We start from the raw sequence: 72,089 nt of genomic DNA, 5'->3' as shown, positions 1-72,089 counted from the left end.
CAATAAAAAACTCATATTTATCATATTTATACATCTAGTTTATATTGGTAGACCTAAAGTGTTTAAAATATTTCGTAATCAAATTGTTTGTATGTTTTTTTTATTTGTTGGGTTTAAATTTTAAAAGCTGCAGCCTGCCAAAAATGTCTAACTTTAAAGCAAACTTTGAAACCATTAAAGTTTTTATGTTGTTTATTACCAAAATAAAAATTAGTAGAAAAACACTTTTTGTGAAAACTTTAATTTTTGATTTCAAAAGCTTTTATTCAAGCTTGTAGCACTATTGCACGCTTTCAATGTGTTTAAATTAAATAAAAGAATAAATTTTAAAATATTGGCAACTTATATATGTTTGCCATTTACAAACTTTGTTAAAGTTTAGGCTGAAGTTTAATCTTAATTGTTTAATTTAAAATGAATTAAATTAAATTAAAACATAAACAAAATAATCCAATGTTTAGTTGAACATTTTATTAACTCACGTAACTAAAAAGTATAACTTTTTCAGCTAAGGAAACAAAAAAAAGTACTTGTTTGATATTTTTTACATAACATTTATTAGTTTATCAAACTTACATTGTTTATTAAAGTATATTTTGTAAGTACATGTATTTACAGTTTTAGATTTACTCTCCATAAAACAATAACTTTAGCTTTGTCGTGGACCTGCTAGTATCGTAGTTGATCAGTACTAGTAGTTTACTATTTGCTTGTTTTAAATGTCGTTTTAGCTTTGAAATTACTTTCATTAAAACAGATACTTATTACTTTCGTTTTTAAAATATTTATGTAAGGAAAGTGAATGTAGCCGAAACTTAAATACCACAATGTTTGTGAAAAACAAAAATTTGTTTGCTAAACAAGAAATACTGACACGAATTGTAGAATTATATTACTAAAGATTATAAATTTATTTTAGTATTAAAAACTCTTAATCATTTTTTTATAAACTAGTGCCCTTAAGTCATTAGGAACAAGTAAACTGTGTGTAAAAAGAAATTTTGTGTTTTAGTTTCGGCTACTAAATTCCTTTTAAAAAACACGAAACTTAAATAAAGCTTATGAAACAACTTTCTTCGGAATATACTATATATGAAAAACTTTTTATGAATGTTATTATAAGAATTATCCCATCTAGCATTATGACGACTAAAGTACTTTTGCTTGTTACTTTTTTAATTGGTATTTCTTATGGACAAAGAAAAGGCGATGACAAGCTTGTTATTTTAAGTAAATAAGTTTTAACTTTTTAAGTTTAAGTAAAAACAAAACATTTTTTAGTAAATATATAAAAACATGTCATCAAAGTATTCAGCATAACTTTAAAAAGTGCTAAATGTAACCGAATAACTTTTATTATGCTATTATTGTTTTGATGATTTAAAATTTTTAAAACTAAAGTGCTATTAATTTATGTTTTACAACTAAAACTACAAACTAAAAATATATCATTTTGTTGAAGAATATTAAAAAAAGAATTTTTTGTTTATTAAAAATAAAAGTTGTTTGAGCTCAAGGATTTTTGTAGTATAATTGAGTATCTTTTTTGTAGAAGAATACCCAGAAAGAACAGGTGAAATAATCAAAGAAGTAAAAGGCATAAATGTTGGCTCTAAAACTTTAGGATATCAACAAAATGGAATAGGCTTTTCAATAACAAAGTAAATATTTTTTTACACCTCAATCAATAATCAATATATACTGAGTATTGTTCAAAAAATAATCAAAATAAAACAACAAACTATAAAACAAAAAACTGTAAGCAGTTTTTATATATTTCTGAAGACAAACTTGTGCAAGTGTTAATTTAAACTACATTGGTGTAAAGCCATTTATAATTAATGTTTGTTTATAAAATAAGCCTTAAATTTTTTTCTTCTGCTTGTATATCGTTTTTATTGCAAGTTTCAAAATATAAAAGCTTATCATTTTTAATAAACTTCATAAATGTATAATAATAATTTTTTATCTGTACAGAAATTTTTATAACACTTTATTTTAATAGCATAAAGGTGAACGCGTTTAAGGCCGACAAAATGTTTATCAAAAAGAACACAGCATCTAAATATGTAGCTTACTTATTAAATGGTGAAGTAAACCTTTCTGGGAGTGTAGAAGTAACAAAAGAAATTGGGTATGTTAACGAATAGATAAAATCGGTAGATAAAACAAATCGTTTGATCAAACGTAAATAAGGGTAAAATTTAAATCCTTAGAAGTTTTAGTGAAAGCAAATTTTAATAATAAATATAAATAAGTTTAGAATATGTGGTATCAATACTGGTAAAAAATTTAGAGATTTTTTTTTAAATAAGTAAAAAAATAAAACATTGAAATTTAATTTCTAAACTTTGTCTTAAGAATTAACATTTGTTAAAGTTACTTAGTAAGAAAAATAATTAGTTTGCTTTAAGAAAAAACCTAAATAATGTTAAAACCTTTAGTTGGTAAATTAGAAACTAAATCAAAAAAATATTAAAATACTTGAGTTTATTTGTTACAAAATAAATAAACTACTTTATCGAAAGTAAGCTATTTTCTTTGTTTTTTTTGGTTAAACTTTATGCAATTTTCATTTTTTCGTAAGTCTGTATTATACTTGTTTGTAGAAAAAATATTTCAAAAAAACTGCATATACAATTATCATCTAAACTTTGACACTAACATAGTAAAGTTGTGGTAAACATTGAAGCTTTAAAAAAAAAACTTCTATACACATTACTGTATACAGGATTAAATTTCAAATAACAATGATTTTTGTAATCATTGCAAATATGTCAACTTATTTGATATTAAATTGTTTGATTTTTTTTAACTAAAATTTTTATACTAAACATATGTATATATATATATATTTACAGTACTTCAATACAACTTATAACAGGTCAAAAACTTACTCTGCGTCAGCAACAGCCTTTATTTCTCTCAAACGAGTTTTTGTATCTCAAAGTCTCAATCTCATATTTGAAGGGAGGTTTAGAAGATTCAAAGAGGTAAAACATGTTTTTTTATATTTACTTAAGTGTTTTCAAGCAAAAACTTTTTTATCATACTTTTGAAAGTTTATGTTACTAGCAAAAATATTAAAACAATTACTATTAATGAAACAAAGAGATTTCAAAACTTGAAAAATAAAACACACTACTTTGATAATTGAAGCCTTTAATAGTAAACTATCAAAATCCACCCGCGTTCAAAAATCACCCAATTTTTTTTTTACAATTTCTTTATTTACTAATTTTTTTTTTTTTTTGAATTTAATTTATTTATTTTTCATTTATTTCTCATTATCACTGTTACCCCTAACCCTTACCATCGTTCGGTAAGCGGTTCTCGAATTTGACTGGGTGGATTTTGATCGGGTGGATTTCGATCACGGGTGGATTTTGAACGTGTCCCGCCTTTAATACATTTCAAGTTGTTTTTTTAAGAAATTATATATTTTTTTACTTGCAGTAAAATTAAGCTTGAACTGTAAATGATGATATACAATTAAATCTCAAATTTTGTATATTAATTGAAAATATTTAAAAGAGTTTACCTGTTACAATATATTCAACTATGTATAATGTTTTACTTTAACAAACTAAGTTTGTTTATATATTTACTTTCTAAGGTTTGTAAATTAATTGCAATTATTGACTGAAAAGTAAGTGTACATATAAATAAAGCAGAAAAATTTATAAACGTATAAAGCTCTTCAAAGCTTTCAAAATATATTCAATAAAAGAGACACTTATAGTAGAAAAAATATTTATTTCCAAAACTCTAATTCAACTTAAAAATCAGATACAGACGGGAACTTGTTCTACAAGAATATATAAGCGCAGTCTATATTTCCAACCAAAAGGACTTTTTTCTACTAGGTTTATGGCTGGTATTGACGATGATATTACAGAGTCTGCAGCATGGATTTTTAGTAAAAATGTACAAGACTTCATCCAGAGCAGAGTTAGTTGTTTTAAAATTATCTCTTTCTAAGCTAACTAAGTTTTTTTTTTTTTTCAAAATAATATTGAAGAATGATTTTTTTTATATTAAATTCACGCTAACTCTATATAGATTCACAAGCTTAACTTTTTACAGATTTCAAGTACAATTTGTTAAACCATTATCGAAAGTATTACTGAACTGTTAATTTCAGTGTTTGAAATTTTACATAACAACGCCTGTTATCTATATTGTTAAACAAGCAACTGTATTATTATATATTAAGCTTACGTATTAGTGCTCAGCTATTTTAATTAGAAACAGTAGTTTTATTATTTTTTATGTTCTATTACATCTATAAAAACTAACAAGTTTTTTTTAATTTCTAAAGATTGTTCTAAACATTTTTATAATTTTCAGATGTGTTCAGCTGTTGGAACGTCCTTAGGCAAGCTAGTTGTAGATGCGCATACGATTAAACGCACTTAGTCTAGAATGCCGCAGAAAACTATACTGTGCTACTGATAAAAAAACTCTTAATATTTAGAAAAACTGTATTTTTTAACATATCCATTTTAGAATATTTTGTATATGAGCACACTTTTACAATGATGTACAAAGTCAGTGCACATCTTCTGAGTAAAAAATAAAATAATTATGTGTAAAAAGTACTTTGTGTTCATTTATAATATAAAACAATTCATTAAAGTACTTAAAAACATACATTACATTGCTCTCTTTTTCTGGAAAAAAAATAAGACTAAAAAATAATTTAGACTTATAGCATCAAAGTTTAAAAATGATTAAAACTCAAGACAGTCTTAAAATTAAAATAAGTGAAAATGTTTGAAATTGTTTTAGTAAAAAAACATAAAAATAAACCTTAATGCAGCAAAACAGTCGTTAAGAAAACTATAAACTACTAAGTGAAACAATATTTATGTAAATTTAATGTGAGCTGGTAGAACTTTTGCTTCCTTTTGTATTTTTATATTTAGAAAAAGAAAAATTTAACGCCAGCTTGGTCTTGAATTAAGCTCAAGAGCTACACTTAATGTTTTTATATATAGATTCTATTTTTGTGAGTTTTTGCATTGCTATTTGTAATTTATTAAATGTTTTTTAAGTTTACTTTTTTATTGTATTTAATTTGTTAGTTTTTGGTAAAAATAATTTTAAAGAGTTAATCAGTAAAAAATGTTAAGTAAGAAGTGGTTTCAATTACAATAAAATGGTATTTTGACACATTTAAGAGTTTTCCAATAGACATTTTAGAAATATATTAAGTTTTCAACGCTCAAAAGAGTTTTTCTTGTTAAATTTAAATGTTAAACAAATGTAGCCCTTCTATACAAATTGAGTGTCATTACATTGTCTATTGTTTAAAGTATTTCATTATATGAAGTTAAGTGTTCACTTGTAGTTTATTCCGTTTAATAAACTGTAACAAATATTTTGAACAGTACTTAGGTTAGTTAGCATACAAAAATTCTTTATTAGCTATGTTAGTCTTGTATTACAATATTTAGATTTTTATTGAGTACCTACTCATTTATCACTGTATAATAAAGAAATACATTTTTCATAGCAACAATAAGTTTTTTTTTTAAACTAGTTTAAAAATAAAACTATTTTAGAAAAATTCATATCTATACTTTGCTTACAGTTAAAAAATAAATCTAAAATAAATCTTGGTTTTGTTCTAATAATCGATAAAAGTTTATTCGTAATTTTAAAAACTAGAGCAGTGCTTCTGAAATGGGGTTCCGCGGAACCCTAGGGTTCCGCGACGCCTCTCAGGGGTTCCGCGAAGCCTTTTGAAACTTAAAAAAGATCATTTATTTAATTAAACATTTTATGTAAAAGTAAAATTAGGGGTTCCGGGGAAAATTTGAATTTTGGAAAAGGGTTCCGCCAGTAGAAAAAGGTTCAGAAGCACTGAACTAGAGTAAGGTTAATGTTAAGGTTGCTGTTATGATTTATACTAGCTTTTTTCTTAAAATGTTTGTATTTATGTTTCCTTTAAATCGGCATAAAAAGTTAAATGTAAAGAAACAAGTAAGTAAGAATTATTTTTTGTAAATGATTTTATAAAAATTGTATACTACGACTTTAAAAATTTCAAGTAGTTTGAAAAATAACTTAATCAAAAATATTTTTCAATCAAATTGCCTCAATTTTAAATCAGCATCCAAAAAAAAAACTAATACGAGATGAACAAACATAAATGTACAACTTTTTCTGATTAAAATCTTAGCTTAAGTATATTGAAGAACCATTTTTGTTTTACTATCATCATTTTTTTCTTTCAAGTTTGACTAGCGATCACCAAATGAAAATAGAACTAGGGAATTATTGCTGTAGAACTTTTTATAAATATTATCATATATTTTGTTTAAACTTAAAGTGTTATGTTTTTTTAATGCACCAAATTATTTATTAATTTTTTGAGTTATTGTATTTTGTTAGTTCAATTTTATTTTCTCTATATTACTAAATTAAAAAAATTATCTGTCTCTAATGTTTTACTTGTGTCTCATCTTTTTTAGCGGCTCAGGTTTTGATGCCTTTTCAATATCAAGCTGACTATTAACAACCTTATTGTAAGGCATTGCTAAGTTGGTATGAAATTTAAATAAGTTACAATATGTTACTCATAAAACTGTTTATGCTAGACGAAACCTAGCTTGCAATGTCTAAATTCAAGAAAAAGGTGCGTTTAAAAAATCTTTTTGAACTGTAGGAAATTTTTTCAATGTCGAAGGAAGTTATCTGTAACTAAACAACCGAGTGCTTTTTCAGCACTATTATAAATCAAATTTTAATTATTTTTTCAAACGCATTCGTACTAAATCATAGAAAGACATATTCAATCATGGGTTATTTAATCAATTTAGTAACTATACCCGATGAGTTTATTATTTTACACCAATTCTATTTATTTTACGCTTACCAAAACTGCATTTTTAGCACACATCTTTTGACTTATAATTCTATCAGCAGACTATTGCTGTTAATCAACTTTATAAAACCCGTTTTAAATAACATCTGAATTATTAAACAAATTTGATGAAGTAATCAGTATGCCAAATATTTCAACATGTTTATAGGTTGACATAGGAACTCATACCCTCTATACAAAACAACATTAAGGCTTTTCTAACTAACATTATAAACACATTGGTTAACTAGTACTATATTTAACTGTCATGTAAAAACCTAATTAAATTTCCAAAAATGTTAATATTGAAAATTTTAATTTTTGACCAGATTGCAAGCGTATAACTAAGAGTCTCCGATAAATTCTATTATCTTATTATTAAATGAGAAAATTTTAGAGCTGCTAAATCATTTTAGCTTTGTGTCTGTTAGCTAGTAATATTTTTAATTATTAGTGTTCAGAAATTTGTGTTAAACACTTATCAATATGTTCAGAAATTTGAAACAGTTTGAAATTTTGTTGGTAATATAAAACTAACAAAAATATAATATTATTTTGAAAATAATATAAATTTAGGAATATTTCTGTTTAATTTTAGTAAAAATTGAAAACCTATTTATTTTTATATTCTATAATTTATAAACCTAAAACATGTTTAGTATAATAAAAAAAACTTTTAAAATGAAAAGTTTCAAACTACACATGATCCAAAAAAATTCAAAAACAATAAAATAGAATGCAAAAGTTTTTTTTGTGTCATAAGTAATAACAATACATAATGTAACTTTAGATTCTAATTTTTTTTTTTATTTCACTAAAATCGATAAAAGCTTTTAAAATTAAAATTAATATTAAGCAAATAAATATTCTAAACCAAAAAAGTTAAGAGCCACTCACATACCGAGCAACAATAATCTAGATACATTGTCTAATATATTCAAAAAGCCTAAAAATCATTTTTTCCTTACTCCACAATGTTCTGCACGATTTTCCTCATCCGGTTGATCTTCACCTTCCACTTCTTCACGTCCTCCTCCTCCGCGATGAACTTCTCCGCCTCCTCCACCGCCCTGCTGATCACCCTCCCCTTCGCCATCTGCAGGTACTCCACCAGCAGATCGAACTCCTTGTTATTAACCTTCTCGTCGTCGTACATGTTCCGCATCAGCCACTGCTGCCTCACCTTCCTGAACTTGAAGTTGGCGCGGTCCTTCTTCCACTCCTTCAGGTACTGGATGGCCGGGTGGTCTGAAGGTCCGACTTCTTCTTCGGCTTCCCCGTCCGCGAACGCGTCCTCGTGGATCCCTCCTTCCTTGTCTATTTTTTTCGCGTCCAAAGCGAACACGGCCTTCAGGTCGACCGGCTTGATTTCCTTAGTGGCGTTCCTCTTCAGGCTCTTCTTTGCCTTTTTCACCGGCGGCTCTTCTTCTTGTATCTCCACCTCTTCAACTTTGGACTCGTCCACTTCGGGTTCCTCTTCTTTTTCGTGCAGAAGCGCGTCAAACGCGCCCGGCTGTGGCTCCGGAAGGTGGAGTTTCCGCTTCCTCTTGCGCTTCTTCTTCATCTGGTTCTTATCGTGCCTGCCCTTCGAAAGCAGCTCCTTCACTTCTTCGACGTCCATGCCCTTGGCTTCTTCTTTCTTGGCAACAGCAGTTTTCGCCTCTTTGTTTTCAGAAGCAGCTTTTGGTTTGGGAGAGGAAGCTTTTGAGCTTGTTTCTTTTTTTGGTGTGACATGATTCACTTTTGACACGGACGCGTTAGAGTCCTTGTTATCTGAGCTTTCAACGACCGGTTCTAGTGCATCAGAAACCCTCTTTTTGCTTTTCTTCTTTTTCTTGACCTCAGTTTGTGATGCGTCTTCATTCGCAGTTTCTGAAGGAAGTTCAGCATCTTCTGAAGTTGTAGACTTACTTTTCTTTTTACTCTTTTTAACCTTCTTCTCTGTAGGCAGCTCTTCTACTTGAGTTGCACTTTTATCCTCAGAACTTTCTGAAGGTTCAGATTTACTTTTCTTTTTACTTTTTTTAATTTTTTCCTCTTTAGGCATTACTTCTACTTCAGTGACACTTTGATCCTTAGATTTTTCTGAAGGTGTAGATTTTACTTTCTTTTCCTTTTTACTTTTTTTAACTTTCTTCTGTGGTGTCACTACATCTTCAGCAACGGCTTTATCAGAATCCATAGATTTTTTCTTCTTGAGTTTCTTGCCTTTTGCAAGTTTTTCCTTCTTTTCTTTGTTTTCAATTTTTTCTTTGATCGCCATTTTAAATGTAAAATCTGAAACTAAAATTGTTTAAAATATTAAACAAATTTACTAACATATGTAGTGTTAAAAAAAGTATCAATTGAAAATTTACATTTGATAGAGTGATTCACAATTCATAGCACAAAATTTACTATCTCAAAACATAACTAGAAGTGTCTAAAAATTTTGTCTTAATTAATTTTTAGTTCAATAAAGAAAATTTACTAAGAAAAAAAGCATACAACAAGACATCAAAGTTTAAGCCTTCAAGTGTTCCTGCACGTAGTCCTCATTGGGTTTTATGACGGTTCGATCGTACAAGTTTACCAATGATCCTGGCATCAGTCCGTAGTAGATCTGGCGCGGGTCCTTCTTCTCGATCAGCATCTCGTAACTCTCATCCTTGCTAATGTCAGGCAGCTCGTACCCGTACTGCGCCGACGTTCTCAAACGCTCCTCGTCAACGAGCGCCGGATCGCTCAAGTACCCCCTCTTCTTCGGATCCGTGTAGTAAGAGATGAGCTCTTCGGGCGGCAGCAGGCGCTTTCTTATCGGCTGGCCCTTCATGAAGGTGCTGACCGGATCGACCAGCTCTTCGAAGCTCACCCTGTCGTAGAAAGTAGTGGAAATGACCCCTCCCGCCTTTTCAACGGCCGCAATGGCCAGGTCGTCCGCGATCTGTACCTCGATGTTAACTTTGGCCTGGAAGCAGTTGGAGCCCTGAGAGAGCAGGTAGACGCCAGCGTAGTTGTTTTCGCTCGGCAGCATCTTCAAGACTCTGCTGTTGGCGATGGCGTTGAGGTCAATGGGCTGGTCGGGGTCTATCCTGCCCAGGTCGATCATGTTCTGCAGCTGCCACAGGGTGAAGGGGAAGTACTGGCGCTTCAAGTGCTGGTCCCTGTAGTAGCCGTACTTGGGGATCTTCTTTTGAAAGGGGATCCTGTCGAAAGCGAAGCCGATCCTTGGTTTTATGTTGGGGCGCGGCCTCTCCCTTCCCCTGATCGGCTTCTCTCGCCTCTTGATTGGTTCAGGGACTTTCGGACGCAAGTTGGACAGCTTTATTCTTGGCAACTTAGAAAACAGTTCTTTAATATTACTCATTTTTGTATCTGCAAAGCAATTAAGTTCAATACTTTGGGTTTCTGAAAAATAAACCTATTCTAATCATTTTTACTGTAAGTTTCATAGTTATTTTTCAAGTATATTATTTTCTTTAAAACTTATACTGAAAAGATATCTTATAAAAAATAAAGTTATTTTCTTTATATTTCATATTCATACGTCAGCCTTAGTAGTCATAAATTTGTAGTCAATTAGTTAATTTGTTTATAAAGCAGGGTATTTATAAATAAAGCTTTTTTAAATCGTTCTAAAACTTACATTTTTAATTAAGGGTTAAAATTACAACTGTAGGATATATAAAAACTCTGAATTATTCCAGCATTATCAATGTAATAATTTTAAAGAGAATTTAAGTTTTGATAAATGAACTTTTATCAAATCAGATAAGTAAAAAAAGTTTACACTTACAGTTATTTGTTTTTAAACAAATTATGTGTGTACAGTTTAAGTTCTTTAATTTTCTTATTAACTTTAATTAAAAATCAGTTAACTTTCTTACAATTAATGAAAAATTAATCCAGTAAACATTATCAGGGTAGACACACATTTAAAATTCATTCAAGGACAAATAAGTTTTTTTTATCAATACTTTTTAAACTTTTACAATTACAAACGTACCATAATAATAAAATCAAGGTCTACATGCTTATTTTTAATTTAAGACTCAAAAAGTAGTGCATACTGAACAATTACAATCATGAACACTTTCGGTTATATGCATTCATGTAACAGAAATTCATTTACAATTTAAATTTTAACGCTATGTAAAAGTTAAGTAGAATTCATCAACTCCTATTCTCAGGGTTACCAAAAGTACAAGTTTTCGGGTTTATTTTCGTACAAAATTAAGTTAAAAGTAAAAAAAAACTTTATTAAATAGTAAACAACATTGAAAAGATAATGTATAGGTACTTAAACTGCTTTTTTTAAATTGAAAAATAATGATAACAAAAATGTTTATTTATATGATAAATTTTTTTGCGTTAAACCGAAAATTTATTATTCTTCATATAAAACGTTTTCAAAATTCCAGTCTTTTTTGATTTTTTCTCAAATAAAAGGTTTTTTCAAGTTTTTTACCATAAATTGTCTAATTTCAAGTTTTTTCCGGGATTTTTGGCAACCATGTAGTCTAATGAATCATCAATCATTAACTGGACCGACAACTGATCAAGTTAGAAGTGACTAAAAAAATAAGTACTAGGGTGTCAGTTATAAGTATTTGTAAGAAGGGTCCTATAAGTATTTATAAGCAATATAAAGCTAATAAAATCAGTTGTAAGTATTGGTTTTGAATATTTATGAAAAGTATTTGAAGTTCTTTTATAAGTAACAAAAGACTAATAAAAATCTATAAACATTATATTGACGGTTTAAATAGATTAAATTATTTTCAAGGAAGATATCTAAAAAATAACTAGATTTTAAAAAACTAAAATGTATTAAAAATTCCAAACAATCAAAATTATAAAAGTTTAAAATTACTCAAATAAGATAATTAATAAATGCTACAAATACCATATTTAGGGTTGCTTAAAGTTTTTTGCAAACTTTCTCCAGGTTTTCAAAATTTCCTGTTGGTTTTTAAAACTACACATTTTTGGTCTATTTAAACTATCAGTTTAAAGTTAAGTTTAAGGTAAAAAACTGTGTTAAATACCATAAAAACATTAAAAAGATGCTGTTAAGCTACAATAAATGTGTTTTTTAAATAAAAAAATGTTTGATGATGACAAAAAAAATTATCTATATGATAGATTTTGTATGTCAAATCGAAATTTTCCTACTAAATATGTTCTAGGTTTTTTAAGTTTTTTTTTCAAATATCTCAAATTCCAGGTTTTTTAGCTTAAATTGTCAAATTCCAGGTTTTTCCAGGACTCCAGGTTTTTTGGCAACCCTGCATATTCTAGTAAAATTTGAAACAGTATTCAGCCATAAATCGAAAAAGAAAGCAAACATTTACCAAAATATAAATGTAAATAATTATTATGACAGTAACAAAGATAATTACCAAAAAATATTTTGCAATAACTCTGAACTTTGATTGTAGTGCAACCAAATTAAAGACACATTTATAATAACTTCAACTTGTTGCTAAAATGAACTGATTACTGTAATTATTTAAGTAAACCCTAAATACATAAAATATGGTGAAAAAACATCCGTATAAACAAAAAACCATACCAGTTTAGATTAAAAGTTAATTTTGTTCATGCATTCAAAAGAAAACTTTCGAAAATATACTTGTCTATTGTGTAGGTGGTCTAGATTCAATTGAAAGGTTTTTATTTACTTTATAGAACTAAAATAAAATTTAATAATGTTTCATGATAAATTTCTCACCTTTGATCAAAGAAGTGTAAGTTTTGTAATTAAAAACATGTATTTTACATATTTATAAATTCTAATAAAGACATTGTGGTAAAGTTTTACGTTTTATTAATTTCAGATTATAACTATTTAGCTGTTATTAACAATAGCTATTAAACTATTTAATTATTAATACTTTTTAAATTTTGTCTGTTTATTTTACACACGAAAATAAATTATTTTTTTGTAGATATTAACCTTATACACAGTTTTTAAGTCACTAAATTAATGCAAAGACACACTATAAATAAACACTTTATAAAGATAATACATATTTTTTTCAATAAAATTGTAAAAAAAACTAAATTAAAATATTTTAACTATTAAAGTTGGTATCAAATTTTTTTTTAATATTTTAAAAAACTGAAACTAACTCATTACAAAAACAAATACGTTGTTAAGCCAAGTTTTACATATCTGTACAATAAAATTTAACATAAGAAATGTAATGAACTCACTGTATATATAATTAAGTATTAATGATTTTATTACAAGTAACATAGTAGAACATAGTTGAAGTTTTTAAAGGCCACAAGTGGTCAAAGTAATTTTTAAGTAACATCGACTGTTTTTGAAAAATTTTGAGCACAATCTATATAATATTTTTCATTTAATTCAAAAAATGGACGTATTTTTGAGATTTAACTTAATTGTAAAAAAAAATTTTGACACTAACAAATAGATTTCTTTTTTGATCTGAATTTTGATACTCACAAATAAATTATCTTTTATTATATATCTTAAGAAGAAGACTTCAAATTTTCAAGATACAATTTTTGCACAAACAAATAAAAAAATATCTTAATGAAAATTTTCAAATTGATTACTTTTTTTTCAAACAAAAATATATATACAAGGTGGTATATATACATGATTTTTGTAAACTTGTTTAGAGGCTTCTTAGTTCCTTTTGGGTTTTTTAAATACATTTCATGATTTTTTTGTTACAAGATTTTAGGTCCCTTCTCAATATAATTTATAAGTTTAGATGTAAAAGTTGTTTTTAATTGATCACAATAAATGAAAAGTTACAGTATTGCTACTTAAAATGTGTTTTATTACATATTATAACTTTATATCAAGTTCTTATTAATGCCTCATCTCAAAACTGCTTTAATGTCTTAGCATTGCTACAACATAACTTTAAAGCATAGAATAAAATAGCTCCAGTTCTTTAGGGTATCTGGATAGGAATATTTTATAATAAAATCTATTTAAACTTATCTAAATGGTCATTAAGACATTTTTCAATGAAAATTAAATTACATGACAGTTAAAATTCATAAAAAATGTAAAAAGGGCCATATCATAAAATAAAAAAAATAAAGCTCATTTGGTATAAATAATAAGAGTATAAGAGTAAACAAATCTGTATAGATTTTAAAATAAAAGAGAAATGTTTCATCATTAAAAACTAATATATATTTGAAACTTTAAAAACTTATTTTAGCCATATCTTAAAAAATAGTTTAAACTTCCAATTTTTAAAAATTCTTTTGTAGATCTAATTAATAAGATTGCGATGGTAAAATATTCTATTTTATTAATAGTTATTAAAAGAGATAATTAACAATAGCTTAAAACTATCAAAATTTGAACTGTCAAAATTTTAATTGTTGTGCACCCAAAAATATGAGAGATTTAATCTATTAGTTTTTCTTAAAATAAAGAATGGTGACAAACTAAGTTTATTAAAACTTGTTATTTACTTAACTTTACTCACACTGAAAAGATTCTTTTAAAAAGATTATTTTTAATGTAGTAACTTTGAGATGAATAATTGCATTTAATCATCTCAGAAGTCATACAATAAAACATCAGAATAATTTATAGTAAGGAACTGCTAGACAAACTAGAGGTAATACTAATCTATTAAAAGCTTCTCCAAGAACAAAGCAATTGCGATATTTTTCATAGCCACTTGTGATTAGTGGCTTAAAACATCTTGTAACTTTCAACAGTACAAATTGCCATGTTGGATAAACTCACTTTTTGTACAATTTACAGTAAAATCTTGAGTAAAATCAGTCTTTTCTACCTGTAAGTATAACTGGTATTGTAGATTTTTCAGCCAAATCTGATAGATTTAGTCACTAATACACTTTTCCTACATGAATTTTTGCTATAAATTTTAAATACCTTACTTATTTACAAAGCTCTAAAAAATATTTTATTTAGTATAAATGATTCTCTTTTATTTTCATACATATACTTTTTATATGCTTGCCAAACTAAATATAAAATGTTGTGTTCTATACCTCAACACTTAAGACTAAATTATTAATAATTAAAAAGGTTAAAACTTTTGTAAAATCTTCTAATCATTGAGAAAATTACATCGTGTACTTTATACTTCAAAGATGGCAATTAAAGTTCTCAACTTAAATAAAAGGAGAATGATCAATAACAAATTTTAAATTTTATTAATAATACAATGTTTCATTCGTTTGAAACTAGTCAAATGAGATCTTCAGTTTTTAAAATCTTATTCAAATAGAATCTATTCTATTTCAATAAAATTTTAAACTACTGAAGATCTCCTACAAAATTTCATTTTTATAATAAACACTTTTACTATTTCCATTGCAAGGTATGGTGTATCATAATAATGTAATTTTAAGAAACAATTTTATCAAGTTTTAATTTTATTCAAACTGTCTAGTTGAAGGAAAAAAGATTTTTTTTAACTTACAAATATTATCAGTTTAATAAATATTTATTTTTCATTACATGTAGGTGTATATGCATACAATTATTGAAGCTCTTAGTTGTACAAATCACAATAACCTACTGAAAAAAAAAAAAGAATACTATTGTAAAAAAACTATTTTTTTACAAAATTGAAATGTTTTAGGATTTTCAATGACTTGAATAAAAAAAATTCGAAATTCAAAAAAAATCAATGTTTTTAGCCACCTTGAAACACATATGTATAAATATTTTCAATCCAAACAATAAAATCATATTCATCTATACAAAGAAAGTTTGAAACTTTAACAATATAAATCCAAAACAAAATACTTAGGTTCTAATTAAATAACAAAAATCTAGGAACTTAAATTCAGTCACCTCCTCTTCCTAGTCAAAGGAAATATAAATAAAAAAGATACATATATTCAAATTCTCTACATACCTCCCAGATCTTGTAAGTATTTTTTTTAGACTCCACAGTACAAAGTTATTAAGTTAACAAAGAAAAACATTGTTAGTTTTAGCAAGGTTGTCACTTTTTTAAGCAGAAATACCAGCTTAAGTGACTAAAATTAACTTGTATTACGTCAAATTAATTTTAAAGATACCAGAGTTTGAGGGAAACCTGAAACAAAAGTAAATTACCAAAATCTGAAAAAGTTTGCTGCTAATCAAGCTTGAATGCCTAAAAACTCAATTGTATTTAATAATTTTAAGAAAAACTTATTTTTTAAATAAACAGCTAGATTTAAAATGGTAAAAACTAACCTGAGATTTAAAAAAGAAACAGATTCAGTTTTCCATAAAACTACAAAAAAAAAGGAGTTTAAAATAACCTGAAAAAAATTTCTCAGTAGGGCTGAGTTATTCTGAAGAAGTGAACTAGACTGTGAGGCCAAGTTGTGTGGCAACCTTGTGTTATTTAGTTTTAAAAGCAACTTTAATTATTTTAAGCCTTAATTATTTAAGTTAAAAACCAAGCCTTAGATTTAGGAAAATATCTAGACAAATACATGCTTGGAGATCTAATCTTATAATTCTCTTTTAGTACTTTCTAACATTTGAGGCTTTAATGTTTTTCAGAATAATTTGAAAGCATAATTATTTTATTCAACAATTTAAACTTTAACTTTATTTAGCTTTGATATAAATGGTCTTATATATCTGCATTTAAAGGGGCAGGTAAAATTACACTAACAGGGTTGCCACAGATCAAGCGGAGAAAAATTTCTTGTCTTTTCCTGACTTTTTACTTAAATTTTCCTGATTTTTCTAAATTAAACTCTTAAATTAAACTTATTCTAAAATACATAATCTAACACTTGAAACTGTATAGAATATAGTATAGAGCTTATAATAGTATAGAGCTTTCAATCTAATTTTGATACAGGTTAATATAACAGTTTTTTTTTGCAAAATTTAATCATCAAACTTCCATTACATCTATCGAACCATATGTGTATGGTTGATGTATTTGCAATAAACAGCTCTATCAGCAAAATATTTGTATTGTTACCTTATAAACACAGCTTGTCTGAAACAAGACACATTTTTTTAGAATTTCCTAACACAAATGTATCTAAATAAACATAACTACATATAAGGAACTTTTACAATTAAAACCTTAAATTAATAACATACTTTCACAACTAAAACTTTAAAACAATAACGAACTTTTACAATTAAAATAAAAACAATAAATAAATAAAAATAAAAATACATAAACGAAATAGTAAACTATATATCTGTTGTATAAAATATTTTTTATCATCATTAAGTATAAAATTTATAACAAATAAATATAGTCTTATCTATTTTGAAACTTAAGTTATTCTACCAAAAATACAAATAAGTAAACTCAACCATGGCTTATACCTCTCTTATTACTTATTTTACAAATTTAAACAACTTTCAAAAAAAATTGTAAAGAGGTAAAGTATTCACATCACCTTGTTACATAAAATATTAAACTAACTGCTTAGATATAAAGAACTTGATTGTTTACTTAAACAAAAACACTTTGATTCTAAAATTATGCTAGATAAACTTTTGTGTACATATCACAGTTTCACTATGGAAGTGTCTTTGCTGCAGATCATCAGTACTTAAAAGCTTACAAAAACTGCTAGTTCAAGTTGGGTACTTGTTCAATATGTTAATAGAAAAATTTTGCAGTTTTATAAAGGATATTTTATTAATTTATACCAGATAAAGGCATTGGAATCTAAATAATTTTGTAAATTTCTTGGAAAATTTTGCAATTTTTTTTTCTGACTTTAAAGGATTTTTAATTATTTTTTCACCATTTGGAGGCTTTGAAAATAAGGAATTTTGTATATTTAAACTGACAAAATCTGATTTTTTTTTTAATTTTGTCAAATTTCCTGACTTTTTCTGAATTTTTTTCAAAAAGCCCCATTTTTCTGATTTTCCTCTTTTTTTTAGTTTTCCTGACTTTTCCTGATTTCCTGACTTTTCCCGACCTTGTGGCAACCCTGCACTGATGATTTATTTGTAGTAACTTTGGTAAAATACAAAAGTAATAACAATATTATACTTTTATCTTCATGCAAAATAAAAAATAAGGGCAATTAGAACAAATAAGTAAAGTTAAGTTTATTGAGCACTTATATAACAATTGCCAGCAATAATAAAAAAGTTGTCTTTTAAGATGAAATATTTAGAGTTACAACAAAAGTTGCATAGAAGCACTGTGATAATAGTCAATCTAAAAAAATACAACAGTAAATATATATTTATATTAGGGTACTTATTAATGTCAATATTTGAATTTAAAGGTTTTTACATATAGTAAATATTACACAAAACACCTCTGAAAAATTAAGATGATCTTTAGAGGCGTAGATGTATTAAAAAAATAAAAATTTAACATATCCCTATGTACATTGCAAGGAACCTTAAAAATTAGACCTACAAGTTTTTGGTTGGAAATTTTTCTACATGTAGCAGTTTTCACATTAATTTTAAGTTTTTTTTAAGAAATTAAAGAGTGTAAGAATGTGTTTTTGTTATAATTCCTACATGTAGGAAGATTTCAAATTAATAAATTAGTTGGTTTAATTTTCAAGGTCCCATACAATTTACATAAGGATTGTTTTCATAAAAATTTATTAAGTCTATCTACTCTCCTTCAAATCATCTAATGTTTTCCATAGAGTGTTTTTGTGGTACTTGCTACAATTAAAAACTTTTTTAGCTGAAAATTCAAGGTTTCCAATTCTATAAGCATCCTAATATATACAAATACTTATTAATATGATGTAAATAATGGTATAACTTTTAAAATAATCATTATAGAGTACACTTAGTGCCTTGACATTGAAGTTAGGCTCGGTTAAATTTTTAAAGTGTGGGAAATCATATAAAACACATCACAAAGAATTTCTAGATGTTAAATAATTTAAGCCAACAAAACTTTAAATTATGATATTTTGTTAAACTTAATATAATACAAAAGGGGGGGGGGGGGGTAATTAATTTACCATAAACTTTTATTTTGTAGACTTTTATGTAGGCTCCAAGTTGTTTTTTAAAATTATTTTAAAATCAGATTGTTTTTAAGGTATAAACAATTAAGGATGAAAAGCTTAATAGATTTTAGTGGAAGAATCAAACTAAAAAAAAAAAACTAAAAATATTCTTGTATTTTAGTTGTAAATTCTCCTTTAGTTTTCAAGTACATTTTTTAAAGGTTAACAGATAAGTCTTATTTGATGACACATAGTCTGTTGTCAGAAGCTTTAAAAATGTTTATAAATCAAAGAATGCCCTTTATATTCATTTCGCAGAAAAAATACATTTTTAAATTTTTGAGGAGTTCCAGAAGTAACAACTATACTGAAAGTCTCCACTAAACTGTTTCCAGATTACATTACAATCCTTTTAAAAGCTTTCATATATGGATCTTTTATTCATGGATAACAGAAAACATAATTTGGTAGCATTTTTATTACATAATTCCTACAACTTGCTTAACAAGACACTTTTATAATGTAACACAAGTACCTTAGATATGCTCTGTGTTGCAGCTCACAATGTAAAAAACTATACATGAAAGTATTTCAGAGAGTTCCATTTTTTTAAGATACTCATCCTTTCATCACAAATTCTTCAAATTTTGATGGATATTTTCTAATACAGTTCTTAGTTTGGAAACTCATCAAAATAAAAAACCTTTATGAAATTGTCTTTTCTGCATTATGATTATAAAGAATTTGCTTTATCTTATTATTAGGTTTAAAGTTTTTGACAACAAACTATTTATTTATTTTTACAAATTTCTTTGAGTTTTGTATTCAGTTTATATACAAAAATGATCCATTTATTAAAATACAATAACTTATACCTCACTAACTCACTTCACTTGCTTCTTAATAATGCAATTGAATAGTTGAGTGGAGTGTATGTTGTTGCGGCTTTGGCAGATACTTGCTTGAACATTTGAGCTTCATTATTTTCCCACACTTTGTGACTTTAAAGGTAAGATTTTAACCTTGTGAGTGTTTGCCAAATGACGTGTCACCAAGGGATTTTTTCAGTTTAAATAGATAGTTTACTTTTTAGTTTTTTTTGTTAAGTTTAATGTTAATCTTATAGGGGCAGGTAAATTTACAGGTGATGTCAAATTGTTTGCTTAACCTTTGAAAAATGTTTATCTTTGTAGAGGAAGGAGTAAGACAGATGTTATCTATCATTAAAAAAAATATGATAAAGCTCTACTACAGGGTTGCCAAATGTTTTTGGCAAATTTTTTCCAGGTTTTCAAAATTTCCTTCTGGTTTTGAAATGTACACATTTATGGGTCTATTTTTAATTTAAAGTTAAGTTTAGGGTAAAAAACTGTGTAAAGTTGTAAAAAACATTGAAAAGATACTGTAAAGCTACTTAAAGTGTACTTTTTAATAAACAAAAAATTTTGATGATACCATCATTATGATAAATTTTTTGAATTTAATCAAAATTTTACTACTTAATATGTTAAAATCCCAGGTTTTTTTTTCAAATTTTCTCAAATTCCAGGTTTTTTACCTAAATTTCCAAATTCCAGGTTTAAAGGTTTTTGGCAACCCTGCCTAAATCAAAGTTGTTTTTGTGGAAATCAACTCATCATTTTGTTGAAATTAATGTTTATTGAAATTTAAGTTTCAGGCTTTATGGCAACTCTGTTGTATATTACTTATCAAATAGTTCTTTGTAATTTTTTAAATTAACATAAGGATAGTTTACAATTACATTGAGACGCAATGTAGCTTTATTTTAAATAATTTCTACTTAATGTTCAACATTCTTAAACAAAGCTTTGTAAGCAACGAAGTTATTAACAAAAAAATCAATTTGTGTTGTAGTAACAAAAATCATATAAAAAGTAATATTTTTCTAATCTACTATGCACAAGGAAAGATTATTTAAAAAAGTTAAATTTTACTGTGCATCCTTTAGAAAACAATTATTTTAGGCTAAACAGTACTTTCCAGAGGCTTGTCTAGGCTTTTTAAGTGGGGTAGCATACTTTTTCTGTTCATTAATAGGGTGACTTTTCATAAAAAAAATTCAATAACGGAGTAAGTGCTGGAAAATAAATTTAGCTGTATCCTTGTGTATGACTCAATAACCCAAAGGTTTTGTCGTACACCAAATCTTTGAGACAAAAATTTAGTTTTCTTTGAAACATTATTTTATCAAATGTAACTAAATATAGAATAAGGAAACGTTTATAAACTCTAAGTAGATGTATTAATCTTTTTTTAATTTGGTGTGTAAAAAACTTAAAAACAGGTAAACTTTTATTTTAAACAGCTGAAAAGTTTAATAAAAAAAACCTTATATAGATAAGCTTTTTCAATTAAGTGTTGTCTCTAAAAACGAACTAATTACTGATATTCTGATTTGTGTCCATACAGCTATACTCGCAAATCTTAATGGTTTTTGTGAATCTGACACCAACTACTAATAATATGTAAAAGTTTTAAAAAACAAAGAATATTTGTAAATGTTATTTAAAAAAGTTCTCAACACTACAAATGTACTGTTGAGTCAACAGTACATTTCTTTTTATATTTATATAATACTTTTATCAAAATCTCTAAGTTTATTTTACTTTCGTCTTTATATATTTCTACAGCTACCTAATATAAAAATTTAAAATATATATATTTAACAAAACTTACAATCACTCAGTTCCACCGCTGTACGGATTTCAAACTGTTATACTTATTAATATAATTCTATTTATATAAAATAACAGTTTAAAACTTCATTAAGCGTTGAAGCTGAGTTATTGTAAATTTTGTAACAGATTTTCTGTTTGATATATGAATCATCAAGTTAAATTGATTTCGGTGTTAAATTTATTTTATCAAACCATATATTTAAGTTTTTGAACACCAAATATTTTATTTATCATCAGATCGTATAAAATATTTCTTTTTTATTCTAGTTGTGTTCAGTGGCAACATGTAAGATAAAACAATTTGTGGTAGAAGCCTCAACTTTTAAAAGTGTTACTGTTTGAGAACTTTTTTTACGGGGATGCCTGATAGCCAAAAAAATATCTAAACATCTAAATGTTTGTTCATTTAAACTTAAAGTGTCATGCTCGAGTAATCTTTAGCTATACACTTATTTCCACAGTGACAACTACGCTTTTATATTCTATAGTAAATAAATATTCGAGTAAAAAAAATATCGTAGTAAAAAACTTTTAGTTTAAAAATTGGTTGCAGGACAGATGCAATCATGCCATTGGATCATTGTTCATTACAATTTCAAAGTTTTAAAAGTAAGTCCGTTATGAAATTAAGCGTTTTAATTTTGGTAGGACTAAATGTAATAAAGTCCAAAAATAAAAATTGAATCAACTACAATCTAACCCTTCTAATTTAGAAAACTTAAATTAGGCCTAGTTATACAACTCTGGCCTGCTGTAAATAGTTAAAGAAAGACGTTTTCGTGCACGTAAGCTAAAAATTAAATAGCATATAAATTTTTTTTTCTAACAACTAGTCTTATCTTTTTCGAGTTGTAAGATCATTAAAAATTAGTTTTTATTTAAAAAAAATAAATTTTAAGTAAAAGTTTCCGTTTTCAAACTGTGTTACTTCATTAGTTAGAAAATATTAATCGATTTTAAAGTGAGTTTATGTAAAATATTAACTAAGTTTCTAATCTATCTAAAAGAGTGATATGATGTTTTAAATTGTACTGATATATCTAAATTTAGTTTGTCAACATAGATGTATAAAAAAATATAGTGAATTAAACTTATAGTAAACTAGTGATGTACCGGATCCGGATCCGAACTTTTTTTTTCAAATTAGGATCCGGCCGGACCGAATCCGGATTTTTTTTCCAAATCGAGATCCTGCCGGAACCGGATCTTTTTTTCCAATCGAGATCCGGCCGGATCCGGATTTCAGACAAAAATGGCAATATCCGGCCGGATCCGGACGCGGATAGTGAGTCCGGTACATCACTAATTTTTGCTCTGTTGTTCTACAAAAAAGTTCTGCGAAAACTATTACAAGTTGAAAAAACTTGATCACCCTATCTAATCATAACCATATTCTTTTATCACAGCTAATATTATGATAAGTTCATAGTATGTAATCCCAAATTTTCAATAAAATTAACTTTATGATACTGTTGACCTTATGAATTCTTTTACCAAAAAAAATTTCAAAAATTCCACTTAAGGCACACTTATGATAATTAAAGTTGATATTATCAATTAATAAGTTAGTTCCTAAATTTTTTTAGTTTACATCTCAAATCTTCTTGAACAAAATTAAGTAGAAAATCACAAAATATTGAAAACTGGACCAGCTCAAACTAATTCAAAAATCAGAATCTAAAAGAAAACTAGCCTGAGTTTTACAAAAAATCTTAAAACTAGCAGGGTTGCCACTGTTTAAGTCAAAAAAAAACTAGCTAGAGTGAGTATATACTAGCCTGAGTCAGAATGAGGTTTTTAAAAACTGAAAAATTACTTGAATCTAATAATCAGTAGAACAGCTACCCATAAGGTTGAAAATTTGGTAGTAAAGTATTAATTTTACAACATAGGTAAAGAGTTGCATTTCTGAAATGTTTATTTCATAGTTTAAATGTAAATTAGTCACGTGTACAAAATGAGCCAATCACGGTAGGTGTTTAATTTTAACTGACGAAAATGGCTCTTTTTAATTTACACAGGGTTTGTTTAAAAAAAAAATACTTTTCTTTATGCTTTATTTTACTAACTAGATCCGAATGGGCCGGATCTCTGTTAGGATCCGGATAGTTTTTTCAAATCGAGATCCGGCCGGAACCAGATCTTTTTTTCATGACAAGATCCGGCCGGATCGGTGCATCACTATAGTAAACTAAAAATATAAAAAATAACAGCTTACCATTCTGAGAAAATTATAAATAATCTAATTAAAATATATACGTAGTAGGCAAAAACATACAATTTTCTTCAGAGATAAAAAAATAGTTACAGAAATAAATTCTTATCAGACAATGTGTATCAGAAAAAAAAGATTTTAAAACTTAATTTTTAAATTATTTTAGCTTAAATAGTTCAAAAATTATAGTATTCCAATTTTACCGTCTTAAAAATATCTTGCCTACTTTTCTTTTAAAATAAATTTAGTTTATTCCTCGCTTATACTATCTAATCATAATAAATTCAGTTAAAAAAAAAATCATTAGTCATTATAATCTAGAGCCTTTCAAGATAGTTTTGCCATTTAAAAATTTTTTTTTAATGTATGCTAGTTAAAAACATAAAGCTTTAGGTGTGTAATAATATGCGAGGTATAACTACTACAAACTTGTCGACGTTTCATATTTTATTAATTTCTTCTAGCTGTACTAAATTAACAAAACCGTTCCTTAAAAAGTTGTGAGTATTTTTTTTGATATTATAAATATTTCTATTATGCCATATTGTAAGTTATTAGATCACTATAAAAAATTGTTTGGTAATAATTTAAAGTTTTTATTTGTTACGATAAATATTATATTACCATTCTTTGAGACGCAAGAAAGTGTAAATTTTAACATAGAAAAGAAAAATTGTCAAGTTTTACAATTAAGTGTTAACGTGTTACATTGAAACGATTTAAAAAGAAAGTTCAGAAAATGGTAAATATTATTAAGTTTGAAAACTATAGTAGCATAAAAATAAACTTAAAGAATTTTTTTAAAAGGTTCTATCTACTTGTTTTTTTTAGTTGACACCTAATTTATATGTCTATAAAAAATTGTAAAACATGTCACATTAAAATGAAAAAAAAAGTAGCATGAAGCATTCAAAGAAATAAGATACTCATTTAAAAGTAATTTGATAAAGTTATAACAAAACAAACTAAGAAAGTATAAATAATTGCAATACTACTAAACGTTACAAAAAACTAGCTATTTAAACAAAGGCAACGGTTTTTCAGTAACAACCAGAAAAATACATTGTTGCCGTGAGCGGGAACAATTTAAATAAAAGAAACAACTTAAACCTAAAATCAACAGAAATATCGCGTTCGGTATTGGAAACTAGCACAACAAAACAACAAGCCATGTTATAGAACATTAGCAGGTAGCAGAATAAAAACAACGTTTTTCTTAGAAAGGAAGTACAACAAAAACTTGAAGGTTATTTAAGTAAATGCGTCATAAAGTGCTGTAAAACTATTTTGTGAAATAATTAAGGTAAAGTACTGATATTAAAGGTAAAATACATGTAGGGTTAAATTTTAAATAATAAAAATATCGTTAAACTATTAGAAACAATATTACAGAGTGTCCAAGTCAAAGCATGATACAGGGTTGCCACTTTGAGAAATTTCTTCCAGGTTTTCTGAATTTCTTCGAGGTTTTTGAAAGTAAACGTTTTTCGGTCTATTATAGTTTAAAGTTAAATTAAAAGTTAATAACTGTGTTTATTAGTATAACAACATTGGAAAGATACTGTAAAGCTACTTTAGATGTGTTTTTTTAAGTAAAAAATATTTTTAATAATAACAAATATTTTATCTATATGATAGATTTTTAGTTGCAAATCAAAATTTTTAAAAGTCCAGTTTATTATTTCAAATTTTCTCAAATTACAGGTTTTTTTTAGCCTAAAATGTCAAATTCCAGGTTTTGTGGCAACCCTGATAACAAAAACAACGTTTTTCTTAGAAAGGAAGTACAACAAAAACTTAAAGGTTATTTAAGTCATAAAGTGCTGTAAAACTACTTTGTGACAACAATCAAGGTAAAATACTGATGTTTAAGGTAAAAAACACTAATAGGGTTTAAATTTAAACATTCGAAATATCGTAAAACAATTAAAAACAATTTTATAAAGTTTCCAAGCGAAAATAATAAAAGAAACGCTCAACAAGCTCTTGTGCGACTTCCGGCGGTGGAATTTTTGCGGTGAAAACTCCTCCCTCCCTCCCTGCTTGTCACGTTTCGGGGGAATCCTCGGAGATGGTGAGCTGGGCGAAACCGACGAGGGTCTTGTCGTCCGGCAGCTCGTTCGGCTTCAGGTTGTTCAGTTTTATCTTCACGCCCTGGTTCTCCGGCTTCTCCACCAGCTTCAGCACGTTCGCGGCGACTGTGTAAAAATTATTTAATTTATTTTTTTTTTAATTTTTAAAATGTTTTTGAATACTTTTTATGATGTTTCGATTAACTTTAGTTTCTTTCTTTATATATAAAACTTGTGATAGAAAAAGTTAATGTTTTCTTTTAGGTGTTTTATACGGATACTTTATAAAAATGCAACAACATTATCAGTTTTTTCCGACTGAAGTACAAGCCTTCTGCCAATTGGCAAACTTGTTTTACCAGATTTTTAAAATCTTGTAGAATAAGCGCGTCCATCGGCACAGGGTTTCTAATTTCTAATTTTATACATACTGAAACTGACCAATGACCCGGTCCATTCCCTGTATGAGGTTGGCGTTGACCAGTTCCTGGCTGACCACATCCGGGAAGTCCACGCCGACCTTGTAGTCGAACTTGATGTCTTTCAGCTGATCGTTGGCTTCAGTGCTGTTGGGTGATCACTACTTTATGTTTTGATTAATTTAACTTTGAACAGAACTAGTCACTTTTATTTGATCAGACAATAAATTCTGGTATATTGTTTTATTTATTTGAGCCATTTATTTATTAGTTATTTGTTAAAGCCAAGTTAACACTAATTATAACTCAACTACCGCAGCACTGTGTTATATATAAAAAGTAATAAAAACACAACAAGCTCAAAATGTCATGCAAAATGTTAAACCAATTTTTTTTCAAAAGACATACTGATCTCAAAAATCAAAAAACACATTAAAAATAAATTAATAAAAACATAACAACAAACACCCACCGCAATCTGAGGCAGAACTTGAAGTTCTTGCCGTCGTTGGGCGCCTTCTGTTGCTGGGGGGAGATGTTGCCACCTTGCGGCTCGCCCGTCCCCTCAAGCGTGGATGACGTGTCCGTGCTGATGATGTCATCAGCTGACGTCACAGTCTTGCTGTACAGCGACTCCTTGCGCTTTAGACTCGGCGTCGCCTGTTTTGATTTTAATGTTTTAACATATTATATTTAAATTTATATCTTTAGATAACTTTCATTGTTTCGTTTTAGGCTGGGCGTCGCCTTTGGTTTTTGATATTCATATATTGAATACTAGTTTGAAACTGTTAATTTTTATTAGTACTTGTTCAATTTTTATATATATTTTTTTCTTATAATTCCAATCAACATTAAATCAAGATCGCTAGGTTGATTTAAAGTGTTAAAAACTTTGTTATGCTGTAGGCAGGATTTTTCTGAACACATTCCATAATTGATAATTTCATTCCAGATTTAAAAAAAAAAGAAACTTTCTTGTCTCTTTTTAGCAAGAAAAATTCAAGATAAAAAAGGTGTTTCTAATAGTATACAATTACTTAAAAGATAATGTTCATTAGTGTTTTAATTGTGCTTTATTCTATAGCCACCCGCAATAACCTTTTTAATCAGTCATAATAGGTCCTGGCCATTCAATTGTTTTGTAGTATCCGTACTTATGCAACGTATACAGTCTTATTTGCTAGAATTTAGCCACCATTAAGTTACAGTTCGTTTAATTAAAATAGATGAACTCACTAAATGCATTTTCTGAAAATATTTTTGACAAACACTTTTCAAGTTGTCTGTGTATACAAAATCCACATTTAAGATTGACAATGATTTAATTAAGGATTAATACCAACTTTCAAAACAACAAAAAGTACTAAAATAAAATCGAATAAGCTGAAAATGACTAAAAGTTGATCAGTTAAACTAAAGACAAAATAGACTTAAACGAAAATAGTAAAGTAAATATTGGTTTATCAACCCATAATTAATTTTTTCAACTAAAAAAAAAAACAAATCATAAGTTAGAAACCAAAAACTACTTGACCGAAAACAACAAACTTTTTAAAGACAATTATAAGCTATGACTAAAGAAAATTTGAAAGATAAATTTAATGTATAACTAGATTAAAACATTATTATCAGGTGGTACAAAAAAATAGAGGGTTAATACACTAACCAGTACTATTTTTAACGCAGTATAACAAAAAACGTTTAAATGTGCAACACAGGAACTGCTATTTAACAACAATACTCTCGTCTATTAAATAAATCATTCGATTAGCATTGTCAGATGCTTCAAAAATAATTGATGGTTTTTTAAGGAAAATGCGTATAAACTTCAAGAGTTCTCATAAACTAACAGTTATACGGGCATCTTTTATTAATTTTGACAATGGTGCGAGCAAGTATATGCTCGTTTCATATATTTCTTCTCATAATAATTGGAGTTAGGAAATTGTAACGTGGCGGCCTCATTCTTATACTAAAAGTTTGATACAATAACTTGTGGGAATATATTTGTTACGTCACAACTTAGCTTTAGTGCACATAATGAAGCTCGTTTTTGAGAAATTTAGTTTATTTGTTAGTGATTCCGATAATAATTTTCACCGGTGGAGTAAAACTAAAAAAAAAATTAAATATATTACTTAAAGTTGTAGAGTTATGTAGTACATTATACTGTATTTTGTATAAAAACTCCTCAGTAAACGCTTTACTAATTGTTTATAGAGCATTCAAAAAATTAAATGCAACAAAACACGAAAAATCTTTTGATGAGCTTATGGTTTTTAAGAAAATGAAATGGTCGTAAAAAAATTCATAACCCAATAGTACCAGCCACCAGATCAACCTAGAGATTAGTTTCTAGACTTGAAGACCCCTACAAAGTAAGCTTTTGTGTCATACATAATTGAACACATAACATAATCAAACACTGACAACAACTAAAATGAAAATCATTAGAGACTTTAAAATTAAATTAAATATACTAAAATAAAAAAAAATATTTAAAACATCGCATAAATATGACATTTCTTAGTAAACAAATAAAGTCAGATTTTCAGGATGTTTAAAAAAAGTGTTTCTAATTTTTTTCATTAAACTTCATGAATCCTAGTTTAAGTACACTCGTGTTGTTAGCACACAAATGTTGCAACGATTTTGCTCGATTATTTTAAACTGTGCTCTAAAAATTCATCAATAAACTGGTTCCGTGGCAGCCTGTTGTATATACTATCAACTTAATACAAGAATTTGGGGGAATAAATTAATTGACGTCACTTATTAATTTTCATGCGCTCAATAAAGTACCCAATAAAACCAGTCACCAGATCAATCTAGTTATGTAGTTTCTAGACTTGAAGAACTCTACAAATGAAGCTTCTGAATCATACATAACTGAACACTTAAACATAATCTAACATCGACAAATACCAAAATAAAAATCAATATAGACCTTAAAATTAAGAAATAAATACTAATTAAAATAGAGTATTTAAAAAACGCATAATTATGACTTTTTAAATTCTTAGTGAGCAAAAACAAATAAAGTCAGATTTCCAGGACGTTTTAACAAATTGTTTCTAATCTTTATCTTAAATTTCATGAATCCAAGTTTACCAGCACTCGTGTTATTAGCATACAAATGTTGCGAGCACTCGTTTAAATTCTACTATTTGCAGGAAAACTATCCCTGAACATTAGCCGTAGCAGCCTGAAATATAGAACAATAATTGAATACAAGAATTTGGGGAATAAGTTTGTGACGTCACTTATCAGTTTTCGTGCGCCAAATGAAGCTCTTCTGAAAGTGAAGTTATAGCGATTTACAAAGACTTTAATTAAAATTTGCAGAAAAAGTAATGTGTACTAATTTTAAAATCCTAAAATACATAATTTAATTTTGATAAACCTGTTAACATATATAGTATTTAATATTAACTTTTAATTTTTAGTAAATATGGCTTATCTTTAGTAAATACACATAGTACGTTATATTCTTTTTTCTTTGAGTACTTACTATTTTTTTACAAAACTCCGTGGATCTGTGTTAACTTGTTTAACACAGAGAAACATATGTCAGATCATTTGAAAAAAAGGTTTTTGAAATTGTTTTTATTAAAATTTAAATTTGTTAACTTATGTTTAGTGATGTACCGGACTCACTATCCGGGTCCGGGTCCGGCCGGATATTGCCATTTTTGTCTGATATCCGGATCCGGCCGGATTCTAATTTGAAAAAAAAGTCCGGATCCGGTTCCGGCCGGATTCTAATTTGAAAAAAAAGTCCGGATCCGGGTCCGGCCGGATCCTAACAGAGATCCGGCCGGACCCGGATCTAGTTAGTAAAAAAGAGCATACTGAAAAGTATTTTTCAAAAACAAACCCTGTGTAAATTAATAAGAGTTATTTTCGTCAGTTAAAATTAAACACCTACCGTGATTGGCTCATTTTCTAAACGTGACTAATTTACATTTGCTTACATTTAAACTAAGAAATAAACATATCATGAAATGCAACTCTTTACATATGTTATAAAATTGAAAACTTTGGAATACTTGCATTATTTATTGTTAGTTAAGTTAAGTATAAGTTGAGCTCAGAGAATATTTAGAGTTAATACGGTTGAATGTACGAGCCAATGAGAATCATATGACGAAATGTTTCAAACTAAATACTGATGCAACAAAACATCAGAACATGACAGGCAGTTTATATGTAAGCAGATAGTTAGTTTGGCGTGTAGCTTGAAGCAAGAAAATATCTTGAACGTTTTTTTGAATGCTTATTGTAAGTAGTGTTTTGTTTTAAAAAGAATATTTCAGCTGGTGTTTAATTGTTTAAATATTTAATCCAGGTTTATAGTTTAATAGTTTATTAAAAATTTTACAGTTTCTTGTTTACGAATAGTTTTATTTAATTTTTAGTTTTTTGTTTTAAGTCTTTTGATATAGATTTAAATAGCTACCAGTTTTTAAAGTGTTACCAAAGTAATTAATAATTTTCTTTATGCTAGTATTTCTTGTTGTGTTTTATATAAAAGATTCATCACTCAAAACTGTCGTGTCTGATTATAGAAAGTAGTCTCAGTTAGAATTTAGTGTTTGTTAGATATTAATTAGATAAGGTAGGATTTAACTATGATGGGTAGTATAATAAGTTAAGTGTACCACAATCAGTCCACAACTTTGCTACCAAATTGTCAACCTTTGCTAGCTGTTCTACTGATTATTAGATTAAAGTAATTTTTTCAGTTTTTAAAAACCTCATTCTTACTCAGGCTTGTTTATACCCACTCTAGCTAGTTTTATTGACTTAAACAGTGGCAACCCTACTAGTTTAAAAATTTTTGGGAATTTTAGAAAATCTTGGACTGCCTCAGGCTAGTTTAGTTTTATATAAAAACTCAGGCTAGTTTTTTTTTAGATTTTGAATGAGTTTGAGCTGATCCAGTTTTGAATATTTTGTAATTTTCTAGTGTATTTTGTTCAAGAACTTGATTTCAGATTTTTAATTGTAAATAACACCTAAATTTGTAAACTTTGGGGCTAGCTGTTCTACTTATTATTAGATTAAAGTTCTTTTTTTTTCAGTTTCTAAAAACCTCATTCTGACTCAGGCTAGTTTATTCTAGTAATGCACCGCACTCACTATCCGGGTCCGGCCGGATATTGCCATTTTTGTCTGATATCCGGATCCGGCCGGATTCTAATTTGAAAAAAAAGTCCGGATCCGGTTCCGGCCGGACTCTAACTTGAAAAAAAAGTCCGGATCCGGTTCCGGCCGGATTCTAGTTTGAAAAAAAAGTCCGGATCCGGTTCCGGCCGGATTCTAATTTGAAAAAAAAGTCCGGATCCGGGTCCGGCCGGACCCGAAATTGTGGGTCCGGTACATCACTACTTATGTTGCGCATTATAATTTATTTTGCTTATATATTTGTTAGTATATTATTGTATTTACATTAGTACATTTAGTCCTGGACACGTTAAGCTGTATCCAAGTGGCGTACGACTCAATAACCAAAGGTTATTTTTACACCACGTGGTCGTAACACCAATTATTAAGAGCGATTATTTTTATTGTTCAATAAACAATATACTACATATATGTTGTTGGTGTATGTAAATGAGGAATAAAAAATCTTCATGACAAATAATTTTCAAAAAATTGAAATGATCGTAACAAAGTGTCTAATTCACGGATGCGAGTTCAAGACACAAGAATTTTTTCTAGAAAAAGGTGACAGCTGACTTTAATGTGTGTAAAAACTTCTTTCGCAGCTTAATTTTTTTTTTCTGTAGTAACAAAAAAAAAAAAATTTTAATCTAAAATATAGTCAAAAAAGCAATAAAAGAGCACTAGTAAACATTAACCATTTAATTAAGAGTAAATTTGTGAGTTTTTTACAATAAATGCTCTTTTAAAAAGTTTAAAAACATGTTTTAGCTGAATAGTACCTGGCTGACCGTATATCTTTCCTTAGCGGGCTGCAGTTTGCCCTAAACTAATTGTATTACTTTTAGACCAATCAAGTCCTAAATTAATAATGTTTTATTTGTTTGATGTTTTACATTTGAAGAAAACAACTATGATAAGTTTTAGTTTAGTTTCAAGTTAAAGGTTTGATAAAGTATTGTGCTTCTTTTAGTGTTAGTAACTGGTTTACTAGTTTTTTTTTTGCTTTATAAACATAAGTATGAGACGATTTGCTGCTACATAACAATGACTATTACAATTGCTGTCAGGAATTGATTGCTAAAGAGTAATAAAATCTTGACCTGTTAAAAATAAACAATTACTTTCAGGATTCTACGCGGATTCAAGATTTTTTGGATACCCTGTCCCTAGAGTGAAAATATTTTATCTGAGTTATCCTTTGAAATAGTTTTGTTCATTGAAAGAAAGAATTGCAACTGATAAGTTGCAGACTGTATAAGCAGTCTTCTTCCAAAAACATCAAAAACGCTTCAACAGACGGGATGACTATCTTCCTTGCCAGAGCTGCAGCAAGATGTTTTATTATTTTAACAAAAAAGGTGCCTGAAATATAAAACTTGTAGGTACTTTTTATTTTGTTGGCGCAGCAGATCAAAGAACATTTATGTTGTCCACAACCAAGGTAATAATTCTTGTTTTTTTAATAAAATACCAAAACGTTGTCACTGAACGCCTGAAAAAACAACAGGTTAGACAACATTCACGTGGTCATCAAAGGAAAAACCTTTAACATGCTTTTTTCCAAGTATATTTATTTATCAAACACATTTGTCAAACAAAATAAATCAATTAACCTGATCGTCGTCTTTCTGCTCTCCTGAAGCCGACATTCCCGGAGGCTTGAGCTGGTTGCCCGCCACGGAGCTGTTGGAGCCGATTGTGACGTCATACTCGTCGTCCGACCACTCCCACTCGCCCTGGGAGTTCTTCTTCAGCTTTCCGCTGCTTCCCGGCACCCTGCGCGGCTGTTTGTGAGTTTTAAGTTTTGTATTTGGAAACCCTGCGCAAATGTAGGCACATGTTTTTTTTTAAGTTTTCAAAATTAGTGAAAACTAGCAATTGGCAGAAAGTATTTTGTTTGCTAATTTTCATCTTATTTTATGGCTTTTTTTTCAATTTGATATCTATTTTCTTAAACATGACTCTTAGAAATTTCAGGCTGCTTAACATATTTTTTGTTTGAATGTTTTCTTTTATAAGTAAGAAAAATATATGTGCAAACTAAAATAATTTTTTTATGCTAAATTAAATTTTAAGTTATATAAACATTGTTTTGCTTTATTAATTTTATATATGGTTGCCTTCTTAATTTTTAAGCCTACTAAATAAATTGTTTACTATAAAAACGTAGAAATATGTTAAAACACGTTTTTCGAGAGCTATACAACATACGCCTTTTTTAACCATCCTAAAATTTAATTTGCAATTTTATTTATGAAAATTGAAATTGAATAAAAAAATTAAAACTTAGTATATTAGAAAATATAATGTTAGTAAACAAATTATAGCTTCTCTCCTAAATAAATAGAGGTTTGTTCTGAAATTAATAACTTATAAACACCAACATTTTTTCCCCTCTCCCTGAGTCTGGGAGCATCAGTGAGCAAAGTTTTCAAAATGTGGTCAGACTTCTTGGCTTTGCCGAAGAAGGGCATCTTCAACAGCTGGGTAGCGCTTGGCCTGTAAAAATTAACTTGCAAATGAAGAACACTTTAAAAGATTAGTTTGCAGATTTAAGTAGTTTATGCCATACATATTTTTTTTTATTTAGTTAATATCAAAACATTTCTAATTAAGTACAATTAAATAAACTATGGTTAAAAACTCTTTTTTTCGTAAAAACAAATGTTATGTACGCAAAACTTTTATTCAATTACCGACATTTCTTTGCTTATAATGTATAAAATGCTCTAAAAAGTCTGTTAAGATTAACGTTAAGAAAAACAAGATGGAAAACTTATACAATATTATATATGTGTTTTATGTATGTTTACTATAATCGTGTTTTTGTATTTACAAACAAATTACAAAAATTTATATAAAATAAATTAGTTGAAGTAAATATTGAACTCAAGTTGAAGCAATTAGTTTGTTTATAAATAACATTTACTTAATTGAGTTATAAATTGTAAAAAGTAACTATTATGATAAACATTCATATATTAGTTAGTTTTTGCAGGGCTGTTGTTTATATTTTATAAGCAGCCAAATGCTATCAGTCAAATAAAGTATTTGCGTACAAAAACAGTTGTTTTGATACTCAAAAGGGCTTTGCTTGTTTAAAAATTTAAGATTCAACGCCTTTTTACGTATCTTTAACTTAATCTTAATAAATCAAACTAAAAAACTTGGTAAAAAGTTAAATGTAGTTTTTTTACTTTCCAAAACATTTAACAAAAACGTAAATATTTTTTAATTACTGTTAAAGATATTAAAATACTTGCAGAATAATTTCACAACTTTATGTTTTTTCAATTTTAATGAAACTTTGAATTACCTCTTCGTTGGGTCTCTCTGCAGACACATGTCAATCATCTTTCTGAACTGTTTCGAATATTTCTTTGTTAAATTTTTGTCTTGAACCTCTGTGTCCAGATTTGGAGGGTCGTTTTGAAGGGTCAAGATCAGAATCTAAAATTAACTTCACAATAATGTAAATTTAGTCTGATTGATTTTAAATAAAAACTATCAGTAAAAAATCAATTGTTGTAAATGTAGTTGAGTATAATTGATAAAATTTAAAAGCTTAAGATAGCAAGAACTTTAAATCATAATCTTTATAATGTTGGAAACAAAATAGTTACAAATTAATAAAAATTTATTGCACTGTTGTTGACAAAACAAAGTAAATTTTAAACTTTTATAAAAGCAACTAAAACATATTGTAATTTGATTAAAATGACTAAAAAAGTTACCCTGAACTTTGTTGAATGAATTAATGCATTAAATTTAATCAACCAAATCACTATAGGTATATTCAAAATCTAAGTATTTTACAATAATTTTTCACCTTCATAGCAGGATACCTGTGGTACGGGGCTTTTCCAGTGGCCAACTCGATGGCGAGAATTCCGAAACTCCAAATATCTGCTTTTTCGTTGTATCCTTTGTCTGTCTGGAAAATTTATTACAAGTTTGATAAAGGTTTAAACTGGCAAAAACAACTATAACAATTGAAGAATTTTTTAATTAATGTTAGACTGTATATAAATTTTTATTTAAAAAAAAAAGGTTTACAACTTACGAAACAAATTTAAACTACTTTTTTTTAAACAAACAACTGATGTAGTTACTCACTTATAATAATGAGCATTTTTAGATTTTTTCGTATAAATTTTTATTAAACCAAGAAAAAGTTATATACGCTTAAATCATGTGAAAATTTATCATTATATCATAAATGAATATCTGAATCAATCAGCATCAGAAAAAAAAGTACACACCTTCAAAATTATGTACTAATATGTACTAAAAAATTATTGTAATGTACGATTTATGAAAATATTAAAGAATTCATAAAGGCAACAATTTTATTTAAATATCTTGCTTGCCTATCAATTCCTATAAAATTTATTGCAATAAGAAAACTAATTTTAAGCTACCAATAACATCAATTTACAGGGATGCCACAGATCAAGCTAAGAAAAATTTCCTGAATCTTAAAAATCAAACTCTCAATTTAAACTTATTCTAAAATACATAAGCAAACATTTGAAACTATAAAAGCTTTTAATCTTTTTTTTATACAAGTTAAAACAACAGTTTTAGTTGCTGTAGTCAATCATCTAACTGCCATTACATCGCTTGAACCATCTGTGTATGATTGATGTATTTGCAAGAAACAGCTCTATTAGCACAATACTTTTATTTTCTAACTTATAAACACAATGAAGTGTCCTTCCCACAGATCATCAATACTAAAAAGCAAACAAAAACTGCTTTAGGGTAGTTGTTAAATATGTTAATAGAAAAATTTCGCAGTTTTATAATGAATATTTTATTTATTTTTACCAAATGAAGGCGTTGGAAATTAAGAAACTTTGCAAAATTCTAAGCAAATATTGCAACTTTAGTCTGAGAATTTTTATTTAACTTTTAACCATTTGAAGGTTTTGGTTCAAGAATTTGTAAACTTGAACTTACAAAATCTGACGTTTTTACAAATGTAGTCAAATTTCCTTACTTTTCCTGACTTTTTTTCAAAAACCCTTATTTTTTCCAGACTTGTCAAGACTTTTGTCATTTTTTTATAATTTTTCCTGATTTTCCTGACCTTGTGGCAAACCTGAATTTATCAAGCGAAACTAAAAAAAACATATACTAATGTTATGTGATATTTTTTTGGTATAATGTTTGGAATGCTAGTCACTAACTATTTTTAATAATAAAAGATCTAACAAAACAAGTTCATTTAAACTTGAAACAACATTTTAAACTATTTAACCTATGATACATTTATTGCACTGTTTATATTACATCGACTTTGTTCAACGAATTAAATAAAAATCGTTTAGATTAATCTTAAACTAATAGATATAAATTGTAAAAAAAACTTAATCTATTACTTTGTTTCTAGCTAAAGTTATCAGTATAGTAAAAAAAATATAGTATAGTTTTTAAATACCTTTAAAACTTATTTAACGTAACCATTTCGGCATATTGAAAACAAACATGTGAAAATGGTAACAATTTACATAGAGTTTTAATTTTAAAAACATATATCTACTATTAAAAGAGAAAATTATGAAATTTTTATTAAAATAATATTAATTTATTTTAAGCTACAAAAATAAACAGTAAAAAAAAAAAATCCACAACTTCATGTTTGGATTAAGTATTTACTTATTATTAAAGTAATTAAAATTACAGACACATAAAATTTATTAAAACAAAAACTTTTAAAGTTGATCTAATATAACTATGTGGGAAGTTTAAAACTAAATAAAAAACGTTTAATACAATAAATGATAATAATAAGCAACCATTGAAAAATAACAAACAACACTGAACAAAATGAATACAAAATTTTAAAAAGACTCTTGAAATTGATTGTACACATCCATGTAGGCATTTCAAAAACAACAGATAACAAAACAACAAATAAAACAACCATTTAAAATTTTTATACAGTATAGTAACAGTATAGTAGTAAATAACAAGTAACCATTTGAAGGTAACAAACCTGCTCCATGACTTCGGGCGCCATCCAGCAAGGTGTGCCCACGAAAGTGTGCCTCACCTTCTGCTTGTCCGACCCCCTCTCGCTGGCCGTGGCGATGCACGATGACACGCCCAAGTCGGCCAACAAGACCGATCCGTCCTCGCCCAACAGTATGTTGCCAGATTTCACGTCTCTGTGTTTAGAGTGAGCTGGGTTGATATTTTTGTAACATACTTATGCCAATGGTGAGAACTCATCTTGCTAGAATTAATTTAAAAAAAAAGTGCACCCATTGGAACATGTTTTTTAAATATGTAAAAAATTTGAAACATCAAAAATTAAATTTTTATGAAGCCTTCTGCCAACTGACACCACTTGTTTTGCGTCCTTTGGCACAGAACTTTAAAATATAATAAGTATTGTAAGTTAGATACCTGTTTAATTTTGGTGTATAAACCTTCTGTCAAAAAATTAAAACTTAATTTTTCGGCACCATTGTTATTAGGACCATTTTAACCAAACAAAATGCTACCTAGTTTTATATCTCTGTTCGGGAAAATTAAGGTGAACTATTGTTTAGTTTTTTAAAAACTTTTACTTTTAACTATGGCTGCAATCATAAAGTTTTGTAGAGAAATAAATCATTCAATTTATTTTCTACAAGTAGTTCAAAACAATAAAGATATATTAAATATTGTTCTTAGTATTAGTCAGCATTGTTTAAACTAAAGGCAGAAAAAAGTGTAACCTTATAAGTGAACATAGAGTTAAAATATTAAACAATAGTATTTTAAAACTAAAAAAAAATATTTTTTTAATTCTATTAATCATTACAAACTAAAGTAACTCTTACAAAAGAATTGCTTTTGTTAGTCAGATTTTTTAAACTTTAACATTAACATAAGTTAAGGGGTTAAAAATTATGTCTCATTATTCAACTTAATAAAATTGAAAAAATATATATATGAATTTTAACACTTTACAAACAGTTTAAATGGTTCTAAAATAAAATATATCAGCTTGTTATACTATTACAACTTATAAAAATGTGTTTCACTGATTGAGATAACAATTGGTTTATTGGAAAAATTTCTAAAATACACATGCAACGTTTTCAAACAGTTTATCCTTGATATACTTATTGTGATGCAAACCTGTGAATTTGACCATTTTTGTGAAGGTACTCCAAAGCCTTCAAAACATCTTTGAGCATAGTTGCGATGGCAACTTCCTCAAAAACTCCGTTCAAATGTTGCTGGGTGGCCATTCTGTGTTTGATCAGATCCAACACTGAACCTAAAAAAAATAGTGTTGAATTTAAATAAATATTTTAGTATAGTTCAATTATTTTAGATTAAAAATTTATTAAGTTGAAAAGGTTATTTAAAAATAAACTTGAACTTGTAAAAATCAGTGTCATGGAATTCTGTAGAAGAATTTGGGAGCAGTTTCGTTTTTTAAGGACCAAATTTAAAGCACACTATTCAAAATAGAAGATAAATTGTTTTACCAAAACAAACTTTACCTTAAGGGCATATGGGAGGTAAAACACTATTTTTTACAACTTGATCGTATTTTATATAGTTTTTGCTAAGCTATAAGATGCTTTTCATTGACTTTAAGAATTCAAAACAGTTTTTGAGATATAGCCGGTCAAAGTCGGAGGCAACAATAGGTTCCTTATGGGAGGCGCAAACTAAAACGACCCCCATATGCCCTTAAAAAATTTAAATTAAGTCAACAAACCGTGAGCGAGTAGCTTCATGACAAGCCAGACTTCCGTCTTCACCACAAAGGCTTGGTAGAAAGTTATGAGGTTCGGGTGCTTGCATTGCCGCATGGCTTGTATTTCTTTCAACTGTTAAATTTATGGGTTACATGACTATTCAAATTTGGACAACTCAAATTCCGACAATTCAAATTCTTAAAAAAATATTAAAAGGACTATATCTCAATAAGTAATATAAATTTGAAAAAAATAAAAAATACATATGTAGATCTTAATAATATCTAAAGCCATTTTTTTTCTTTTTTTCAAAATCTAAAATACTTTTCAAGATATTTTAAAATTACTAAAAATAACTATGTTTTTTACTTTATATAAGCCATATCTTAAAAAATATTTAATGTTTTGAAAAAAGAAAAAAATGGCCTGTAGATATTAATATGATTTACATATGCATTTTTTATTTAAGTCAAATACACATTACTTTTTTATTTTTAGTCGTTTTAATCTTTTATTAAGAATTTGAATTGTCGGAATTTGAATTGTCCGAATTTGAATAGTCGTGCACCCAAATTTATGTTAGATATATAATAAGTTATATTATGAAATATTACTATATTTGAAAACAAAAACGTGGTTTTATACTATCTTAAACTGCAAGCTGTACAAAAAGAAACATAAAATACAAAGTTTTGATACAAAGCTACAAAAATGCAATAAAAAATATTTTTTATTTTTGTAGCTTTTTGCAAAAACATATTTACGTTATAGAGCATAGTTGCCATAAATTATATTTTAGTTTTGGCTGTAAAGACTATGACTTTTTACAATTACATTGTCAGCCGTTTAATCTTTACTAATTCAGTGCAAAAATTAGATAATTTGGAATTAAAAGATTTAGATAGGCTTTATTTTAAACAACATTGCTTAAAAACAATTTAGATTAGAGTTTAAAATTGAAATCAATTGTTTTGAAGAAACTCAAAAATTTTGAAGTATAATACTATTGAGAATTTAAACTAAAAATAATAACATATCATAACATTTTAACTAGTTATGTTATAATATATAATAAATTGTTCCATCAAAATTAAGTAAAGTAAGTTATTGCCTTAATAATACTAAATATTAGCTGAAAAACATTATTAACTTTATCCATTTTTTTTAAGTCTAAATTAGATCGTTTTAGTTTTGGCAAATAAAATGAAGATATAATGATAGACATCAAATGCTGTAAACTTTTTCATATAAAAAATCCAAATTATATACAAAACTATACTAATATATAACATAAAGACTAATAATTTGATAACATTTATGAAACTTATAAGTAAAAAATGGAAAAATATTCATTACCAATTAGAAAAAATATTCAAAAACAGAATTTAAATGATTCGGGAACTAAGTAAAATATAGTACAAAATTTATGTTAAATAGTATTTTTTGTTATTGACCTCAAAACTCTCACAGTACAGACAGATTTTGTATTTCACTTAAACCACGTACATAAACAATTGAAAAAATTTACTAATGTAAATACTCACAAGCAATTCTTCCTGATTGGTGACTTCAAGGCTGATTCGCTTGATTGCACACACTTCATTTCTGGGAATGCAATTAGCAACTTGTACAACTGCTGTAGACCCATGTCCTATTATAATGAATTGAAACACTTCTTTACTTTTTAAGTCTTGAAATTTTAACTACAATACTAATCAACATTTTTAATAAATTTTAAAAAAAGTTTTAACAATTTACAGCTTCATTAAACTATCATATCAACTCTAAACGCAGAAACTAAATTAAATATTAAATTTCATAGAAGTTTTCCAATATTTTATATGCATAAATTTACTTGTAATAAAAAGAAAATCACAACTAGCTGGTTTTAAAAAACAAAAGAAGTATTAAGGATGAATTAAGTTTACTATTTTTATAAATATTAATAAAACATAGACAAAATGTATAAAACATCTATTCTTTTAACACATACAATTATATTTATTCATACTGTTTTATACTATTTTGAAATAACATTTCATATTAATTATCTTGAGAATTTACCTTGTTTTTTACAGGTTGACCTTATTTTGTACAGTTTTATCTTAGCTATCAGAAATTTTAATCAATTAACAAAATTCAAAGTATCTTTTGAGATATAAACAATCAAAGTGGGATTTTCAATAGGTTCCTTATAGGAGGAGCAAAACAAAAACCAAAAAAAAAATTTCACTAAAAATCTATATACTCCTTCTTATTTTAACCACTATTCTTCAAATTTTTACAGTAAGTTCATTACTTAGAGATTTTAAAGTTTGTAATGCAGGAAATTTATTTAAAAAACTTCTTTTATTTTAATATATTTAAAGTTAAAACATTAAAAATCTATTAAACTATATTATATATATTCTCAAAAAAATGAGGTGAATGACTCATAAAATAAAGGAGAAAAAAGATTATAAGTGATTTTTTTAATTTCACAGACAATGAAAAAAATGCTTTCATAAGTATGTATTAGAAACTTTTTACAAAATCACTATATCTCAAAATTTAAATAAAGTTTTCTAATTCTATAAAAACCAGCTTGTAATTTATGCTTAAAGCATTTATATACATGTCATATCAATTTTTATAAAAAAATGTTGAGCTGCCTATGGCATTAAACAAACAAATATGCAACCTATAACTTCTTTCAGTTCATAATCATCTCTGTTGATCGGCCAAGCTTTATCGTCAGTTAACAGGGATGAAGATATGGAGGGCTGAGAGGTCATCCTTTCTTCTTTGATCTTACTTAAATTACTTTGCCTATTTAAAAATAATCTTTTAAAGACGCAGAGTTATTTACTATTATTAGTTCTAAATTATCAAATTTAAAACAAAAACTAAATACAAATTACAATATTCATAACAGTATAATTCTAACAAATTTTTAAGTAATTAGAGTAAAAATGCTAAAAATAATTATAAACTAATTAATTTATCTATTCTAATCAAAAAATAAAAAAAGAACAGTAAGTACTATTTTTAAAACAACCACTGATAATACTCAAAATTAAAGCCAAGTTGTAATGTGGGAAAATTGCTGTCTTCTAAAAACTGTTAATTTTTTTTAAACTATACTTTAGCTTTAAAATCGGTAAAACATATGTCCAAAATTAGTTAGTTTAAAGTTAAAACTCTGTAGTATATGTTTCAGATTTGATTAATTTTAATCATCTTGGTAATACAAATATATATTTTATGGAACTGTTTCTACAAATATTTAATTCCTAAGTACAACAAGAATTTACAAAGTATTGATTTAAATATACGTCTTTTAGAACTCCATGGAACAATGCTATTTGTATATAACAGAAAAAAATTGGCTAGTTTCCAATAATCAAGTACTTTAAAATTTTTGTAAAAGTGTATTAGTTAAAAGTTATGGACTATAAATTGTTAATTGATCTTGTACGTTATATAAAAACAATTACATAATGTACTATTAAGTAGAAGATGGGTCAGCAAACTTAGATCTTCAAAGCCTAAATCTGCAGCCCCAAGATAGTTTTCAGTTAAAAAACTACATTTGTAAACTAATAAAATCAATAATCCAAAGGTTCTTTGTGCACCAGGTCCTAGGACCAAATACTTTGAGCAACTTTTTTGTTGTTCAATAAACTATGAAAAAAAAAATTTTGAGGTAAAAACTTACAATAAGAATCTTAATTTAATGTTTCCTTTTAAAGATGTTTATCCTTTTTTTAATTTTTTGTTTAAACAGTGTTTTTATATAACTTATTAGAATAATTTTGAAACAAATGCATTAGCAAACAGAAGACTTATTTCTTTAGCAGGGTTGCCAGAGATGAAGCTGAAAAAAAAAATCCTGACTTTTTAATATCAAATTCTTAATCAAAACTGATTTAACAATACATAAACAAATATTAGAAAGTTTTCATTTTATTCAAAAATTAAATTAGACCCTGGAAAAAAGATGAATTGTAAAAACAAAAACTATTTAGAAAATAACATAAGCAAAAATCTGTTTTAAGTGATGATAACTTTTATATTAAGAACATGTTAATATTGAATTTACTGACTTTTTGTGCCTTTTTTTCAATAGCCTTCATTTTTTCTAACTTTTGTCTTTTTTTTTTCCTGACTTCTTTTGATTTTTCTGACTTTTGTCTTTTTTTTTTGTTTCTCCTGACTTTTTCTAACTTTGTTGTAACCTTGCTTTATAGTGCGGCTGCACACTTGTAAAAGGCTGCTGACCCCTTAACTAGTATAATAGTTTATTGAAAAAACAAAAAGATGTTCAAAAATGTTTAGTTTAAAGACCTGGGTGCACAAAAAACCTCTTGGTCATCATGTTGCACACCCAACTACAATCAAAATTACAACGAGCTAAAACCAACAAAAACTTAAAATGAAAAAAAAATATGTATAAATGTTTAACTTATACTATTAACTTCTACTAAGGTACAAAAAACTAAAACTATTATATTAAGAACTATTTTAAACAATTAAAATAATTGTTTGTTAATGTGTTGGCCATGTGTTTTGATATTATTATTATGTTTTTCTTTTAAGGTAGAAAAACATTAGAAGTACTCACTCTCCCCTCTGCAACAATAAACGTTTTCTGAAGGTAAGAACTTCAACTTAGAAAGAATAATAAAGTATCTGGTACAAACACAGTAAAACGATAATAAGATATTTATTTTGTCTATATTGTAAACTTTTTTACTTTCTCATCTAACTTAATATAGGTATTGTAAACTAGTATAGGTCATACATAAATTTTGCTAACCAAACCCAACTTGCTTAATAATTCCAACATTTCATAAAAGAATGTTTTTCTCAAATTCAACATTCATGAGTAAAAACAAGTTGACAATTGATTTACTGTGGACTTGAATGTATCAGCTGCAAATCAAAGACGCTTTTGATTGGCTAATATTTTACTTATTTTCATTTTAAGTCATAAGTAATTGAACTACTTTTTTTTGTTTTTTTCTTTTAGGTAAGGTAATAAGTTGTTAGGGATAAGAGTATCGATAAAAAATTTGGTTAAGGTGGGTAAGAGATATGTGTATTGATTGATGCTCTTAATGGAAAGCTGAATCATAACTTTATCTCATTTGCATAATGTTGTAAATAACAAAATACTAAAACTGCAGCCGACCCGACTTAAACCACTTTAAAAGGTACTTAAACTTAAGTAAATGTGCGTAACTTAAAGTTTTAAGAAAATAAAATTGGCAATTAAAACTAAATAAAATCTAGTTGTTTTTTGAAAAATATAGCCTACTGTAAATTTTTTTAAATATGGATTTCTTTTATATAATAATACGATTTATTTTATATGTTCAAAAATTTAATTTAATTGAAATTTTCTTTTACTTAAAACAAAACGGTCAATAAAATTTCATATGTTATTTTTATTTTAAAATTTATTAATCTTATCAATTCAAGAATTACAGAGTCTTATTAAAGTGCGTACCTTATATACTTTTTCTATTGTTTGTAAAAAGAAAATATATATAGACATTAATTAGATATCTGTAGTGTACCATTTTAGCTTTTTTTAACTTGAAGTTTCTAGGTTCGAAAAACAATTAAAACATTAAAGTTTTTAGATATTTTAAAATTTACTAATAAAGTATCAAAAATTATTACGTTATTGATATTTGGTTTATACTTCCACAATGTATAGTGTAAACAGAAAAATTTACCAAACTAATTTTTTTATTTTAAGAAAAGTGCTTAATTTGTAAAACCATAACAGTACTGCGACACTACTATTTTTTTATATAGGCACTAAAGTTTTTGAATGTAATATTTGTATAAAAACAATTAAGATTTGTTTTGTTTTATTTGGTTACATTAAAACAAAGTAGTTTAAAATCATTTATAAGCTTTTAGTCATAAAATGACTACTATTCTAATAAAAATAGTTGCTATTGTTAGAGTTTTTGTGTGTTTAATTATTGTAAATGATATTGGTACTTTTAACTTTTACCAACATCTGTTTGAATTTTACAAAGTAAGTGCAATAGATTAAAAGTTTTGAAAGTTAAAACTGCTCGACTTAAGGAAAGCAATTTTCAACGGTTCAGCTTTGTATGATGCTAAATTTTATATTAGCCGTTGGATGTTGATTAAAATGAAAAACCTTATCAAAAACAAATTAATTTTATTAACATCGAGAAGTTACTTAGCTAATAAAAAAGTTTCAATTTCGACAGTTTTTTTACATAGTTTACATGGAACTTTTTTAGTGCCGAGCGAGACAATTTTGTAAAAAACCAAGTTGTATTTAAATCGATATAATGTTTAATACGTAAGTTTAGATGAAGGTTTCCAAAACTTATTTTAATAGAGTTTCCTTGACAGAAATATATAATAAAATTCATTGTTAACTTTGTAAATTTTTGATCAAATCACAAACTGTTTTTAATTTTTTAAACTAAAAAAGCGTAGTTTTCCAATTTTCATTTCATCAAGTTGTAAATTAAATGTTCAAGAGTGCTAAAAGATTGTTTTTAAAAACATAGTTTTGTTTTAAATGCGATTTTTAGCTGAATTGTTTCAACTGTAGCTGTTTGATCAACTAAATTACTTACATACCATTGAATATGTGTTTCTCTCATTAAGAAATTTATTAGCACTTGGTTTATTATGCATAAATTATTTCCTTATTCATGTGAGCTTCTCAGCGCAAGGCAACATTGTCAACAAAAACAGGACTTGGGTTTATATTTGAATTATTTTACATAAATTTAAAGAACTGAATTACTATTAAGGTTTTGTATTCTGTTTTAGTGGTGTTTTCAAATAGTTTAATGATTAAACCTTTTCATGTACATTAAAAATTCTAGACAGTTATGCGATTCTCTAAAATGTATTTTTCAAATTCTACTACAGTTTAATATTTTATTTTACTTGAAGAGGTCGCATTTTTTCTGTCACCGAAACCGGGTCGTAAATAAAATATTTAATTTGCACACCTCTATTTGAATAAGCTCTTAACATTCCAGTAAATTTAGCAATCTTTTTTAGTTAAGACGAATAACTATACAATTCTACTACACAAAATACTATAATATTGAGCAAAATGATCATGTAACCCCTCTGAAAAAAGTCTAGACACTCCCTTGGTTAAGTGCATTAATATATAATCAACGTGGAGTCTGTTAAACTTTGTTATATTTTTTTATAACAAAATAAATATTTTAGCTTACTTTTATTTTGTTCAAAATATTTATAGAAAAAAAATCTATGCAAATTCTAAAAGTTAAAAATTATATTTTTGTAGAGCTGTTAACACTTGTATTGCTGCATGCAGTACAAATTTTGAAAAGTTAATTTTACCTGTCTCAGTATTATAAGTACAAACACCCGTTATCCTAGTTACTGCAAGTTTCACATGGCAACAATAAAAGGAACATTTCCTTTTTTGTATTGTAACAGGTCATGTGTAATTTTTTTTATCCTTATGAATTAAAAAGCAAACTAATGTAAGATTGATCAGACTTCAAAAAACATTCATGTTATGCTTCTTAAATGATATTGTTAACTTTTTTAATGAATATTTTAAATGAACTAAAAAAAGAAAAGCATTGACGGTTTTGTTAAGCACAGTGAAAAATAAAATACATTTATAAAAACAAACTGTTTTATTTTAGCAATACGAATTAAAAAAATGTTTGTTCTTGGAATAATTTTAGATTTTTTATAAAAACAACTGACATCAGCTAACTTGTGTTTAAAAGCAGCAATTAGAATAATTTACATGTAAAAAAAGTTTTAATTATTTATGCAAAAACATTTAAATCTAAATATTAAAAACAATTTTGTGTGAATATTAACTAACAATCTGCATAATGAAGAGCATAATAAGCCACGAAAAATAACTCTAAAAATTCACAAAAGGTTAAGAAAATGCTATAATTTTCAAAGTCCAAGTCAATGGTAGTAGATTTACAAAAACAACAAATTTTTAAACAAATGTCTTTTCATGCCACAAAAATCAGCGGTGCGGAACCATCCATGCGCTTGTTTTGGCCATTGAACATTACATTTCAAACTGGTACACAACTGAGAACTATGTTCCACCCTTCAGACAGACAATAGGCATAATCATGTTTTCCTTTAGGGACGTACCCTGAGTTGCAACCAAGTTCTATGAAATCACCGACGTTGTATAAACGGTGATGGTCACCCAAACTTGAATACTCTATGTAATCAAATCTCAGCCACAATCCGTTGTCAATTTCTTCAGGAACAACACAACCTAATGAAATATTTCTGAAATAGTAAATGAAAGAAAAAAAAACTTTACGAGAATATAGTAATTTTTAAGCTATGCAAGGCTTGGTTGATTCGTTAGATGTACTATAAATAAAAGGAACATTTAGAACTTAGTTGTATCACTAAATACATACAGTAAAGTATGACAACTTTACCAAAAAGATCTGTTATCTAACCATTTTGTAAAACTGAACAAGTATCTAAACCTTTTTTTTTAGTTTGTCATCGAACAAATTCTACAACAAGTTAAGATTATTTAGTGAGTAGTTATTGAAACAAAGAAAAAGTATGTTATATAAAAAGAAAAAAACGATAAACTGGTCGTGATATAAAGGTACAACTGACTATATAACAAAAAAACTTTTGAGAATATATCTTTTCATAAAGCTAAAATCTGTGTAAAACAAGAATACGACAACTAAAATAAGTTTTTCCTTTTTTGAAAATAACAACAAATAATAAAAATGTACCATGTTATTAAGAGGTTAATGTGTTTGTTTATTACTAATAATATTATTTACCACTTCCACAATAAGGTGTACTATACCACCCTTTAGCAGTACAAGTGATTGTCAAACTTTCAGGAAAAGCGGTGGAAATACCGGGGTTGCAACTGAAAGCCACTTTTTCATTTATTTCGTATTCTTCTTTCAACACGGCATCATAGTTTCCGTCATCAAAATTTTCAGGTTCGGGGCAACCTAAAAATTAATTTGTTTTTAAAATTTTGATTTGGGTAAAGGTAATAGTGCTCAGAAAATAAACTAATTGCCTTAGCCAGTAAACTTATCTTACTTTTTTCAACAAATAAAATGAAAGTTTAGCCCCAAGTAAAAGTTTTATATTATTCGTTGTTTTAGCCATTTATACATAACTTAAAAAAACATTAAAGAAACTTTTAGTTTTCAACAAAAAAAAATTATGATGATAAATTAGCCACCTAATATAAAACTAACTGCTTAAAAAAAAATTGATAACGATAATAACCGAAAAAACTATTTAAAGGTTGAGAAAATGTTTTTTTTTTCTTTTAGAAATCCCAAATTACTGTACATAAATTCACAAAAACAAGATATTGAAAAAAATACTTTTTACAACAAACAGCGGCGCTACAAAAGTCATTCAAGCACTTATTTTGATCGTTAAAAAATATATTTAACCTGGAACACAAGTAGGTAGACTGCTCCAACCTGCAGCGCTGCAGGTAGTATGGCTAATTTTCGGTTGAGGGACATACCCTGAGTTGCAACCAAAATCTAGTTTTCTACCAACAGGCCACCTTTTGGTTCTGTAACCTACCTTTGTGTCAATCCAATATCCGTTGTTAATTTCTGCAGGGCTTGGACAACCTATAAAATGATTTTGAAAAATTACATAAGTTAGAGACAAATTCTACTTGAATATAGTAATCTTTATGCAATACAAGGCATAAATGGTTCCTTAGGTGTACAAAAAATAAATAAAAAATTCAAAAATAAGTCGCATCACTAAATTTATACAGGAAAATACCGGAAATTTAATAGAAAAAATCATTTGTTTTGTCGTTTTGTAAAAGTGCATAACCTTAATCGGTTCTCAATTTGTCACCCTTAATTTCAACAAGATGTTTAAACTAATTTTAAGTAGTCATTGAAACAATCAAATGAATAAAGTTTTATAAAGTAAGTATAGATTTGTTTAAACATGAAAAAAAAACTAACTGCATAAAAAATTAATTTAAACTATCATATACTTTTTTATAAAGCTTAAATCTCGCGAACAAGAAGCAACAACTTTTATAAGTGTGGTATTAATTAAACTTAAGTCTGTTATTTAAAAAAAATGTTTAGTCATATTTTACCATCCCCACAAAGTGGAAAATAATCCCATCCTCCATCAACACAAGTGATAGTTTTGTTTTCAGGGAGAGCTTTTGAAATGCCGGGGTTGCAACTGAAAGTAACTTCTTCATTTCTGTCGTATGCCCTTTTCAACCCGACATCGTATTTTCCGTGAAGAAAGTTTTCAGGTTTGGTGCAACCTAAAAATTTACACGTTTTAAAAATTTGATAACCTAAAAATTTATGCGTTTTATAAATTTTGAATTTGGTAAAAATAATAGTTCTTGAAAAGTAATTTAATTGTTACAGTAACCAATCAGTAAACTTAGGTTACTTTTCTTAACAAGTACTCTTAACTTTAGCATTAGACTAAATAAAAGTGTTTTAAGATCTGCTATAGATAAGTTATTATCATTACTTGGAACACAAGTTGGAAAAGCCTTATTTCCTTCATAATCATCCCATCCATCTTCGACGCATCTAGCGAAACCCTGCGTTGCATGACCTAGTTCGAAACGATACCCTGTGTTGCAACTGAAAAGCATGTATTGTCCTATCCTGAAAGTTTGTTGTTCTACAGGGAGATTTCTGATCAATAGTCCTGGTTGGTATTCGTCTACTTTTCCGTTTGGAATTTCAGGACTGACACAACCTAGAAACGGTTACTTTTTTAGATTTGTTGCTATGCGTCAAGTTTTTGGACTTTACCCACAAACGGTCGCTTCAGTACTTCGTACTTAACCCCGCTTGGTTAGATCACAACAGCGGTTTCTCGCGACTATTCCTGCCTGATGAGTCCTAATAAGGACGAAACCGGTCGTAGGATTGTCTCGGATGCTGTTGTTGTTGATCGTGCGGTAAAGTTCATTGTTTATATTGCTATGTAAAAGAAATAATAGTTGGAACGGTAAAATTTTAATATGATAACTTCAAAGATCAAGTAATAATTAAAGCAACTTTGAGTTTACTTGTAAAAATAAGCAATATTAACACTTTAGTATTAATAAAAAAATTTGGTATTAATAAAGAATTATATTATGTTATAGCTTAAAAAAAAGTGAAGTAAAAAATATTATTTATACCAAAAACACAAGTTGGAATAATATGACACTGATCTTTATCACAAACAACAATTTTTAGGGTTTATGGACATATCCGGAATTGAAACTAAAAGGAACTTCTTCATCGCGGGAGTAAAACTCTTTTGAGCTAGTATAACAGATGAAAGTACAAATATTTGATTTTAAAGTTAAATTTTATATTGAATTTCTTATTAGTTAAATACTATCAACATAGTACTAAGAAAAAAACAAATTAAATAATGGTTTTCAACATCAATTAATTTGAAATCACATCAATAATTGTCTTACTAGGAAAAAAAAGTTCTTATGTAATAATTTTCTATGCTAAAATAAATAAGGGCTTTTGTAAGTCTTAGAGACTAAATTGTACTAAAATAAAGCTATAAGACTATTCAAAAGCAATTTAAAGCTGAACAGTTTTAGTTTATAAAATAAGATAAATATTACTTAATTCTAAAACATACAAATATTAAAAAACAGGTGGGGATACTGGACCAACAAAAATACTTGGTGCACCAACAAAAATGGAAAAGAGCTCTAATACTGTGGTTTGTAAACAGAGCAAGAATTATAGCTTCTACGCATAACATTTACAAACAAGAAATCACAAACTTAAAAGAAAAATTCTTTAAAAATGGTTATCCAAAGAAATTTCTTGATGACATAATTGAAAGATCTAGTAATATTAATAAAGACTGCACTATGCAAAAACTAAGTAACTCAGACTTCAAAAATATTGTAAAGGTACCTTATATTGGAAAACCTAGTATCGTGTATAAAAAGAAACTAGAAAAGCTTTTAAACAATTACATCGAAGACTTCAAAGTAATTTTTACCACAACAAAAGTAAGCAATTTCTTCAATAATAAAGATAAGACACCCCATGAATTAGAATCCAACGTGGTCTACGAGTATAAATGCTCTTATGATAAGAGTATCCAGTATATTGGATTCACTTCACGACCATTAGTAGAAAGAATTAAAGAACATTTAAAAGGCAAAACATCTGTATCTGACCACATTAGCAATTGTAATGTTTGTAAAAATGAAAAAATAACTGTTAATAATTTTGGAATTTTGAAAGAATGTAGAAATAAATTTGAGACCCTGATAAGTGAAGCTCTACTAACTAAACGTTAAAATCCAATTTTAAATAAACAATTAACTAAACCGGGTATTACCCATACTCTAAGAATTTTTGATTAGTTTGATGTATATTAGTTTAACAACTTGTTAGTATTTATGTAACATATTATTTTATTGTAGTTTATAATCTTAATTTATAAATTTTTATATACTGCATTACTTAAAATTTTTGTATACTTAGTTGTTTATCACTAACTTATAGTTATTTTTGCACAGTATTTTGTTGATAATGACTAATGGAAAGTCGAAACGTCGTCATGCGAATAAAATTTAAACTTAGAATGTGTTTCTTACTGAATTGGTATTCAAATATTAACAAAAAAAATTCAAAACAGTTGTGTTGGACATTGATGTGAAATTATACTCCTTTCACTTCAATCGTCCATATATCGATGCATGCATTAGAATTGTGTTTAAAAGTTTTATAATTAAAAATTCTTTTTAAAAGACAAGTTTCAAATAAACAATAACAAAAGTTTTCTTATTCATATTTTAAATTCCACTCGATATTTTTTGACTGACAATGGCAAAAAATTAGTGATGTACCGGACTCACTATCCGGGTCCGGCCGGATATTGCCATTTTTGTCTGATATCCGGATCCGGCCGGATTCTAATTTGAAAAAAAAGTCCGGATCCGGTTCCGGCCGGATTCTAATTTGTAAAAAAAAGTCCGGATCCGGTTCCGGCCGGATTCTAATTTGAAAAAAAAGTCCGGATCCGGGTCCGGCCGGATCCTAACAGAGATCCGGCCGGACCCGAATCTAGTTAGTAAAAAAGAGCATACTGAAAAGTATTTTTTCAAAAACAAACCCTGTGTAAATAAATTAGGGTCATTTTCGTCAGTTAAAATTAAACACCTACCGTGATTGGCTCATTTTGTACACGTGACTAATTTACATTTGTTTACATTTAAACTATGAAATAAACATTTCAGAAATGCAACTCTTTACATATGTTGTAAAATTGAAAACTTTGGAATGAATACTTGCATTATTTACTGTTTAAAGTTGAGCTCAGAGAATATTTAGAGTTAATACGGTTGAATGCACGAGCCAATGAGAATCATATGACAAAATGTTTCAAACTAAATAATGATGCAACAAAACATCAGAACATGACAGGCAGTTTATATGTAAGCATTCAGTTAGTTTGGTGTGCAGCTTGAAGCAACAAAATATCTTGAACTTTTTTGTGAATGCTTATTGTAAGTAGTATTTTGTTTTAAAAGTGAATATTTCAACTGGTGTTTAATTGTTTAAATATTTAAGCCAGGTTTATAGTTTAATAGTTTATTAAAAATTTTACAGTTTTTTTGTTTACTAAAAGTTTTATTTAATTTTTAGTTTTTTGTTTTAAGTCTTTTGATATAGATTTAAATAGCTACCAGTTTTTAAAGTGTTACCAAAGTAATTAATAATTTTGTATATTCTAGTATTTCTTGTTGTGTTTTATATAAAAGATTCAACACTCAAAACTGTCGTGTCTGATTATAGAAAGTAGTCTCAGTTAGAATTTAGTATTTGTTAGATATTATCTAAATAAGGTAGGATTTAATTATGATGGGTAGTACTAATAAGTTAAGTGTACCACAATCAGTCCACAACTTTTCTACCAAATTGTCAACCTTTGCTAGCTGTTCTACTGATTATTAGATTAAAGTAATTTTTTCAGTTTTTAAAAACCTCATTCTGACTCAGGCTTGTTTATACTCACTCTAGCTAGTTTTATTGACTTAAACAGTGGCAATCCTGCTAGTTTGAAAATTTTTGGGAATTTTAGAAAATCTTGCACTGCCTCAGGCTAGTTTAGTTTTTTATAAAAACTCAGGCTAGTTTTCTTTTAGATTTTGAATGAGTTTGAGCTGATCCAGTTTTCAATATTTTGTAATTTTCTAGTGTATTTTCTTCAAGAACTTGATTTCAGATTTTTAATTGTAAATAACACCTAAATTTGTAAACCTTGTGGCTAGCTGTTCTACTTATTATTAGATTAAAGTTCTTTTTTTTTTCAGTTTTTAAAAACCTCATTCTGACTCAGGCTAGTTTATACTAGTGATGTACCGGACTCACTATCCGGGTCAGGGTCCGGCCGGATTCTAATTTGAAAAAAAAAGTCCGGATCCGGTTCCGGCCGGACTCTAATTTGAAAAAAAAGTCCGGATCCGGTTCCGGCCGGATTCTAATTTGAAAAAAAAGTCCGGATCCGGGTCCGGCCGGACCCGAAATTAAGGGTCCGGTACATCACTACAAAAAATACAATTTTGTATTTATAAAGTGCCGTGTGCAAAACCAGGTGAGAATGTTTGCTGGCTATTAAAAACATGTCGAGACACCTGCAACTTTCAACATGTCAAGTCACCTGCAACTTTAAACGTGTCAAGCCACCTGGAAATAGTTGCAGCTTTTCACGTGCGACTTCGAGGCCGGAGACGTGTATGGCAGTACGATACAAAACAATTAGCTTGGGACTGCGCGGCCGCAGATGTTAACTATAGAACGAATTAACAGCTTACGTAGGACTTCGAGACCGAAGACGTAAGCTGTGGTACGATATGAAAGAAATTTGATAGAATTTATACGTTAAGAAATATCGTCTTTTCCACCTTTATCGATATTGACGTTCGTATAAGATTAATGTGTAGAAAACTCAAGCGTCGCGCACCATTTTGTATCTTTTGTTTGTGAAAGTAATAAATTGTACATAGTTTTTGTTGTTTATTTTATAACTAAATTAAGTTGCTATATCTTTTTATACCCCTTAAGGATAGAGATAAAATAATATCGTTTATTTTCTTTTTTATAAATACGGTTAGCAATAGTTGTAAAGTGCAAACTTATTTCTATTTATTTTTAACTTAAATAACCACACAAGTTGTCGTTTTAGCGTGTTTCAAAATGCTAGACATTAAAACAAGTTTGCTACTGCTCTCTTAACACCAATGCTCACCTTTAGCGCAAGCTGTTACAGGTATATACCAATCATCTGGTCCTTTACACTCAACTAGATGTGTCCCTTTGTCATAGTATCCGGGGTCGCAAAAATATGCTTCATATTCTCCAACATAATAATAATTCTGCACAAACAATCCCTCGTTTCTGTAGTAACCGTTCGTAACGTTTTCGGGTTTTCGGCACCCTAAACATTATTATTATTTACTAATTAATGTCGAACAGATAAGTTTTAACAATTGGTAAAATGTCAGATTATGTATTTTATTATGGTAACATTTAACAAAGCCAATACAACTTATAACTAAATAAAATAAAACATTTTAAACGTATTAGTATCTTTATAAATACAAATTCAACAAAATGTACCTAATCTAGTAACATTTACTAGTTTGTAATGTAGTAAAAATTCAATACTTTTCAAAATTTACCAAAGATTTAGAGTCTTCTACCGTAGTACTTTAAGAAAGTAGACAAGACTGTTTTGTCTCCTGAATAATAAAGTCATAGGCGGTCTACCTTGTTTTTTTAATTTGATCTTAGTTTATAGAGTATTACTTTAGCAATTAAAACTTACTACCATTCAAAAAAACTCAAAATATACTGTGAGATATAAGGGACCAAAGTCGATGAAACCAATAAATTATTTATAAAAGGCGCAAACTAAAAAATTGGAAAAAAACTATTTCATTAAAATTCTATTTTTTTAGTCATTTTCTAACCAATCTTCTTCAAACTTTTATAGTGATTCCATTAAAATTTTTGAAGTTTTTTAGTTTAGGACCTTCTACTTTTTTTTTGTTTTTATTTAAGCGGTGTTTTTTGACAACCTTAAGATTCAAAAACTTTTCAGCTATTTAAAAATGTTTCAAAAAACTTTTAGGTCAATTGCTTCAAAAATGAAGGAGAAGATGAATTTTTAGTAAATTATTATATTTTTTAGAAAATTTACGATAACTTGCAACATTTTACATAATGCCTTTATGTCAAAAATAATTAAAATTGTTGTACTATATTGAAGTTGACTTTAAGATTATATTATAAGCTTTTATCTAAGACCTAAAGTTGATATCTGTAGAAAAATACTCTTAATCTACGTAACATAGGTGCTAATTACTTAGTAAGGGGTTGGATTCTTACTCTCGGTATTTTAATATAAGATTTGATCTTAAAAATTCTTTTATCAGACTACAAGTCTTCGGTAGACTGAGACCCGGGTTTTGTTCTTATTTAAGCTTGTCAATCAGGTAACATTTGAAGGTTTATGTTAGTATTTTTTTGTATAAACAAAAAAGTAGTCTAGATAAATTGAAATAGAAAAATGTGAGTCTGAGGTCTATTACTTATCCACTTGTTTAAAAAAAGTTTCAAATAATAGTACAGAATAATTTAAATTTCATTCATGTATTTATTATATTTAATAAAAGTATAAAAATGTGGAGAAAAATATTCAAGCTTACAAGCCAACGTATCTTTGTAACAAAATTTGTAATTTCTAAACAGATACTTTATATGCTATTTCGCGAGGCATTAAAACCAACATTAAAACTTACCCTCGACGCATTGAGCTGAAATATGGGACACCGTCAGCTCACTTCCGGTAAATACACCCGACCGAACTACACCCTGATGACCGCACCAACCAGAAGAACAACATTTTATTGTTGTCACTTTGTCTATAGGGATATACCCGGAGTTGCAACCAAAAGTCACCGTTTCATTCAAAACGTAATACTTCTTTAACTCTTCGCTGTAAAAAACGTATGCAAACCTTTCTGGCTTCGAGCAGCCTAAAATTGTTTGTTATTGTTAGAAAAGTTATTGAAAACTTGATTCTTACATTTTAAAGGTGTTTTTATGAGAAGCACATAAATATAAAAAATATTTTTCAGCTTAATGACAATTTAATTTGTAAAAAAAAATGCGTTGCAACCATAGCTTTCAAACTTGTTTGACTACAAATAAGAAGATAAATAATTTAAAGTGATACTTTTTACGTTCACAAAAAATTTAAGAGATAAACCTCATTGAATGTAACAGTACATACTGACTATTTTTAGCACTTTTATTCTACTATAATGAATTTAATAAAACGAGCTGATAAAAAATCACATAAGTGTTAGACATAACTTTTAAAATTAATAAGTTGTGTAGGAGTTTAAGTTAAGCGGGTAGCTAACTGTTTTAATCAAGCACCTAAAAATATTTTGACTACAACCAAAATGACTTGCCTGGAATACAAGAAGGCAAACTGTCCCACTCTCCGGCACCGCAAGTTATAGTGGAGTTTTCAGGTCTGGGTATATACCCCGAATTGCAACTAAAAGTTATTTCTTCTTTACTGGCATAACTTTCTTTTAACGTGGCAAAATAGTTTCCGTTCAAGAAACCTCCAGGTTTGTTGCAACCTGAAAAAAAAGTTACTTTCAATTCTAAAGGTAACAGTAGCTCGAAAGTAAAATGCTAATTTACAAACTTGGAACATCAAGTGGTTATTACAACAACCACTCAGTAAATTTTTACTATTACAGTAACCTCTCGCATCTTTACGCACTCGTGACGTTACGCACTCTCGTTTAGTTACGCATTTTAGAATTCTAAAAAAAAATTTAAATAGAATTTTATTTAATGTTGCACAAATTAGGTTTATTGTATATCTTTAATTTAAAATATGTTTTTAAATGCTAACTCACTTCTCTACATCTTTAGACTTTGTCAACTTATGTTCCTTGACTAATTGATAAACATTTAGTTACATATAACTTATTGTATCAGAAATTTTGTTAACAATTAGGGATTAAATTAAAATTCTGAAAGAAATATGACTGTGTTAAACAATGAAAGTATAATGAAATGCTGAGAGTTTAACACACAAATAAATAATACAGCACTCTAGCCTTATATATGAATAAACATCTAAGAAGGAAATCTAATGAAACTTCCTAGCAAAAAGTAGCAGTTATACTTAATAAATATAGAGCTTACACCTAACACAAACCGTAATTGTTTTTTTAGTTAACAAATAACTAATTTCATATGACGTTTTTTTTTAGTTTTAGTTCTTCTTCAAATCCTTTTTTTTATGTATAGTTTTATCTTTTGTTTTTATATTTATAAATAAAGTAAACAAATTGTTAAAAGTGGGAAAGCCCCCAGTCTGCTTTTAACTAGAATCAATATCAAAAAACAGTCATTATAGTAAGTATATTTGGCACCTCTCGTATCTTTACGATCATTCGTATCTTTACGCATTTTTTCTGTGGACACAATGTGCGTAAATAAGCGAGAGGTTACTGTAAGATAATGGATAACCTATTACCTTAACATTAAGGGCGGCGTAGTTTAAAGTGTACTTTTTTAACAGAGAAAAAAAAAACCTGGAAAACAAGTCGGTAAGACATCCCATCCATCCTCACCGCAAACAACAGTTGAAGTTTCAGGTCGGGGGGCGTACCCAAGATTGCAACTAAAAGTTACTTCTTCTTTTTCTACGTAAAAGTTGTTTAAGCCGTCAACAAAAACTCCGTTTGTGAAGTTATCTGGTTTTAGGCACCCTAAAGTCATTAATTTTTATTAAATAACATTCAATCAATATTGAATGTTTTATAATGAGTAATATCGTCAATTTACATATTTTATTAAGGTAAAAGTCATCAAAGCAGTATAGCCAAGAACTGAATAAGATAAAACATTTTTAAAGTTTTAGTGTGTTAACGTAGTGAAGTTACATGAGAATGTTGATATGGTTTATAATTATAAACAAATTAAGTGTTTGCTTTATTATATTTCTCTATGTTGAGTTCACACTTACATAAATCATACTGAGGTGAAAATGATGTTTTGACTTATAAGCTTATAGTTGCTTCTTAGAATATGCTGCTTAAATAATTCAATTGGTTTTAAGTTTAAAGTATGTAATGAATTTTAAAGGAATTTTTGTATGCTATTTAACGAGATTTTTTTTACAAAATCGAAATTGGTGCAATGGAAGCATTAAAACTTACCTGGGACGCAACCAGCTGAACCACACCACCCGAAAGAACAACATTTTATTGTGGGCGCTTTGTCTATAGGGACATACCCGGAGTTGCAACCAAAAGTCACCGTTTCGTTCTCAACGTAATACTTCTTCAACTCTTCGCTGTAAAAACCGTTTGCAAAGCTTTCTGGCTCCGAGCAGCCTAAAATTGTTTGGTTGTTATTTTTAGAAAAATTACCTAAAACTTAATTCTAACATTTTAAAAAGTGTTTTTATGAGAAATGAATAAATACAAAAATATGTTTAAAATTGCATTTTTTAATACAGTTTCAGTTAAATGACAATTTTTTTTGTTGTAGAAAAAAGCGTTCAAACCATAGCTTGCAAACTTAGTTGACTATATATAAGGACATAAGACAGCTTTTAATGATAAGTTTTATGTTTACAAAATACTTAACAGTCAAGAAAAAAAAATATAGCAATAGTGGTTGTTAGTTAATAATGGTAGTAAAAATAATAAAATAAATAGTTGTTGTCAGTTTAAATAAACCAAAATCATGTGGAAGAAATTTATATTTTCTGAAACCAAAAGTGCTCTAAAGGCATAGGGGGTTCCACCTTGATTTTTACAAGTTGATCTTAATTTGAAGAGTTTTATCTGAGATATCAGATATTTTTAACCGCCTAAACAAATTTAAAGTAATTTTTGAGATATCAGCGATCAAATAGAGTGTACTCAATAGGTTCCAAATGGAAGGTACAAACCAAAGCAAAAAAAAAAGGTTACTTCACTAAAAATCTATCTTCTCCTTCATTTTTTAACCATTTTTCGTCAAATTTTTACAGAAAGTTCATTACTAATATTTAAATCGATTTAACAAAGGATTTTTTTTATACTTGTAATATTGCAATATTTAAAGTCTTTTTAATTTTAAAAGGAACGTTTCCTGAATATTTGAGGCCTCTAGCTCAAAAAATGAAGGAAAACATAAATTTTTAGTGATTTTTAAAATTTCCGAGAAAATTGATCCTGTAATTCCCGTCTTTTTAGTCAAAAGGTTTACCGCAACCTAAAAGCGTTGAACAATTATTACCATCATGATTTCAGGCTCGCTAGAAACTGATCAAGACATTACAAAATGTTTAAAGCGACGAACTTTTAAAAGCACAAGTGGCAAGGCTCGTGCTCAGACGCGAATAGACGCCGCCCTCCAAACACTCCGTGATCAAGTTGCCCGAAAACTCCCCGAAGGCAAAGTAGCTTTCGTTGACGCAAGAGTACTCGAAAACGGATCCGACCAACGCGCGATCCGTCGGATTCCCAGTTCCATTGTGTCTGCCGTTTGCGATCTCGGGGGGTGGTGGGCAAGCTGTGGTGAACATGAAAAGTAACGTTATGACCTAACAAAAGCTTTATTTAAGTTTCTACTCACAAGTACGACAACGAGCCAGTTGCGCCCATCCGCCAGTTGTGCAGTAGAGTGCTCCGTCAGACGGTTGCGGTAATCTTCCCGGGTCGCAAGTGAACGTGATTGCTTCATTTCGCGCGTAGTGCTCCGTCAGATCCTTGTCATATTTTCCGAAATCTATTGGTTCAGGTCTCGGGCAAGCTGAAAACATAAAAGTTATAACTAAACAACTATAAAACTAACACAAAAATACAATTTCCGTTAACTGACCAATGGCAAGGCACTGAGCCAGACCGTCCGCTTCCAAACTGTACGTTAAGTTGCTCAAACACTCGGTTTCCAAGTTCATGCGGTTCGGACCGGAAGCGAAGTGGCCTTCGTTGCACTCGTAACTTATGACGACGCCTGCAGCTGGACGGTCCGGACCGGTGCGTTTCGCGTTCAATACCACTGGAGGTTCCAAACAAGCTGTAAAAAATCAAATTAAAAGTTTTACATTGAGTTACACATAAAATGAAGAAAATTTTTACAGAAAATTAGTTATTTTCTCTGAACTTTACCTTCGTAGCATTTTGCTTCTGTCAGCCAACCGTCGGAGCCACACTCAATGAAGTTGTTCGCGGGACTGGGCAAAAGCCCCGATTGGCAGTTAAAGTTCACAATGTCGCCTCTGTGGTAGTTTATTTTGAGGGGTGCTTCGTAAAGTCCCATGGATACTGAAGGGGGTGCTTTGCAATCTAAAAGTCAAAAAGAGTAGTAAAACAATCAGTTTTTCTTTCAGTTGAAAAATAAAAAATGCTAACTATTCTTACAAAAGTAAAACACTCACCTATGGATACACATTGAAACAGCTCTTCCGCGTTTAAAGTGTAACTTCGGTCGCTTAAACATTTAGTTTGAATCTTGTCAAAGTTAGGCCCGTAAGCAAAGTAGCCTCCATTGCAAGCGTAATATACAACTGAATCAGGCACTGGACGATTTTCACCAGAAAACTTTGCGTTTGCAACCTTTGGCACTTCCCAACAAACTGTACAAATTTACTTACATTAAGTAAGAAACTATTATACATCATACTATTTTAAATTTTATATACACTCAAAAGTTATCTCAGGTAAATAAATATTTTTTAAACCTAGATTGCAAATGCCATTTTCAAGCCATCCTCCTGGCCCGCACTCAAGCAACCCGTCAGCAGGTGAAGGTAAAAACCCAGGGTCGCAATGAAAACCGTTGATAATCTGTCCTTGACGGTAACTTTCAGCCAGAGTCTCATTGTACTTTCCGTTTCTTATGGGCGGAGGCTTTGTGCAGTCTAATAATTAAGATACATTTCAGTGTTTAATAGTTTTTCGTTTTGTTACCATAAAACGTCTACTTTAGTTTTTGTACTTGTGTTTTAAACCTGATGTATCAATGAACCAACAGTTAGAAATTATGAGCCAATGCTGATAAAAGATGATTTAAATTACTTGATTAAGGTCAGATTTTTGTCAAGAAATATTTATGGTAAAGAAACTATTCAAATTTTATGTTTTTTTTATGGTGAAGAAACTACTCAATAAATATTTCAGTGCAAACATAAACAAACCAATTCGAACGCACGTAGCCAAATCTTCCGCGCCTAAAGTGTAACTTCGATCATCCAAGCACGTGGTTTGTAAACTTGTCGAGTTCGGACCGAAAGCAAAATACCCTCCGTTGCACTCGTAACTTACAGTGGTGCCTGGGACCGGTCGGTTTTCGCTCAATCGCCTCCCATTGGCTATTACTGGGGGATTCGTACAACCTTTTTTAAAAGTTCGAAAGTTAAAAAACTAAAACTTTACAACTGAATAAATGAACACAATGCTTACTGTTATTGCAAAGTAGTAACGTTACCTGCTGTGCAACTGGGAGTTCTAACCCAACCGTCTTTTCCGCTTCTTAGCAAACCGTTGAACGGGTCTTTGACGTAACCAGGTTTGCAGGTAAATGAAAGAACTTCACCTTCCGCGTATTGCTCAAGCAACTTTTCATCAAAATTTCCATTTTCTAACACACTCAACTTACGGCAAGCTGAAAATTTTAAGTTTAAACTCGGTACTATTTTGGACCACAGATAAAATTGAGATGACAAAAATCATTAACTACCAATGGGAACACACGTTGCAAGCTCATCTGCCCCTAATGTGTAACCCAAGTTTCTCAGGCATTTTGTTTGCAAGTTCTCGGAATTCGGTCCAAAAGGGAAAAACCCTTTGTTGCAAGTGTAACTCACTACAGTGTTTGGAACGGGACGGCTCGGACCTAACCGTCTTGCGTTGACGATGGTCGGTGGCGGCTTGCATTCTGTGCGATGGCTTACAAGTTAAAACATCATTTTAGATAAAACTACTTTAAAATTAAAAATAGTAAACTTATGAAAAGTAAAAAAGTACCAGCTCACCAGGTTTGCAAGCGGGATTTTCAAGCCATCCTTCGAGTCCACACCTGACTGTACCGTCGGCAGGAAAAGGTAAAAACCCCGGGTCGCAACTGAACCCTATAGTTTGGTTTTCGTGATAATTTTCAACCAGAGTTTCGTTGAATGTCAAATTGCCTATGGGAGGAAATTTCTTGCAACCTTAAAAAAATTTAATAAGTGTTATTATCTTCAAACCCAAACAATAGCATTTGTATATTGTAAGTTCTTTAATTTAACTTCAGATTTAAAATTGATCTTAGTATTTTTTAAGAAAGTTCCTAGAAAATAAATGTATGTAACAACGTAATTAAGAACTAGTCTTACTAATAAGATAACACGTAGCCAGCTGGTCAGAGTATTTCGAGTAAGTTTGACTTTTCAAGCATTTAGTCTCAAGCTCTCTGTAATTCTTTCCATGCGGGAAAAAACCCTTCGTTGCAAGTGTAACGAACAATGGTGCTAACTGCCGGTTTAGCTGGTCCATCGGCGGTCCCATTGGCTATTTGAGGGGGCGCCTCGCATGCTGTACAGATAATTAATTACAAGTTGTTTTACATAAACAAATTCACTTGAGAAATATACCAAAATTACAGTTGCCGCCAATTTTAAGTTGCTTTTTTATTCAAAAAAATTAAGATGTGTATCAAAATATACAGAATCATCAAAAGAAGTTGTTAGAAATGTACAACGTATCTCAAAAATTACAGATATTAAAATGATAAACTACTGGGAAATAATACTTGCTTTAGACCACAACCACAAATTTCAAACGTAATCTATTAACGATTTTCTACATGTTTATAAAAACAAATTAACCATGGATTTAATTTAGCTTTTGTATGGCTTATTTAAATTTGACTTTAAATACAAAACCTTTCAAACACGACACAGACTTCCACCCAAGGCTCGGGCTCAGCTTGTTTTTGACGCACTTCCTTACCAAGACTTCTGTGAAAACTTCGAACCCATCTTCGCAAGATGCCGTCCACTCTGCGCCATCTTCTACTCGATTGGGCCCAATCATGTAAGCATAGTATGGTACAGGACATCCTAGAAGTAAAACTAAAGTTATTAAGAATGTTAATGAAAATACATCTTACAAAAAATTGTATGCAAAAATCGACTAAGTAAAATTTACAATTTAAAAAAAAATAGTTCCTTAGTTAAATTAAAACGTGTTTTTACTAACTTAGACAAAATTTAACAAACTCATGTACAACGATAAAAACATAATATATTTTACATGAATTTGCTCAAAATGAACAAATTATTGTAATAGTTAAATTGTGGTAAACCAACTTTTATTAATAAGATTTAAACTTTCTAGAACTATAGTCAACTTATGTATTTAAAAATTGTTGGGATATTAGATAAAATGTCATAAATATTTTACGGTTTTTAAAATTTGTAGTATGTCAAAAAAAATTAAAGAAATTAAGTTATTAATGTTGTTTCTATAGTTTAATTTAAAACTAGCTTTATAAGACTAATAAACTCATCTTATTCGGAAAGTAAACATTAAGTTACATTAAAAGATGCCTGGGTTTTCTTATATTACGTCATAATAACTTTGTAAAATATTCTATTATACTATGTTTCAGTTGTTGATTACTTTGAATAGTTGTTATAAATATGCTCAAATCACAGTCTTTATATGCATGTTAAGTTTAAGACAACGAACCATATATAAAAGCTCTATTAGTTTTATATTTAAAAATTGAAAATAATATAAGTTTCACATCATGCTTATAAACTAAGTAATTACATCATTATTTTTTCCTTAAGCTTTTTTACAACTTTAAAGGAAAAGCACAGTTCTACGGAGTCTTATGAAGTCTATATTTGATTTTATTAACAAATTTAAACCCGTTAAACATTCTGCTGGGCTTGTTTCGAAGTCAGGTTCCAAAGACATGTTCGTACACTTTCTTTCCATGTCTTTAGTGTATACAAAATACCCTGGTTTGCAAGCTAGCCTTAAAAACTTTCCTTCTTTTATTTTGATGCCCGCAGCCGCATAGTTTTCAAAGGTTGGCTCTTCGCAGGCTAAAAATGTACACTTTTCTTACTTTATTTTGTAAATTTTTTGAGACTTTCTAAAAATTTATTAAGTTTATCAAGAAAAATATTTTTAGACACAAGTTCTTCTAATTTATAGCTTTGTGAAATAAGCATAGTGTTTATTTTTAACTTAACATTTTTACACAAAGATAAGTTTTCATTTACAATGATTTATAATCAAAAGTATACTTATATACAAAGATTATGTTTTATTTATTTAAAACACTTAACTATTTTGACAAGAGTTTTTTACACATGAAGTAACAAGGTTTATAAGCTTTAGTTAGCTTTATTGAAAGATTGAAAAAAATGTACACAGTAAAAAATCTTTGCTCACCTAAAAAATTATTTTATTACACTTTTTTATATAGATCTTGATGAAAACTTTTCTATATTTACAACAGTCAATAATATCTTTTTCAAAAGGTAATTTACACAGTTTCTTTATTTTTTTGTCTTTTAAACTCTTCAAAGATTTAAGGCTTTATCTTAGAAAAAAGCTCCAAACTCTTACATTAGATTATAATTGGTAAGAAAAAGTATCTAGTAAGTAGCTTTGAAACTAAAATAAGTATATCTGTTTCACAAAAACTACTTCTTTCCATTTTTATATAGCTTTACTTTTATTTCAAATTAACTTTTATATATCTAATTGTCTTTCGAGTATCATAAAAATACTTACCACTTTCAAACACAACTATTGTTTCAGTAATCATACATTTTAATACTTTAGCTTCTACTATAAGCTTATACTTGTCCTTGTTTCAAACTTTATCTAGTAAAATATAAACTAACTGCTCCCGCCGAATATGAACAAGATTGTCGCCGGCACAGATGCTCCAAAAAATAATGCCAACGACAAAGTTATGATCGTCACCCATTTGCATACTGTCACTTTTCCTCGACGAGATTTGACTTCTGTGTAACGGCTGTCAGATTCACTACTGCTATATGTGCTATAGCTGTCACTCGTGCTATAGCTGGTAGAACTATCAGAATAACTGATTACTTTTTTTGTCATTTCAACAGTTAACTAAACTATATTTTGGATTTATTAAATGTTTACCATCTTTAGAAAGACTCAGAAGACTGAATAACTTTTTTATTACGTAATAATGCTGAAACAAAGTTGTTATTTGGAAGTTTAATTTGTTTATGCATTTACCTTTGCTATAAAATAACTATTATATCAAACTCTGTATTTTTTTCTTCTTTTTAAATAGAAGTTTATTGTAACTGAAGGTATCTTTAATATTGTTGAGTGAGTAAACATTGTTTTATAAATAAATTCGTGAGTCAAAAAACTTTTTATATCAAATACTCTTGAAAATCAATCTTAAACTAGTTTTACAGTTGAAACTTAAACTTTTTGTTCTTAAAAATGGGTTTTCGAAAGAAAGCTTTATATTATTTAGGCTGTACAAGATTTATTATTGTAAAGTTAACAAGTTTGTACGAATAATTGATCTTTATTTTAAGTACGCAGTACTTGTAGAGTGCTTTTGAGCCAAAAACAGTACATTCAAAATACAATTTTTTATCTAGACTGGTATTTTAAAGGTACTCACTTCTTTGTTAGTACGCATTTTTGAACTAGTGTGTACTTGTTAAGAAGATTACAGTACATTGTATAAAATAGTTTACAAAAAAAAAAGTTTTGTTTAAAGATTAGTAATGCGCTGAAATATTTTTGCTTAAAAAGCTCATGGCAGGACAGAAAAATTTCTACATACTTTAGTAAAACTCCTCTATGCTTTCTTATAAAAATTATTTCCTAAAAGTTTGTTTTGCAAACAAAGTTTCACTCAAAGAGTACATCAGTACAAATAATTTTTTAATCAAACAAAAAATTTTACTAAGTACTACTACTCTTGTGATAAAAGTTTTGGTTCTTTTTCTCCACTGAAGTTGAGAAACTATTTTATTTTTTTGATTTAAATAGTAGAATCAAAATATTATGCTATCTTGTTTCCAATTAATCACTTATTATGTTTCCGTTAAGTATTTTTATCTAAAATTAAGAAAGGAAAGCTGAACTAAACACTATCACAAAAGAAAAGCTTTAATGCTTGACATTTAAAAGATAACATATCCATTACAACCAAAAAAGTAACTTGAAGCTTATTACTAATGTGTTAAGGATTAACTTCATAAAATGACGAAAAAGAATAAAATTGAAGTTCGTGTGTATTTGAGGCGAAAAAGTCTTTGAAAACTTGCTAATATCAATTTTTAATGAGTGATTTTATTTGTACTTTGACTCTTTTAGACATGTCAAAATAACTTAATTTTAAACTTAATCCTTTTATTTACATTTTTATATGCTGAACAGAGTTTTTACTGAGTAATAAACTTTATAAAGTGTTTCCTGAAGAGTGGACCTGACCACAGAAGCTTTATTTGAAAAGTTTAAAAACCAATTAATGTATCTATTATTTATTTTATTTCACCAACGTTTAAAAGCTGTTATTAAAATAGTTTTTATCAAGTTCTGAAGTGTTTTGTGTTGACAAGGAACTAAATAGTTGCTTTTTTCATTTTAAATGTGTTAACCCAACATATTTTTTACTTTGGTTACTTACCGTACCCAAACTTTAGTTTTTATTAAATTTATTTAGGGTGCTTTGAACTGGGGCAGGGAAACTTTTTTAGTCAGCGGACCAAGTTCACCATAAAAAAAGTTTTTCTCGGGCTACTTAGTTTTGAAAAATTCTACTATAAAAAGTTAATAAATAAAACTCTTTGAAAGCATAGTCGTAATGAATCACCACTGTGTAGTAAGAATATAACAAAGAGCACATTTCAAAATATTTGTTGTTGAAGTCTAGGTATCACTATCTAGAAATGCGAAATTTCTATATAACCATTGATGAAATATCTAAATCTTTTAATCGTTTGAAAGATAAGATGTTAAGAACACCAGTATATAATTCTTCATGTTTTTAGAGTGTACTATTTATCTTATAATTATTCAAGTTTTACTAATCATTAATTGTTCTCTGGCTACATCTTTTGTGTCAAACCAATGGAAGTTCTTATATGTTGTACTGGTACACAAAAAAAGTGCCAAGTACAACCCTTAAAATTACAGAACAATTTGTTTGACTGGTGGCTTTTGCAGAACGTTTAGACATATGATTTCTTTAAAAATACTTGATCATCTTTTTTTATTGGTCTTATTTCACCTAAACAATTTAGTGTTCTCACTAACCGAACATCCTATTTTTAATTGTTGGATTGCTTACACTTATTGTTTGTGTCTTTTTTGAGCAATAAGTCTACTAAATAAATTTGTACAGGCATTCAAAAATCTTTTGACTCTATATCTTTTAATTAATTAGAACATTATCCCATAAAAATTCATAATAGTCTAGTTAGTTGTTTCAAAGAGTTTCTTCATGATTGAACTGAAAAAGTAGTAATTGCTAACAAATTTTCAAAATCTTTACCTTTCTTTAGTGAAGTGCCTAGAGGAGGGGTACTTGTATAAATGATGTAGCTTTAGTTAGAAGTTGATGTTAGCAGCAACATTAATATCTTCGCAGACGACACAAAAAAAATAGCCCTTCTATACAATTAGCTTTACAAAAATTTTTTGATAAAATTTAACATTGGCTTAAATAAAGAAAATTAAACTTAAATGTCATGTTCTAAATGTTCAAAAAAATACTTATATCTCTACTTTTGACTTTAAAAAAATTGTATAAACTTAACTTCGACTAAAGTGTTTGAAGGTCTTGGAACGTTTATTGCAGAAAAGTTAAAATGGAATCACTATTTTAATTACCGAATTGCATCAACTATATTTTTTCAAATTTCAATTATTTTTAAATCTACGGATATAAACATCCTTAGAATTTTTATTTTGTATACATTCGTCCGAAGTTGGAATACAGCACACCAATCTAATCTCCATATTTAAAAAAAACATTAACCATACAGAATATGTTCTAAGAAAATACGCAAGAATAACCTTCAACCACCGCAATATTTTTTAAATGTTCTACCTTGGTATATTAAACAAAACTTAAAATCAATTTTTAAGAACACAGAAGACTTGAATTTGACCTCATTACTTTTGGTTTTAATTAGTATATACTTAAATTAGTGGTTTTATAGTTATAAATTTTTCTAAGTTAGTTCTCTACTAGCTTCACATAAAGTATTAAAGATATTTAGTTTAACTTTCTACCGGATCTAAAAAAGATCCGGATCATTAATTAAAAAATATCTGAATCCTAAGTAGTGGATTCGGTAGAACACTAGTAAAAAGTGTCAGTTTTTGCATGTTATTTAATTATAACCTTACTTGTCAACTTATACTTTGCATATGATTATTTTCTCCCACTTTTTGATACTTTTTATAAAGTTTTTGTTATTCAAGATAGCTAAATCTAAATGAATTAACCAGTGAGATAAACTTTTTAGTTATCTTAAGAGGAAGAAAAAACCCGATATTAGTTAACTTTACACTTGAAATTTATTTTTCTTTTAACTAGGAAATGAGCTTTAATTATAAAAAGAAGACGGTTCAACTAATGTAGTAATGTCGCTGCTTTCTTATTTATATAAGAAAAGATATTGCAAAAGTAGGTTAATTTTTTTTTTATAAAAAGTTATTTTTCAAATACACGAGGCTTTTGGTAGATAGAAACTAAAAAAGACACTTTTTAAATTGTTTTTAAGTATCATTTATATAAGTATTGTACTACTTAGTTGAATGTTATGTATATATTTCTTATAGTGTAGTTACTTCTTACTCTTTTTTGTAGTATTTTTTTCAATAGTACTAAGTATATATAAAAGGATAAGTAAAGAACATAACACAAAACCGTTATTGCAAGTAATGTTCACTAAAACCTAACCAATAGTTTTGGACAGACCTTAAATTAGAAATAAATCTTAGTTTTTCGGATCCTGCAGGTTACTAATTTTGGCATTTGTTACCCCAAAATAAATCCGGATACAGTACGTTGAAACGCGCAGTTGTCATTTTTTTGTTGAAAAATACTTTGACTAAAAAAATCACACTATTTTCACAACAAAACCTTCCATGAATAGATACAAGACAGAGTGTTGTGCATAAATAAACTATAGTATTGAGACTTTTTTAAATTACATGTATATTGTAAGTTTACAGGTAGCCATTTTTTGTTTTCTCGTTGCTTTAGAAATTATAGAAAATTTTGGTGAAAAAAACAAAAGTAAACTTACTAATTGTTGGCATGTGTTTACATTAAATAAACATTAACTGTATCAACAAAAGCATGTTTATTGATTGGTTCATAGTAGTTTTGCTTCTTCAATTCATAAAAAACTAACACTAATTGTAATAGTGTTTGAATTTTTCATTCATTCGTTCTCACTAAAACTTGCCAGTTCTTTATTTTTGCTCAGTTAGCCATAAGACCGTGCGGAAGGCACATCAAATTTACTTATATAAACCTAGGACTACACTGTAGTATAAAAGTTTTGAAATGTTTACTAAAATACAATGTTAAAAGCAGGCCAAAAACTTGAACTTATTTTAACTGAGTACGGTTGAATAAGCAAGTCAAGCTAATAAGTTTATATTGTTGGTTAATACATATTTTAGAGAATATTTGGTATTGCCTACAGTTAATTCTTTCTTTTATAATAAGTATTGATAACAAAACAAATACTTTTCGTTACTCTTGGATAACTTCGGTAAAATCTTTACTTACTTTTCATGATTAAAGGATTAAAGTAATTTAACATACGAAAACTTAATTGATATTTTTTTATTACTGCAAGCTGTCTTTACGTTTTGTGCATAATTTTGGCAAACTTTACTTAAACTAGTGTAAGCAAATAACAAACCTTAAACTCAATTAAACTATGCTAGTTGTTTTATACAGAAAATTTAATTTATAAATAAAATAAAAAAAAAAAGATTAATAATATAACAAAGTTTATGCACACATTCTAAAAACTACTTTAAACAGTACACATTGAGGTTGCACTAAGTTTTAAAATAAATACAAATTGAATAGTTCAACTAAAAATCTCGTTTTAACTGTTTAAACGAGTTAAACATTGTTTTGGTAATAAAGTTTAAAAGTTTTAAGTGATATGCTCGTAATACTAACTAAGGTACACACTAATTAAGATGAAAATACTTGACGGAAACATATTAAATTATAAGCTGGATACAAAATAGCATGAGAATATTTCTCTGCTTTTTAAATCAAATAAATAAATTCTCAATTTCAGAAAACATGATAGAATATAAAGGTTTATTATATGAATAGTAGTAATTATTAAAATGATATATTTGAATAAAAATTATTAGTACTGATGTTGTCTTTTAGTGAAACTTTGTATGCAAAATAAATTATTGAATAATATTTTTTTTACAAGAAAGCATAGAGGAGTTTTACTAAAGTATGTAAAAAATTTTCTGTCGTGTCATAAGCTTTTTGAGCAAAAATATTTTAGACATTACTAATATTTAAATATGGCAATTTTTTATCTTGTAAATTATTCCATACAAAGTATATAAACCTTCTTATCGAGTAATGACTTTAAACACAGTTCAAAAAAGCGTACTAACAAGAAAGTGAGTACCTAAAATACCAGTCTAGATAAAAGGTTGTATATTAAACACAAAGATTTTGGCTAGAAAGTGCTCTACAAGACGTGCGTTTCTAAGAAGTGCATATTCAAAACAAAAATTAATTATTCGTACAATCTCACTAACTGTATAAAAATAAATCTTGTACAAGCTGGATAATTTAAAGTTTTCTTTGAAAACTCATTATTAAAAACAAAAAGTTTAAGTTTCAACTCTAAAACTGGTTTAATATTGATTTTCAAGAGATATTGATATAAAAAGTTTGTTGACTCACGAATTCACTTATAAAACAATGTTTACTAACTTAATAATATTAATGAGATTCTCAGTTACATAAAATTTCTACTCAAATAAAATGTGTATAATGCAGAGTCTGATACAGTAGTTATTTTATTGGCAAAGGTAATGGCCTGAACAAATTAAATTTTCATATAACAACTTTGTTTCCAAAAATATATAACAGAACACATTTCATTTTAAATTTATTTAAGTACTTTCAAATAGGCCTCGTCAGAAATTGTTTCCTATTGAATTTGAATGAATACAAATTGAAATAAAATTATACTGAAGTTTAAAGTTTTAAGATATAAAATGACGTAATAATCAAAAGTTAAAATTAAGTAAGTGCTAATGTTAAACAAATTTGGTATACTAATAAAACTCGGTAGAACTAAAACAATCTAAATAAAAAAGCGAAAAAATTTTAAATTAAAACTATGCTTAAAAATAAATTTAAACAAGAAACTAATTACGTTAAAATTACTAATATAAGGATTTAAAAAGTCTAGTTTGGTAAACAAACTTTTTCTGCTTGCATAAACTGGGCTTTAAAGATTGAATACATAAAGCTTCCAGAATATGCAATTGGAAAGAGTTCTCCGCTCTCACTAAGACTGAAAAATTGTCCTTTTTATAATTTTTAACACACTCAGGATTGTCCAACAAATGCTGCCCAATCGCCGAGAAGTATTTTTTAGTTGGTTTCTCAGAACGGCCATCAAACCACTTTTTCAAAACTTTCGGAACATGTTGATCGATTCTTACATGAAACCTTTGAGATGTTTTTCCCACGTAGTCACTACCACAGTGACAACTAAATTTATAGATGATGTTACTTTTTTCATGGGTGGGAGAAACATCTTTGTAAATTCCACTCAGAGGTCGATCAGTATACAAAACTGTTCTTAAATGAACAGAGCTGAAAACTTGGCTTATTTCCTCAGAAAT

At 28.1% G+C, this 72,089-nt stretch overlaps 4 protein-coding genes across 4 annotated transcripts; all 4 read right to left on the bottom strand.

The window, feature by feature from the left end:
- Nucleotides 1-7,679: 7,679 nt before the first annotated feature.
- LOC145843813 (uncharacterized) lies at nt 7,680-9,154 on the bottom strand. Its single transcript, XM_082951049.1, has one exon. The coding sequence runs from the start codon at nt 9,132-9,134 to the stop codon at nt 7,836-7,838; it is 1,299 nt and encodes a 432-aa protein (XP_082807175.1). The 5' UTR covers nt 9,135-9,154; the 3' UTR covers nt 7,680-7,835.
- A 46-nt stretch (nt 9,155-9,200) lies between these two features.
- On the bottom strand, nt 9,201-16,124 carry LOC145843814 (large ribosomal subunit protein uL15m-like). The gene is made up of 2 exons (XM_082951050.1): nt 16,071-16,124; nt 9,201-10,225 (listed from the first exon to the last, which is right to left on the bottom strand). Exon 2 carries the CDS (start codon nt 10,215-10,217, stop codon nt 9,375-9,377), a length of 843 nt encoding a protein of 280 aa, XP_082807176.1. The 5' UTR covers nt 10,218-10,225; nt 16,071-16,124; the 3' UTR covers nt 9,201-9,374.
- Nucleotides 16,125-24,372: 8,248 nt separating this feature from the next.
- LOC145844438 (serine/threonine-protein kinase OSR1-like) lies at nt 24,373-43,762 on the bottom strand. The gene is made up of 13 exons (XM_082951839.1): nt 43,680-43,762; nt 41,757-41,884; nt 40,621-40,727; nt 39,097-39,208; nt 38,505-38,646; nt 37,372-37,543; nt 35,200-35,304; nt 34,687-34,820; nt 33,755-33,869; nt 32,984-33,154; nt 26,671-26,858; nt 26,221-26,345; nt 24,373-25,905 (listed from the first exon to the last, which is right to left on the bottom strand). Exons 2-13 carry the CDS (start codon nt 41,848-41,850, stop codon nt 25,754-25,756), a joined length of 1,617 nt encoding a protein of 538 aa, XP_082807965.1. The 5' UTR covers nt 41,851-41,884; nt 43,680-43,762; the 3' UTR covers nt 24,373-25,753.
- A 3,386-nt stretch (nt 43,763-47,148) lies between these two features.
- On the bottom strand, nt 47,149-65,288 carry LOC145844937 (complement factor H-like). Its single transcript, XM_082952354.1, has 23 exons — nt 65,063-65,288; nt 63,080-63,256; nt 62,655-62,729; nt 62,189-62,365; nt 61,894-62,091; nt 61,642-61,818; nt 61,352-61,549; nt 60,896-61,075; nt 60,593-60,790; nt 60,324-60,500; nt 60,034-60,231; nt 59,788-59,964; nt 59,512-59,724; nt 58,380-58,556; nt 57,753-57,929; nt 56,607-56,783; nt 55,929-56,165; nt 54,374-54,562; nt 49,616-49,849; nt 49,218-49,397; nt 48,568-48,726; nt 47,899-48,078; nt 47,149-47,360 (listed from the first exon to the last, which is right to left on the bottom strand). Exons 1-23 carry the CDS (start codon nt 65,286-65,288, stop codon nt 47,149-47,151), a joined length of 4,293 nt encoding a protein of 1,430 aa, XP_082808480.1.
- Nucleotides 65,289-72,089: the final 6,801 nt, after the last annotated feature.

This window comes from Thalia democratica, chromosome 9, assembly GCF_965202585.1.
Source record: "Thalia democratica chromosome 9, ktThaDemo2.hap1.1, whole genome shotgun sequence".
Lineage (NCBI taxonomy): Eukaryota > Metazoa > Chordata > Thaliacea > Salpida > Salpidae > Thalia > Thalia democratica.
The sequence above is the reverse complement of the archived record's forward strand: the minus strand, read 5'-3'. Positions and strand labels throughout refer to the sequence as shown.

Bases quoted from the DNA above. Each gene is read 5' to 3' on its own strand.
- LOC145844937 (XM_082952354.1), bottom strand. From the start codon at position 65,288: ATGACAAAAAAAGTAATCAGTTATTCTGATAGTTCTACCAGCTATAGC. The intron at 61,819-61,893 runs GTAGTTAATGAT...TAAAATTTTCAG, and splicing joins TGCAACGTGTGTTCCCATTG to CTTGCCGTAAGTTGAGTGTG. The intron at 56,166-56,606 runs GCAAGTCATTTT...AAACAATTTTAG, and splicing joins TTTGCCTTCTTGTATTCCAG to GCTGCTCGAAGCCAGAAAGG.
- LOC145843813 (XM_082951049.1), bottom strand. From the start codon at position 9,134: ATGGCGATCAAAGAAAAAATTGAAAACAAAGAAAAGAAGGAAAAACTT.
- LOC145843814 (XM_082951050.1), bottom strand. From the start codon at position 10,217: ATGAGTAATATTAAAGAACTGTTTTCTAAGTTGCCAAGAATAAAGCTG.
- LOC145844438 (XM_082951839.1), bottom strand. From the start codon at position 41,850: ATGACCTCTCAGCCCTCCATATCTTCATCCCTGTTAACTGACGATAAA. The intron at 35,305-37,371 runs GTTTGTTACCTT...TAAATTTTCCAG, and splicing joins CGCCCGAAGTCATGGAGCAG to ACAGACAAAGGATACAACGA. The intron at 34,821-35,199 runs GTGAAAAATTAT...AGTTAATTTTAG, and splicing joins ACAGGTATCCTGCTATGAAG to ATTCTGATCTTGACCCTTCA.